The following is a 72,089-nucleotide window of genomic DNA, read 5'->3' on the forward strand; positions in this document are numbered from 1 at the left end:
TAAAGTTACAAACAAACAGCGTGAGAGACGAGGCTGACACCCTGCCGCTAAACAGCGAAAAATAAATGAGATGATAAAATGGGATTAACCTTTAATGCCCCCAGTGGCTGGAACGTAATTGCATCTGTTTGACAGTCCGACTCACCGGACCCACTTGTCTGTTTCTTCAGCCTAAATGTTAGAGACTCTCATTTGGTCAAGGGAACAAAACAGATGATGAAGCTGAAAGAAAGCGTGCAGTGCTACAAGAAGTTTAATGCGGCCATTCTGTAGCACTGAATCACTATGAAGCAGTTGCATTGGAAATACACTGATCAGGCATAACATTATGACTACCTTCCTAATATTGTGTAGGTCTCTCTTGTGCCTCCAAAACAGTTGTGACTCATCAGAGAATAGACATGGGCCTTCTGAGGGTGTCCTGTGGTGTTTGGCAACAGGATGTTGTTAGTGGGGGGCCTTTGGGTCCTATGGGTTGAGGGGAGGGGCCTCTGTGGACCATCCCACAGATACTTGATCAGTTTGTGAATTTAGAAGCCAGGTCAACACCTTGTGCTGTTCTTCATGTCGTTTTGAGTTGTTCCTAAAGTGTTTTTTGTGTGTGTGGCTGTGTGTGGCTATGGGGTGGGGGTGCCTGGTCCGGTCTAGGTGGGTGCTACATGTCTAAGTCCACATGAATGAATGCCAGGTCCAAAAGTTTTCCAGCAGAACGCTGAATTGTCACAAGATGGTCGATATTATTCACTTCTCCTGTCGGTGGTTTTAATGTTGTGGCAGATCGGTATACTTCATTGTTTTGGAGCAAAATGTTGTCTTTCGATATTGATGGATTAAATGATCTCAGTCACTGCAGGGGCAGAGGAATCGGCCACAATCTTTTCTACTGACAGTGTACTTCGCAGCATACATAAACCCCACATGGTGGAGTCAAGACGTTTGATTCACAATTTAAAAAAATAAATAAATTTGTAATTGTGTGTTTGTGGTGTGCCCATTGTGCTTGTGAGTGTGAATCCGAGCACCTGTCTTTGTCTCTGCGTGACCCTGACATGTTCTTGTACGATGAGAGACCGGTGACAGTGCATTAAGACAAATTTAATTTGCACCTACAGCTCGGTGAGATGAGGGAGGGAACTCTTACGGGGCTCGACTAATTGCTGCCTGGGGATCTGTGTTCGTGTGTGTGTGTGCTGTGTTTCTCCGGCTGTCTTTCTGCCAATATAAACAGTTTAGTGAATATTTAATGCACGTGTTTATCTGCGTGTGCCTGTCAGTGTGTGATAACAAAATGTCAGCAAAGACAGAGGAGCTAATGAGGCTTTTTTTTTTTTTCGCCACGAGGAGTGGATTGAACACAGTGCACACAGCTCTTTGGACACTATTTCTGTCTATAACCATGACTCTCATGAGTAATGTGTGCAGCCGTAGTGCAGAGTGTCAGAATGAACGCTGAAATTTATCCTCAGTGTGTTAAAATGTTAATCCACTCGCCAAAAATAACATCGATGTCGGACGATTACGCAGACCCAGATGCAGCCAAATTGGCAGGTGAGCCTTCTTTTATCACGAATAAGTAAATTACCATTTTAATTAATAATACCACGGTAAAATGTGTTATCATCTCCTGTTTGGAGAAGAAAGCGTTGTTGGGTAAAGATAACGTAGAGGGAGGAAACAAAACTTTAGACAATTGTAGTTTTGTGGGCAGTACGTATTCTAATCTAGAGTGAACCTCATAAAATTACTGTTTGAATTAACACATTGTGCAGACAAAATATATTTCTTGTCTCGCTCATTAACTTTACAAAGCAACATATAATCAGAAAAACTTGCTAAACACATGAATAAACTAAATGAACGTCCATGACACATTTTTTAAATTAAAAATGGGACTTGTTAGGACAATACTGAGCTGTTGCGCTGATGAGCTGATATGATTTATACTCAGTCAACTTGCTTCCCTGCAGAATTCTGCACCTGAACAGGGAGGCATCTTTAACCTGATGTGCCAGATGGTTTCCCAAACGGAAACATCTGAGAAGTCGTCCTTGGATTTTTGGAAAGGGCAACAATCTGCACGAAATAATTGGTGACAGATTGGGTGAACCATCTGTCTATCAAGACATCACGGGCTAACGTCAGCCAATCAGATCACTTTTTGCTGTTGACGCCACAGATTGTCGTTACACCTTAGGGCTGTGACCATAGACTGTATATAAATATGAATAAAACGCACCCCAGTTGCTTGATTTGGCCCCACTTTTCTGGGGTTATCGGCGGCGCCATCTTTCGAGTTTGGAGCCAGAGTCTGCGCAGTACGGTCCAAGAATAGAGCCATGCGGAGCCGCTTTATCGATGCCCCGCCCACAACAGACTCACTCGCATTTTTGTTTCTCTACCTCCACCAATTATAAAGAAATGTTGGATTATACACTGTACCTATTTATTTATTTATTTTTCCTGCTCTCAGGGTCTTACTGGACGGCTTTATGGAGCAATTGGCATGGCAACTGGTAGTCGTCATTATGTCACATCCTATAACTCACTAAAACTAAACTAAAACAAATCTGAAAAATGGACACTTGAACATACTTGAACATTATTATTTAACTTCCTAAAATGGGATAAACTATCCTTGAAAATAAATTATTTGACGTGAATTTTAGTGTTTTAATTTGGCCCAACCCCCATCTACAAAAATGGAGGGGGTGGAGCTTATGACCTATACTGCAGCCAGCCACCAGGGGGAGCTCTACTTGCTCTGTTCCGCCTTCCATCTTTATTTACAGTCTATGTCTGTGACACACCAAGCTGATGGTTGGCTGCTGGTCAGTGGTGGGCAGCCGATGAGCGTCTGTGCCTCTAGTTTTTTTGCATTGTGTCCCGCACAGTTGGACCCTCGTCACCAGCCTTTTGGACGACTGAGCATACTGAATCGGCGAGTCTGGCGGTGAGAGAAAGAGCCCTCTGACTTGACTGGCTGTTTAGCTTGACAAACAAATGACCAAAACAGGAAAATGTCAAAGTCGAGAGGGCTCTCCTCATTTTTCATCCTGCTCTCATCTGAAATATTTACACAATGGCTTTGCCATCTGGAATGAAGAAATAGTCCAACTGATCAGGATGATTCAGAGGAGCCCACAGTTTGTCTCCTTACTGTACATTTTTATATGGAGAGCCTTTTCCTCTCAATCAGAGACAGAACAGAGATGCTACTCGGCTGTACCGTTTGCTGTGCAACTTATAGGTCCAGACATAGGCAACAGTCGGCCCTCATTGCCGCTAGTTCGTGTCTGGAACCCTAAAACATCAGTAGTTGCCTGTTGACTGGTCTGATAGTTGGTCACATCTTCACGTTGCAAAGAGACTTCAAGACTGTTTAGATAGAAATAACATACTGGTTTTGCCCAGTTTACGTCAATAGACATTTGGATTATGACATACTGACCCCCAATCTTAGCTCCTGTTGTCGTTTCTGCTGAACTAGGGTGACAACCAAATGTGACTTGGTCTCTCTCAATCGCTGGTTGTGTAGCTTCAACCTTTATTGCAATTCATCTAAAATTTTGCTTCTAAAACTTGTTTTTACCACCAAAACCGCTGGATGCACATATCCCGCTGACATTACTGCGTCCGTCTTTTATGTCATTGCTCTACTTTTCTATCTGTAATATTAAAAGTGTGTTTCTTGGTATGTTGTATTTGCACGTAAGGGTGTATTTTAGTCGTGAGCTGTTACAGTTCTTTTGTTTTTTTTGTAAGAACAATCTTAACGCGATGCCTGGTGTTTGCATTTCTGAATAAAGCGAGAGAAAAAGTACTACCAGGGGTAAAACTTTTTGTTCTGTGTAATCTCATCTGATGTAGTGCGGCAGTGTTTCCTCTGTGTCTGCACGCTCGTGTCCTCAGCAGGCAGGCTCATAAATTGGGCAGCTAAGCCTTTCATAAAGTTTAATAAAGCGCTGTTTCGTGGCTCAGGGGAGCTGGTATTAGTGACGAGAGCCACTGCTGCCATTCCAGCAAATCACATCATCATAATGAGGCTGTACTATGGGAGTAGCACACCTCCCTTACCGCCCACGCAACCCCCCTCCCCCTCCAACACCTCCCCTCCACCCCCTTTGTTTTCTTTATCATTCCTCTGACACAATATGATGTCTTCACTTCACAGCATTTTTCCAATGGGAATTTGGGGGATGGCGTTGTTTAAACGTCGCGGCCAGCTTGGACAGGCTAGGGTTATTTCTCATTTAGTAAAGATCACAGACGCTGTAAATGCTCCGGCGGCATGCCGTGAATGCCAACACCGCCGTGATTGGCAGCTTGACGGCAGCGGCAGCATTTGCATGGCATTTAGCTGGGCGGGCGACGGCCACCCCTAACACCAAGGTGGGTAAATAAGATGACTTCTCTGTTCACACAATGTACACACGCGCAAAGACACACACGCTTATGCACTCACGCATGCAATCTCACTTCTCAACAACCACCCCCACCTCCCCAACTATCTTGGCCTGCCAAACCCGGAGCCACTCATAATTGTGTGGCATTTAGGCAGAGGAAAGCGACATCTAGTCGTGTGGGCGAGTGGACCACTGAAAAACTGGAGCCGCCCAGTTTATTTGTCACATTTGAGGCTGTTATTTGAGAATGATTAAGCACAGTTGCAGTTTTCTTGAGCCAAAAAAAATGTGGGTGGGGGAGGGGGGTTACAAATGTTAATACAAACTTGGATAGAGCTTGTATGATTTGAGAATGCAATTCCCTTTTGTTTTCGAAAGCTTGTGTTGGGTGCTTGAGTTAAGCCAGAAAATGCGCTTTATCTTAATTGTAAATACTGGCTTGGGAAGTGATGGTGCTAACCTTATGTAGTGCTAATATGTAAATCATGTTTTGGACTTGTTTCTTGCCAAAAAAAAAAAAGAAAAGAAAAATTAATGGATTCAGCTTTAACTACACGTTCATGTGGTTTTCACCAGGTTTATTTGCGACTGAAATTCTCCAACAGATCAGAGGGGTAGAATAGTTCTGAGGGTGAACACCATGACAACGGGTTTGCTCAATCTAAAGAAAGAAAATGATGACCCCACTCAACAAGACCAACATACAGTATGTAGAAAAAAACAGCATTAAAGAAGAAGTGCAAGAACTGGCCGTCGCCCTCGTGGAATCGGTCTGATCTATCGAGGGGTTCTTTGTATCATCAGGCTCCGATAACAAGCTCCCCGATCCAATAATACAAGCACTGTTTAGACAGTTGCTTTCCCTGGACAGGACGGGCAAAGCAGACAAACGGCTGGTTGCATAAGCACAAAGCAGGCTGGGGGCGCAGATGCGCGGAGCTTCCTTTATTTAGCGGTGGAGGGTTAAAAGCTGACAGGTACCAGATAAAGGCATCCCACGGTCAAAGTATTCTCAAACCCTGCAGTGCCGAATGAGAGGGATGAACCGCACTGCAGATTTTGGGCATTAATTTGTATGTTTGTTTTATTTTTGTAAATTGTGATTAAAAGAGCAGAGCAGTACAGACACGTACTGTTTTTTTAGTTTAATATTTCTTGAATGTGATGCTAGTTCAGTGGTTTTTGTGTCTAATCTCTTTTCCACATAAGCAATCTCTCCGGCCGTTAAGTTTCCAGTGGAGGACGGGGCACTATCTGCTTTCAATTCACAATATAAAAACTACTGTCACCTTTAAAGGTGCATTAAGCGATTTATGATCACTAGGGGGCACTAGAAATAAGACGTATGCCATCTCCTTCCAATAAGTATGCCAATATCGTTAGAAAACTCTTGCCTTTTAACACGTCTTGCACAATGGGATCAGTATATCATGTGTGATATATCAACGTTTCTAAAAGAAGAGTATGGTGGCTTTATATAGGAATTTGTAGTTGGAAAAATTGACCTTCTGCAGCAAAGATTGACCTCGATAATTTGGTGAGAACAGAGCCTGCATTCGACTTTCTCATTGTCCGCTATTTTGGGATGAGATGGGGTTGAGACACATATTTAATTTTCAAGAACAGCTCTACCGCAATAACACATGTACATAGCAGATTGAATTCGGTGCTAATTTCTGCATCGTTTGCAGAAATCTGGAGAAATCTGTTACCCATGCAAGCTTTTTGCCATGTTACCATCTCTGTTTTAGTTTAATATTTCTTGAATATGATGGTAGTTCAGTGGTTTTCATGTCCAATCTCTTTTCCACATAAGCGATCACTTTAGGCGTAAAGTTTCCAGTGGAGGACGGGGCACTATCTGCTTTCAATTTACGATATAAAAACTACTGTCGCCTTTAAAGGTGCGTTAACAGAGTTATGAACACTAGGGGGCACTAGAAACAAGACGTATGTCATTTTGCCATGTTACCATCTCTGCTACATCCATTTCTCACTGAATGTTTTTTTCCCATACTTGCTTCCTCCGTAACATTAGCTGCTGCTAGCTGATACAAGTTATGAGCGTAACCTCCGTACCTTTCAACTTCCACTGCACCAGTCCCTTTTGCTTCTCCTTGTTCGTCACTGACACCTCAGTTGTTGGGCAAGGTAAAATCGAAGACAATAGCTAGTTAATATGCACCTCATCCAGACAAGAGGAGGCTGCACAGGTGGTTTACACATACATCATTTTTAAAGGTTTATCCACTGTATGCCTGAAGGACTTCTGCAAAGAGATAATTCTACAGTGTAATGTTAGCTTAAGTAGATTACATTGCTTTACGATTTATAAGGGTGATCTAACAAAAACATGGGCTAGTCTTTAAATTTTCCCATAGATGTTTAGGAAATTGGGTCAGTTACGGAAAGAAATTCACGATTATATTTGCCCTCTGCGGTTTTTGTGGACAGTAAAACAGTTCATTAATATGCTAGACATCTTTCATATTACACATAATTTTATTTGCTGTAACTACTGTAAGTACCGATTATTGCAGGTTTCAGGAAGGTAAATGCACATTTGTCATGATCATTAAGCCGTCATTCATCTGCATATCTGATATTATTAAGGGTTAATACATTTCTACATGCATACGGAGGACCTTTGGGTTTGCGAGGCTGAATGCTGACATTTAGGTAAACAATCCCTTTGCTTTGTGTGTGTGTGTCTCCTGCTTGTGTAGCTTACTTTGGTTTGGTAACCTTCTCAGGTTTTAATTAATGAGGAAGGACACCCGCTTGGACTGTTTGACCGCCCACTGGAGAGCATCTGGGCCAAAACCCATTTTAGTCAGTAGCATTAAGCGCTGTAACTGTAAACATAAAATACGCAGACGTAACAATTTAAATCTTTATTCAAGCTTCTTTATGATTTGATTTATTAGCCTCCATACAAGGTACAGGATGTATTAGTGTTCAGAACAGTTGTAGCAGTGATGGAGGTAAAACTAAGCCAGGTTTGCTATTTCAGTGTTCAATTTATCACTCCCTTTTCCATCATTTTGAACCCCTATAAATTAAAATCCTTGCATCTGATCGCATACATCTTTCTAGTCCCAGAGCGGGTGGGGGGTATTTGTTTGTGTCAGAAGTCATATTAACCTCTCCGAGTCCTCTTATTTCCTAATATTTTATGCAGCCGCAGACGCTCCACGTGTGCACACACCGTCCCTCAACTTTTATTCACCTGAAATGATTCTGAAATGACATTACCGGGCGACAGCCAGGCAATAACAAAAGTACAAAAACTTCTTTGAAAAACAATAAATCAATAAGCCTTGCCAACATATCCTGTTACATTCCCGACTCCTTGACACCTGAAGCTCATTAAACAGCGCCTAATGTCAACTTAGAAGACGGAGAGTACACAGAGGCTCGCCTTTTCACAGCCTATCACAATAAGAGCTACTGAGCAACCTTGATATATTGTATATACTAGAAATAAATATGATTGTCCTTTAATCTGATTTTATTATACTGGGGACTCCCGCTGGCAAATCTACTGAGGGCTGATAGCCTGTAATCTTATTGCAGGGAGCTCGGTGTATTTCATATCCCCTTCTTGATGGTGTTTTATCATGTCAGGACTATTATTGTTCCTATTGGTATATGTGTTTCTCCATTTATATGCGCTGGTGTATATAACCTAATAAATCGAGTTATTGCACATTCTTGAGCATCTGTCTCTGTTTGCATATGCATGTGTGCATGTTTGCGTGCACGCAGAGGTCCCTCCAGCTCGGACGTGGGTGCTAATTTTTTTGCCCCTCAGCGTGCGGGGGCTGCTTGGAGAGTTCTGCTCTGGCTGTTTATGGACCAGGCATATTGACCCAATGTGAGGCCCCGGCGTTTTCTCTCTCTCTCTCTTTTTCGTCTCTGTCTCTGTGTCTCTCTCCTTTCATCCTCCTGCCGGGGCCATGCTGCGAGCCTGCACGGTTGGAGAGACGGGCGCGCTCGGTCTGAACTAAACGGCACACGCATCATTGAGCAGCATTACCAACCTCTCCCGACTCATCGCTCTCAGTGAATGCTGCAGGTGTGTGTGTGCATGTGTGTGCATGCGTGTACAACATGTGTCCGTGCAGAGGCCCCATTAACTAGAAGGTCTAATAAATCAACCTGTCTGTCCACAGCCTCCTCCCCTCCTTTGCTCTTACCTATTCCCCCATTACTCCTCCCTCCTCCTTTCTTCTACCCACCCATAGTTTGCTCCCAATTCCTCTCTCTCTCTCTTCCTCCATCTCTCTCTCTCTCCTTTATGTTCTGTAATTCTTCTTTTAAAGCTCAGGGGGTGGTGTTGCAGGCATTACGTGCCTCCTGATAAATCACTGTCTGCGAGCAGAGCCGAGCAACGCGGCCATCTGCAGATCAACTTACCGTTGTGTGTGTATTATCCCAGCGATTGTACACTTTTTCTTTTTTTTTTTTTTAACAGTCTGCATGTGTGCGCACTAGCGTGTACGCGTGTCTCAGGTATTCATGATTGTATATTGCATGGCATGCACTGCGCCCGAATGCAGTATGTGGCCAGGACTGATCTCCCTGTCCCGCTGAATGGTGGCTGATTGAGACACATGGACTGCCTTTGTGCCCTGATCTAGTTGCCATTGATTACCTATCAGGGTTTTTGATTGCATCCTGGAAGTAATTCTTTTAAATAGGCCCTAATGGCCTCCAATCTGGGCTGATGACGAGAGTCAGAGAGTCCAATCGCAGATCCATTTAGGCCCTTTCAGACCCCTCCGTGTACACTCTGAAACTCTCGCTCGTAGCTCAACCCCCCCGGCGCCATCCACCACCGCGGCTACCTCCTTTGCCTTGTGGGGTGTCAGCGCCAGAAGCCTACCTTCTGTTATTCACATGCAAAAAAAACACGGCGAAGATAAGAAAAAAAAAAAAACCTGCCTCGAACTTTCGATATCTTGCACGCCCTTTAATAGCCTGCGCCGGGTCTTTGTAAAGATTAGAGGAGCTGATGATAGCAGGAGGGTGAGCAAAGTAATTGAGAGAGACAACGAGTAAGATAAAGTAAGGCTGCGAGAGGCACAAATAGAGTGTAAGCCTGCTTTTAACTGAAAAAGATTAAGTGAGAGGGTAGAAGTCAGGTTGCAGATCCGCAGAAAGAGGAGGAATATGACGCCAGGGAGAATGAAGAGGTATGACAGATCTGTTAGGGATAAGGGAGAGAGAGGAGGAGGAGGAGGAGGAGGAGGGGGAGGAAGAGGTGTGTGTATGTGTGTGCTGGCTAGGTGGTGGGTGGGTGGGTGGATGGTGGGGGCTGATCGTCAGTATGTCAGGCTGTGTTATTATAGTCTGAGGGTTGGACGGAGGCATGAGAAGGAGGAAGAGTAGGAGGAGGCGGAGGCGGCGGCGGCGGTGGTGGTGGTGGGGGAGTTACAGCAGACAGGAAGAGGGCTCGCCGTCTAATCCTCCAATTTTCTTACATTACCGCTCCCCCTCCTTCTCTCCACCTCCGTCCTTCTCTCCACCACCACCTCCCCTCCCCTCCCCTCCTCTCCTCTCCTCTCCTCTCTCCTCTCCTCCCTCCACGCTTGCCAGGCCTGTCGACAAATGAAACCGGAGACAGCGGCAGCTTCGCGGAGATTGACTTGAAGGGGTAAAACACACAGGAAAAAAAAAAAAAAGATAGAACAAGACAGAGACCTCCTGCACCTCTAACAACGCAGACGTACCTGGAAAAACCCCCGCGGCTCGGGCCAGCTATCGCTCTGTTCTGGACAAAAGGGTGGAAAAAAAAAACACAACATAAACCACGGCGTAGCGCTGTATTCTTTTCACATAATAAATCACAGTGAGATCATCTAAACTCACCTGCTGATTTGAATGACACGTCGAGAGAAGAGAAAAAAGAAAAAAAAAACGTTGGGAAAGCTTTCCCGAGCGTGATCAATAACTTCCTGCTGATGAGGAGGAAAAAAAACCTGATGACAGAATATTAAATTAAAGAGATTGTTTTACGCTGGGAATGTATTAACAGCTCACTTAGCAGAATTACGAAACAATGATGACAAACAAGGTTCCTTTGCCAGGCAGCGCTGCTTGTTCGTGTTCACGTTTAGCCTTGTTTATTTATTGATACAGTTTTTTTTTATGCCCCCTTCATCCCCCCTCCACCGGATTTTATTAAACCCAGAGACACACTGTGCCTGGTTGGCAGGGCACTGATTTGATAAATGGGTGCAGTTGATTAAATCTGGGTTTCAGAATGGGAATGAAGCTGAGCTTTTAGGGGAATTAAAATCATTTTTTTTTTTTTTTTTTTTACAATTTACAGTTGATTACCTTCGAATAGCATCGGCCTTCGGCTGCCTTTCTCTCATGGGAACACAGCATCATTCTCTCTAAGAGGCGACCAGACAATGCTTTCCGAAAACGGTCTTCAAACCCCCCCTCCCCCCACCCAAACCCGCTCCTGCTCGGAACAAACTTCTCGAAATTGGCTCAATCTTGACCTTTCCTACTTTTGTCTCTAATTTCCCGACAAACGAGCTCACTTGAATTTTCATCTCCTCCGAGCTAAAGCCTCGACGTTCTCATCCTCTCCTCTCCTCGCCACAATTTCGCGAATCCCATTTCCCCGCCCTCTTGATTGATTTGCATTCCAATCACTTCTCATTGGGCGAGGCAGAACCCCCCCCCCGACTGAGTGGGACTAATTTGCCATGCTAATGAGATGGCTCCGACAAACAGAGCCAGCTGGAGACCAGAGTAAATGATCCTGTCATCAGTCAAGAACACAAACATGGCTAACAGCTAATTAGCTCGCGGCAGTTTGTAGAGGTGACATTCTATGTGATCTGCGCGGCGGTGGAAGAGACGAAGAAAAAAAGAGGAAAAGGGGAGGAGGAGGAGGAAGGAGGGAGGTTGGGCCCTGGTTATGAATTTGGCTTTTTTGTATTTGCCCAAACACACCTGTGTGTGGCCTGCAACGCATAACACACACACACACATGCTCGCCTCCGTCTCTAACTTCCCCCGTTTTCTTGGCGTTGCTCAGAGCAATGAGGATAAGAGCGAGTATGTGCCATCAGGACGAAGGGAGAAAATATGCTAAGCAGACAATCAGAGGTGTACCCCCCGGTGCTAAACAGCCAATCATGGCTGTCCCAGTGTGTGTCACCAGCCAGCAGGAGGCAGAATTAGTCCTGGTTAGCAGCCAGAGCCCTGCCGAGTGGCTGATTAGTCTTTTAGACTGAAGAGGAGACAGAATGTTAAAAGTCCGACTGCCTATCTGAGACTCTTCGGCGCAGCAGACAAAGGCAAGGACTTTTTGTATTGAAAGGAAAAGTTAGCAGCCGCCCTGCGCCTCATGAATGTGATACATTGTTTTTTTTTAGCAAACATTTAGGAAATGATGGAATAAACATACCTGAGTTTAAGTGGACTAATGCCTTTTAGTACAGATACAATGATTACAGGTCCAAATATTCACTTTTTGTATTTTTAAAGACGCTGATCGACCGCGGCATAAAGCAGTATTTTAATGATTTTCCCTTCCGCGTAGGTGACCCCTTCTGTGTCCCCTTACTGTAAATGTGAACTGGTGTATGAAAGCAGCACGGTTGTAATGTGAGATGTCCTCATAGAAGCTGTGCCTTAGTAATTCTTCAATTTAGTGAGTTGGAAACATTTAAATATGTCTCTACACTCTATATAGAGGATAAATGGGGCTAAAGTTACACATAATACCTTCTTATACGGTGGAGCATTGTAGCTCTCATTAGCTCTCTGTTTTGTCTGGGCCCCCAGGATTTCTTTTTTTCAGACGTTCTCCATGTCACCACTTCCCCGGTAATTAATTGTTCTTCTTCTAGGTCTGTCTCTTTTTTTTTTTTTTTTTTTCCTGCTTTCTGCGTCTCGGTCTGTTTGTCATCTGGTCGCTCCATGCTATTTCGGTTTTTATCAGCACAAACACTTGCATCCATCCATTTGTAATCTAATAAAGAAATGGCAGCAATCTGTATGTTCCTTTCGGAGGACGGGGGTGGGGTGGGGGGGGGACTGGATGACTTTGAGCACCAGATGCTGATGTTCCCCCAGAGTCGTTACCGAGATGGAGCCGATCCTTAACTGTCTCCAATAAAGACACACACATCCTCTTCGTCTCTCTCTCTCTCTCAAACACACACACGCAGACACACACACACACTCACACTGCCTCCCCTCGCTCACTCAATGTGGAGGCAGGATTAACCTGCTGGTAGCGGAGTAAATCCAGCATCGCGCTGCCTCCGCCTCTCTGTCTCTGTGTCTGAGGGAGTCTGGTTATCCCTTCACACAAGCTCCATGTTCAAAGGGGTGGCCGCCGGGGATTAATGACGTGTTAAAGGGGCAACCATGAGGGATTTAGACGCGGCTTGCCGTAAGGACAGGAGATTTAAGAACACGGACCAGTGGTTACTGCTCATTGAAGTATGATTAGTTAGACACTGACCTGCCCCCCACCCCCAGCGCGCACATGAACCAATGACAGGCAGGTGCTATATTATTATTCTATATACCCTGAGGATGGTGTGGTGGCGAAAGGACAATGTGCTTGTCTCGTGGTAAATATACCTCTGTAACCCTGCTGACCTGTAGGACAGCACCAGAAGCCTGCAGGATTGTTGTTACAGCCAGAAGCAGTGCTGCTTCTTAAAGTCAGCTGTGAATGGGAGACTTATTTCTTGTCTTTTGAAATAACTTAAAAGATTTCTTTTGCGGTTTAAGTCTTTATTACATTTTAGGAAGTAAAGAGCTTTGAATTCTCTTTACACTACGAGGCCGATACCATGAACTAGAAATAGATTTTCTTTGAAAGTTTAATTGGCAGGATGTTGTGAGGTACATTTGATGAAGCTAGAGTACGTGATAACAACATCTCAGTTGCGTGCAAAGGTGCAAAGGTTAGGTTATACGTTTACGGCGCGTGTGCGTCTTCATTAAAACTGCTGCGTGCATACGTGCACGTAGAACAGTCTGGAAGTGTTGGTGAAAGGATGGTTCCACGGTGCTAATTCAATGACTCCAACACTCAGACATGCTGTTATTGCTGGTACACTGTCATTATCATTTCAACAAGTGTCACAGTAGGAAGGTAGGGTATTGATATGAACTTATTTTTTTTATAAATAAATTTTTGCCTTGCCTTATTTAATATGTCAAAAACTGAGCAGAGGACGTGTCTGTGCAATACATTGCACATTTGCACTCAATAACAACATTAATTCGACATTTGTTTGCGTTCCACTCATACCAACACAGCATTCAGACACTACTACTACTACTAAATGAAGCTAAAATCATCTGAAATGTCTAGATATCCTGTGGAAACAAGTAGTTATCGGCTCGGATGTCACCCAAATTCCCATTTGTGCTTCTATCATACACCTGCCACCTACTCCAACAAATCTTCACCCATCTTTTCACCCATTTAAATAACCCCCCCACTCCGTCACATATTAGCATTGTTCTCAGTGGGATGTGTCTAAGAGTGTATGTTCACATATTCATCATTAATCTGCTATTCTATCTGCTATTGATCAGAATGTCCATTTTTAGAGCCCGGTTCACTCGATCGGATTAACCGGTGCCCATATACTGTATATACATTAACTGCGGTCTGTGCATCACTAGCCATTAGTGGTTACACGACTACAGATTTTTTAAAGTCGACTGTTGTGTGATTAAAGTCAAGTCGGCACTGTCTAGTTGCTGATGACGTCACTGATGAAAGTAAAGCTTTTGCAACAATGAAATCTATATTCTTGACCTGAATACATAAGCTGAGAACAGACAGCTCATGCGCTACATACTGTGCACTTCAGTTATGTATAGCCTGTATAAAAACAGGCAGCACTTCAGCACCATCAATAGCGTTTAATAGTGCTCCACAGCGTGTTGTCAGGTGGCATAGTGTAGTGGGGTTAAAGAGCAAAACGCAGTATTTCTCTGAAGCATTTTCCATGTAGTGCAGCTAAAGGTTGACAATGAAATTCACCAGTAAATTGTTGATGTGCAGCCTCCTTGTCTCTGTTACCACAGGGTGTTGGGTGAAGTTGTTAATTGACTTCTGTTGAGAGGATCCGGACCGTTCATCTGCTAGCGTTAGCATTAGCCTTTTCAGATGAGTGTGCCTTGCAGTAGTACTTTTGTTGGATTTCAGGACTGACTTACATACAGTATTTGTATTTGCTTCATCTTATTTCCACACACTTCATGAACCACTGCTAGTTTATTCCAATGACCCACTGGGCTCCTCAGCTGTCTTCTCTGAGGCGTCCGTGTTGTTATTGTCAGGTGATCAGTGACTAGTCGACGTGATGCTTAAAGCGTCACGGCACAGCAGTGAAGTCGACAAACTGACTAGTCGACTGGTCTTTACAACCCTTACAAGACAGTACAAGGATTTCCCACCCTCATTCTTTTAAAAGCAACCTTTACAACCTGAAACATAGTACTATGTGACTTTCGCAACTTTTTGTGAGTGATTTTGGTGAACCTGTTGAGAAAAAGTTGCTACCATGACATCCGTTCCTTACACATTACATGGGTGTGAGACAGGACTGAGTATGCATGGCTCTTCCATTAGCAGATGTTGTAATGGCATGCAAAAGAAGCTATGTATGCTAATGTTAGCAAATCTGACTAGTTACTACTTTAGTTATATGTTCCCAGTGCTCAACAAACTTACCAGCACGATAAACTGTGACAAACTGTGAAAAGCTGACAGTTTACTTGACTAATTTTAAATGACAACCTCCAAGGTTTCAAAAATTGCGCCAAAAAACTGCAGTTCCCCAAATGTCCACTTGAGGCTTGCTCCAAAAGCATATCAATCCCCACAGACCTGCATCTAAAAATGCCCAATTTACAGCAGAAATAAACATGTTTACTCACCCATTTAAATAGCTTCAAAGATTAAAGTCCTGCATATTTCAGTCATGGCTGACTTTGCCAGTTGGCTGTCCTCACAGGTTGCTAGCCGTCTGATTAGATGTCCCCTACCTCCTCATCTCCACAAACACTCCACCTCTTTGCCCCCTTTTTGAATTGGCCAGAAGTTAGTTGGAGTCGGGCACTGCCAAGATAGTGACACCGAGCGTTCGCCCAGATTCACACAGTTTACAGTCAATATGCATGAAGCTCTCCAGTCGGCCGGCGGCTATCTCGCCAGACGTTTGCGGCTCATCTCCCTGTGTCTCATTCAGCCGCTGTTTCAACAAATAGCACAACAGAAGTGATATGGTTGGGGGTTTTATTTCCCAAGGGGACTCCTGACTTCGCATTTCAGTTTGACATCGGGTCGAGCGGTGAGATGGAGATTCAAGTCAAGTAATGCATGGAAATACTAATACCTCGTACGACTACATATCTGAGTACATCCAGCGTCAGACTTGGAGCTAATGTCGTCTGTGCTTTGAGACAAATTTTCTACTGAACTCCAGAGTCCTGTGGAACATGAAAAAGCAGCAATCAGAGTTGCCAGACTGGGCAGTTTTGAATTTTACTTTATGGGTAAAAATAGGTGGGTGAATGAAATTTGGGCTTTTTGCTGTTTTTTCTAATTGCCTTTTAAAGCTGATTTGAAATGAAACCAAAGTGCATTCACTCTTCCAAAGGCGGTGTGTTTGTGAACGTACGCTGCTTGTTCCTCTAGTCTACGGAGAACCATCATGGTCCTACCAGGGAACCACACGACGCCATCAAGGCTTTGCAGTAGCTAAATGTGAGTCGTTGTGGTGGTTGTTGCTGGATGATTTCTATGATTTCTATGCTTCTATGCCTCCTTTTTTCCCATACACTACACTAGTGTGAGTGATCTGGGTGGTTAAAGCGCCAAACAAAATATTGATTGCAATTTTTCTGTAGCTTTGCGCGTGTTTTGGTGGTTTTGAACAGCTTTTGGGCCGCTATCAGTCAATCGGTATCCTCACTTACAGCAAGTCTGACGATGCACATAATTGGCTTAGCCCACAATGGTGCTGCCAAGATGCGAGTAGTAAATACAGCCTGGTTTATAATTTGTCATCCCGTACGCCCTTTGTGTGTTTTCTCACCTAAACACTGCCTCGTGCACCGTTTGAACTGGATGCGGTCGCGTGTTAATAAAAAAACAATGGGTGCTTGTGCGTTGCAGTTTAAGCCTGACAAAGGCACATATGACCAGTGGCCTGTGTTTGTGAGATGTAATAAAGAAGGAATATTAAAGATAAGCAGATACAGTAGGACGGTCTGTGTGTGTGTGTGTGTGTGTGTGTGTGTGTAGGAAAGAGTGAAAGGAGGGAGAGGGAGATTAAGAGACATATGTATAGGTGCTGGTATCTAGATGGGATCAGTGCACCGAGCAAGATGTTAAGGTCGGGTTTCCTCCCCACCCACTCTCCACCACCACCCTTGTCAAGCTTACCTCCTCCCCCTTAATCCCCCCCTCCCACCCTCTGTAAGCCACTCTGCCCCCCCCCCCCCATCCACACACACACACATACACATCCAGCTTGCTCCCCATCTACGCTCAAAATCCGCTCCTGTGCAATCTCCCGTGCATCAGCTGCCAAATGAAGTTCCTCTTTAGAAAAAAGAAAAAAAAAAAAAACTTGGCTGTCGAATCGTCTGAGGCATCGCGCCCGGCGGCAGAGGCAGCCCTTGTGTTGAAGCCAATAATCCAGCGTCAGGGCTTCAGGTGCGCAGAGGGCTGTGATTGACAGGACTCGATATGAGGCCCTCGCCTCACTTGACATTTGGGTTTCATAAGGTCTGGAACAAAAGGCAGGGGCAAAATAATCAGAGAGGGGCGCAGGCAAATAAATCTGTTTATTCCTCCTCACCTGCACCCCCCCTCCCTCACCCCTGCACTTCCTGCGCTCGTCCACATCATGGCTCAACCCTTGGAGGGGAGAGAGGGAGGGCATGATATTACCTTTTCAGAGCCTTAGTGGATTCACGCGCCGCGACAGCAGGTCACTTTAGGCCCCGTGCTTACCTGAGATATTAGTTTGTATGTGTGGTAGATAGAGATGTGTATTTGAATGGCTGAGGCGGCGTGTGTGTGTGTGTATATGTGTGCACAATCCCGTGTATGTATGAGGGAGAGGCAGAGACAACAGAGAAGACAGAGAGACAGGGGCAGAGAGACCGACAGGGGAAGAGGATATACGTGCTGTCATGTTGTGGATAACCATTTGTGTGCCTGTTTGAGCAAGAACAAAGAATATGTAACAACTAAGATGTCCCCTTTTCTCGGGTTTGTCACATCCTAAATAGCAAGTGGCTGTAAATTCAAAGTAACAGAAGAGAAAGTGTAATGCAGCTAACGGTGATTAAGATTTTTTTTTTGACACAGTCAGTTAGTTCTGCTAAACGACTGAAGGCTGTGGCTGAGAGAGCTGCTGACCCAGCAGCGGTGTCTTTCATCTGCCCACACTGAACATGTACTCACTGCCACAAATGCAGGCTGGCACGCTATATACACTCATTCCCTGGAAATGAATGGTGTCAGCTGTGTGTGAGAGAGAGAGAGAGAGAGAGAGAGAGAGAGAGGAAGAGAGGAAGAGAGGAAGAGAGTCATAATATTTCAATTTACAGCGTGAGGTGTCTTAATTGGATTGCGGCGCTTGGAAAATAATGCAATTCTTATTCGAGCTCTTTTATGTCATTTTATACACAAGGGGTATTTATGTGCATCCAGAATAAATACAGTTTACGTGTATTTAAAAAAATTATATTAGGTTCATGCAATTGCACATGTACACTGATCAGCCACAACATTAAAACCACTGACAGGAGAAGTAAACAACATTGACCATCTTTTGACAATTCAGTGTTCTGCTGGGAAACTTCTGGACCTGGTATTCATTCATGTGGATGTTACTTAGACATGTAGCACCCACCTAGACCAGACCAGGCACCCCCACCCCATAGCAATGACACTCCTTGATGGCAGCAGCCATCCCCAGCAGGATGTAGCCTGACACAGACACACACACACAAAAACACTTTAGGAACAACTAAAAAAAAAAAAACATGAAGAACAGGACAAGGTGTTGACCTGGCCTCCAAATTCACTAGATCCCAAACTGATCGAGTATCTGTGGGATGATCCAGAGAGGTCGCTCCCCTCAACCCATAGGATCCAAAGGTCCTAACATCCTGTTACCAGACACCACAGGACACCCTCAGAAGGCCCATGTCCATTCTCTGATGAGTCACAACTGTTTTGGAGGCACAAGGGAGACCCACACAATATTAGGTCATAATGTTATGCCTGATCGGTGTAGATTTTATATTGTGCTGGATAAAATCCTAAATCATCAATATTTTTACTTTGCAAGAGTGTCTCAAGAACTTTGCAATTGACCGACTACATTTTTTAAACCTGTTTATGTATTTTCAGTTCACCCGTGATTAGGCTAAAACACCGACAAGAGACATTATTCTGCAAAATCAGGACTGACTAATACCTCTTTTTGTATTTTCGATGACTGTTTGGCTACTTATGTTTCTAAACCGTGGTTCTGCTTCCTGCTTAGGGAACACCCCTTCCACCAGTGGCCACCCAAACTGCAGGCCCATCAGTCAGAGCGAGACGACAGTGATGAAACAATCCTGAAATTCGTGTACACGTTCTCCAACATGACATAGAATGAGGTCTGATTAGCGTCACGCAATCAAACACATCCCACCTCTGCACGCTGCAATCATTCACGTCTAAGTGTTTACATTTGAATGCTCTGCTTATTGTGCGATTTGCATCCTATATGCAAGCAGGCTGAGGCACCTGAGAGGGAGCTAAATAAGAATTTAATTGCAGGGTTGTGAGTGCAAGCTGTGGACTTAACTGCAGACTGTTTAATAGGGGATTCAATTAAAAAACAAGAACGGAAAAAAAAAAAATATGAGACACCTAGGGGCCATATGTTCACGTCATCCTGCAAGTGTCTATAAAAACGCATAAATCAACAGATAGTTTCCAGATTAATCCCTGCAACATCTTTTAGCACCAGACCTAGCCCCCCACGTGGGGAGTCTGCATAAATCGCATCCTTCCGGCTGTGATTGGACGCCTCACGCATGATTGGCAGGAGGATGCAAGGCAGTGTGTACACTTTTCTGTCGCCATTGGCCGCCTTTAATGGCCGCTCCTCCCTCAGACCACACACCATTGGCTTTGGGGGCTTCGCGGAGGAGCCGGGAAGTTGTAGTTCTTTACGGCGAGCGCACATCTGCGGGGCTTATTATCGACTAATATGAATTAAACTACACGTCCCGACGTCACGGTACGGGCCCTTGTAATTGTTGTGAATATGTAATTGCGCTCGTACGACTGGTTGCTTCTAAATTTGGCGTCGCAGGGGCAGGCTGCCACAGTCTCGTTGAGGTGGTCGCTCGGCCGGTGCTGCGTGAGGATGCGAACGGTAACGGAGGCTGTAGGAAATAAACCGATAAACGCGTGACAGCGGGACGGAGAGGAGAGGAGAGGAGAAGAAAAGACGCGGACGCGCGGGGGTCATGATGTGCCAGAAGTTGACGCTTTGTAGGGGAAATCGGAGAAAATAGAAGGATTCGTTGTTAGTTTCGAGGGAGAACGCTGAGTTCTGTGCGCACTGAATAAGGTTCTGGAGCAACTTCTGCCTTTGATTATCACACTGAATGGACTTTTGAAATACTGTCTTATTATCTCTGACCAGACAAAGCTCCGAGGATGTTTCCACTCTTCACGGAACCTGCGCGTAGCCCGCAACCCGGCTGCTGACTGACCTTTTACGCACGGGCAAAGATCGGTCCTCGCACATTCCATTTTGTTTTCTGTGTACGTGGATGAACTTTACAATACATTTTAATGATTCGAGACCTGAGCAAGATGTACCCCCCGGCACGGCATCCGGTAAGTAGAGAGCAGTAGCAGTTTAAGGCAGGATGTCAAAACAGCGCAGATTAACAGCCGCGCGCCTGATGCGTAATCAGTTTAGATCAAGTTTCCGTGCCACTGCGCGCTCCGCACGGACAATTGCGCTCATTGTCAAAAACCGCTGCAGCTGTGCATGAGTGTGTCCGTGAGTGTGCGTGGGTCAGCGTGTAAGGAGACTGGGTGAAACCAAAAAGGCCATCCGTATCACAGAGGCCTATTGTCAGCTACAGTCATGCCTGTGTGTGTGTGTGTGTGTGTGTGTGTGTGTCGTGACACTGAACTTTGGTGGCTCAGTTCTTCCTCTTCTTCCCTCGCACGCCGTTTGGTTTGGGTTGAGGTCCCCCACCAGCCGGGACAGCCGTTCAAGTTCACAGTGACCGAGTCCTGCGACCGGATCAAGGAGGAGTTCCAGTTCCTGCAAGCCCAGTATCATAGGTGAGAGTTCTGATGGAGCACGACACAATTTATTTATTGGGATGAAGATGAATCATTTTTTTTGTGTGAGTAACAAATCTTATAAAATCATAATGTAATAAGAAATTATTGCTTTCAACATTTTTCTCAACAGTTTTGTTTTTCAAATAATAATGGAAAAATAGATTATCTTTAGGTTTTGGGATAGACATTTTAAAGTTACCTTGGACTCTAGTAAGTGACAATATTTCTCACAATGCTAACATTATAAGGTCAAATTATAAATCCAGACCATAGTCAAGTCAGTCAGTAATATTTATTGGTTGCAGCCTCAGCCCATGTTACAGCTGAACCCCCTGGATTAAATTAGAAAAAGCCTGATTCCTGTGATGCACCAGTCATGCCTGAGTCACACAGTATGACCAAATTATTAGTGAAATGAATGATGCAACGACATGAAATAGTGCAAGAGAGGAAATAGATTTTTGATTTAGAAATTGAGCGTTCTTAGTTGGATGTAAATATCCTTCTTAGGATGTTTAAAATTAATCTCATCAAACAGTGCTTATGGTGGCTGGTAGTTCGTTTGTCTCAGGTCCATTCATCACAGGTGACCAACCTCAGGTAAACCGCATCGACCTTGGCACGCACGCCTCTCTCTGCGAGTGCAAGTGGCGTGAAATACTTTTTTTACCCGACATGATGAGGTGTGAAATACACCGCTCGGGGCGGAACCACAAGCACGACACCAATGCATAATAATCGTCCACTTCTGCCACCCACCCCCCTCCCCTCGGTGTAATTATTACCCAATCACCTGGCGGGGACGAACCGGTGGTCCGGTTTGTTGGCCAATCCCGGGGGCTGAACAGGCCGGAACCGAGGTTAGAGCGCCGCATGCTTAGTGCTGCAGCCGCCCAGATCAAACCGTTTCATACCAGGGAAATGTGAACAGGAGGGAGGCGCTGATTTGGTTCACAGAAAGGGAGCAAGGGCGGGTCGGACACGCGCTGAGGAGTCGACTCCCAAGTGCTGCCTTCGAGATATGACTTTTTATTTGAATTTTTTAGGAGAGGGTTCCTTTGGACGAGACTATACTTCAGCCTTCTGTGCACTGTCACCATCAAGCTAAAATCAAAGCTCATATATCCAGAAGGTTTTCAAGTTTTAACTAAGATTTAAAGTTTTCATCAGTAGTGCATATAAAGAAAGCTGAATTTGGCCTTTATATCTCAGTTACATTTAAAAATATATGTCTAGAATATGTGTCTTTTTCTTTTAAATCTTTGATGTATAGTTTTTGCAACCGTGACACAAAAGTTTGCTCCAATCACATGCCTGATGATGTTCTCATTAAAAGGCTGAAGATTTCCAGTAACAAACAACATTTAAAAGAGTTAAGCTCTTGTGTTAAATGGATCCTCATTATATGGTTGCCCCTTTTTTTGTTGATGGTGCAGTTTAGGCTTTCCACTCGCACTGTAAGAATATATGATGAGGTTTGTGTGGCCGCCCATTGATCCATTAATTACTGCACTGCACCTGCTGAGTAAGTGCCTGTGTCTGGAGTCGGGTGGGTGGGTGGGTGGATGGGGAGGAGGGGATGGTGTAATCAAAGCAACTTTTATTCTTTGTTTCTGTGTCGCGCACAGATTTAGAAATGCAAATGTAAAGCGACAGGATGTAATGACTCGCGAGCCCGGCGCGTGCTACTAGTCTTTATTTTTGTCTCTCAAGTTTCAGTTTGTTAGCGTGGATTTGTTTATTTCGGAGGCGGTCAGAAAGTCAGAAACTGCCCGTTTGATCGAGACGCGCGCGCTAACAAAACATGTCGCTTCTGCCTCGCAGTCTGAAAATGGAGTGTGAAAAACTGGCCAGCGAGAAAACCGAGATGCAGCGACACTATGTCATGGTGAGTCCCGCCGAGCGTGGCCATTAGTAGTTTTGGTGTCTGCACAAAAAAAGAGGAACAGAGAAGACACGTTTCACTGACCCTGCTTTGAACTCTGTGTTTTGTTTCCCCCCCACAGTACTACGAAATGTCTTACGGGCTGAACATCGAGATGCACAAGCAGGTAAGAAGTCAGTTGAAAAGGAAGCAGAACTGCTTTTAAATTTGTCTAAGATATCCTCCTGGCCAGAGGTCGGGGCATTAGGAAATAATTTATTTATCTCCACAGTTGCTGCAACACTATCTAGCAGAAGAGCACCGGGGATAGCTCAGCTTTCATACTGTCAAGTGCACCTTTTCTGCAAGAATACATTATTTTTAATAGTTCTTCCTCCGCATAATGGTGCCTTTGCCTTTCCTCCTCAGCGTACTGTAAATTCCCTGCTCGTAGTATTCTGGTATTAGTCTCCTTCGTGTGTCAGCTGCAGAGCTGCACAGACGGCTGATTTATTTCTCATGTTTTTTTGAAGGTATCCCCAAAGAGTCTTCTATACACGTGGATGTTTTCTGCGCGTTTAAGTACGACTTATCATGAAGCACGCTGTTTCAAAATAAGACAGCGGCCGGAAAGGACGCCTCCATGCTTAATCCAGTCAGTATGTGCTCATGTGCAGCGACCACATTTTGACGTTTTCTGGAAATACCTACATTTCGTGAAAGCATTTTATGTCTTTAAGAAAATTTAACGTATGGGAAAACATGAGCAGCCGTGAGGTGAGGAAATCGGGACATAATCTATATAAAAGGTCTTCGCAGAAATGCGCTGGAATCACGGGGGTGACAGGAAAAAAAGAAAAAGCACTCTTAAGAATTTGCTCCCCTTCCTCGCCGCTTCTATTTTCGAGAAGGCGGTTTGCCCCCGTGGAGGGTTGAACAGTCATTTCGCATGTGAATGATAATTTCGTCAGTTTAATTGAACAAGAAAATGGGGCTGAAGAATGACTGGAGCGAGCGAGGATTTGGCCTTTAACGAGCCTTTACATTATTGCTGCCTTTTTTTTTTTTTTTTTTTAAACTACCGGAGGTCATTAGCATAAATGTCTGTGTTAACCACACGTCAGCTGCCAGGATAAATGGACCACGGCTAACCGGCTACACACTCATTTCCAGAGAAATGGTGTGTGTAGCGCGTGTGAGAGGAAATGATAGATACTTGGCTGTTGTCTTGCCGTGTGTGTGTGTGTGTGTGTGTGTGTGTTTTCTGTATCCATACTGAGTGTTTGCTTTGCTTTTTGTGTGTGTTTAGCAGCATGTACATACTGTACATGTTTACCATGCGCGCGTGTGTGTGAGATGTGTGTGTGTTTGCCTGTAGCCACGCTGCTGCTGTTTATTTAGTCCTGTGCGTGCTATTTGTGCGTATTGTAGACTTTTACTTGTGTGTGTCCTGTCCTGCTCCTTGCGTGTGTTTGTGTGCCTCCGTGAGTGAATGTTGCGCACACATTCGGCTTTTTTTTTTTTTTTTTTTTTTTTAACTGGCGCGCTAATCAGACTTGTCTGATGAAACATGGGGTGTCTGCAATAAATCCCTGCCGCCTGCTGCGGTTTGCGTGTGTGTGTGTGTGTGTGTGTTTAAACGGGCAAGAGAGACAAAATAGAAAGCGGTAAAATGTGGCCTGTAGCTCTGTTTGTTTGGTGTCCAAGAGTAAATCCCTTAATTTCTGACAGCAGCCCGTGTGTGTGCACGCTTTGTGTGTGTGTGTGTGCACGGCTTGTGTGCGTGCACGTTTGTGTGTGTGCACGCTTTGTGTTTGTGAGTGTTGGAAGCAAATTTTTACGCTAGCATGCTTAATGCATGCTTCCTATTGATATGAATATACGAGGTATGTTGCCTCATTGAGAAGGTGCCGAGATTGAAGAGAGCGGGGGGGAAGGGGATGTTGTTGGGGGGTGGGGTGCCATTAGTTGGCCTCCAGTTGGCCTCCAGTGAGTCGCTAATATTGCTTGTTTAGCATTTTCTGAGGGTAATAGGCCCATTGATTTTTGGCTCTGCTCTCTGTTTTATTTACACAGAAGGGCTCTGGTGCCCGGGGAGTGAAATGTACCGACGCTCGTTAAAGAGAAATTGACTCGTGGATGGAGGAGAGGACAGGCTGGCGGTGGTGGTGGCGGGGGGGAGCGGGGGATAAGGAGGGAGGAGGAGGGTACGACGGAGGCGGGGTGGGGGGCCGAGGGTGTAGAGCATGGGACTGAGCTGCCAGAGGACAGCTAATCAATTGCAAATTAGCGAGGCTGGAAGAGAAATAAAGCGAGCGGAGGATGTGGAGAGAAAAAGGGGGAAGGCGGAGGGAGGGAGGGAGGGGAAAGTGGCGAAAGCAGGAAGTAATGAGACGTTTTGATACTGACGAGTGGCAGTGATTTCGATGAGCTATGGCAGTTAATTTTTACGCGGCGGACAGGGAGCCGTTTGTTCCAATGTGAGGATTTTGGTCGCATGGATTTTCTATTTGGTGTTTTAACGCTTGGATTTGGCCTCAATGATGCCTTTAAATTACAGTATATGACATTTAATCCTGTTATTACTTCTTATATTTTCTGATCTAAGTTTTAAAAAAAATGTCATATACATTAACACAGATCAGGCATAACATTATGACCACTAGCAGGTGAAGAAAATAACATTTAAACCATCTTGTGACAATACAATGTTTTGCTGGGAAAATTTTGGACCTAGCATTCGTGTGTTACTTAGACATGTAGCACCCACCTAGACCAGACCAGGCACCCCCACCCCATAGAAATGACACTCCAAACGGTTTAGGAATAGCTCAAAAAACATGAAGAACAGCACAAGGTGTTGACCTGGCCTCCAAATTCACCAGATCCCAAACTGATCAAGTATCTGTGTGATGGACTGGGGGCAAGCCTGATCCACAGAGGCCCCTCAACCCACAGGACACCCTCAGAAGGAGCCCTACACAATGAAAATGTTATGCCAGGGTATTGTTATAAGTCCCAACCTGGGATTTGAACATGATTGGTCAGTTGCCCACTAACTCCCAAAACAACACATGGGATAGTTTCCAGAAATTACATATATTGCCATTTACAAATCGGTGGGCAGGCAAGATGGTATAAAGAGCGACAAAGTCCACTCTTTAAGTAGGAGTTGGTGGTCGATGACATAAATTAACTGCTGTATTTTCACTCATGAGACTTGGGTTCTTGTCCCCTGTCACACGTACTGTAGATCTAGACGTATTATTCCCATTTTGGATGACTACTTCTGTTTTCAGTCTCAGTTCAGTTAGGTTTAGGCATCAAAACAACTTAGTCAGAGTTAAAAAAAAGTTCATGGTTTGTGTTAAAAGATACACTTTCACAACGTTAGGGTTATGGTTTCTTTTACATGACACGTCCGTTGCTTGAATTTGAAAAATTGGACCACTTCTGTTGTTTTTCGGGTGGGGAGAAATGCACATATTCTCTTTTTTGCTGGTAGTTACATGGTGATTGATACCGCTCCTGCATCTTTCCAGTGTGTATAAGGCTATATCTGTCAGGAAATTTCCAAAGGTAAACAAATTGGCCTTCCAGCACCTCTGGTTAATTATCTTTTTTTTAGTTTAGCGCAAAAACTAAGACGTAAATGGAGAAGTTGCAGTTTTTATGTCCTGGACTCATGTAGGTCTCGGTGCCTCTTCAGCTCTTTTATTGTATATGATTGTATATAGTTTTATATGAACTTCTGAAAGCAATTCAAAGTGGACAAAATCTCTCTTTTAATTGTCCTTTATCATCGTTTCACTGACATAAATGTTGCTTACACACAGATCGCAAATGGTGGTTGCGTCATGCTCTCAATTAGCAGCTGATCTCTTCCCCATGCATGAGTCACCTTCAGTCTGCGGTCACATTGTAAGATGTTTGGTGAAATGTTAACAAAAGAGGAAAGGATTTCATCGAGCAAGTCCCACCTTGCTCTGAATTTAGCGAAAAAGGGATAACTTACACACCTAAAGGTTGCTTCACTTTTCAAAAGTAGAATATTTATATGTTAAAGACCGAATGTACTCTTGTTTGCAGTTGATTAAGACGGTGTATCGCCACTAACCTCGCCTGGAGTTTATATCACGTTAACACCAGAGTGAATCTTTACTTTAAAGCGTTTGTTTTGCTGCATGAGCTGAGTCCTGTCTCTTTGTTTTTCCTCTCCGTCCCTCCCTGCTGATCTTGCTGAGTCTTCCACACACCCACTCACACACACATACAGTCACGGGAGAATATAGCCTTTATATGGCGGGGTCCATTAGGTGTATTAGCTGGTGGTGAAAAGTGGTGCTGATGTGGTGCTTACAAAGCTCCGCAGGGGAGATGGACATTTGATCTCCTATCTGACCCAATCTGACTCCAGGGCTGCGGCCTGATCTAATTTCTTTGTTGTTATGAGTTAAAGTGGGAGTATTTGAGCTGTTTCTCTATTTTTTTTTTTTTTTTAAACAATTATCATCCTCCTTTCGGACAGCGTCTTTAGTGATGAGTATTTGTTGCTAGACTGTGCTCACCAGCTTGCTGTCACAAAGAAAACCCTGTAATCCAACAAGTTAATAGATAATAGGTTGGTTCTCTCAGATAACTAATGAAAGCATATTCTGCGGCAGTTTTCTTTTTTTTTGTTTTAACTGGAGGAAGGTTTCTTCAGACACACACGCACAAGATAAATTCAGAGCACATGATCTCACCTCTGAGGTTGCTGCTGCTTTATGTGACCGCAGAGCCCTATAATCTAGCAATAAGCTCCACGGATCGACCCGGGTTGATTCTTAACCTTAGAGGACTCTCCGTTCAGTCGTTTCCTATTATTTATTCACTGTCAGGCCGGCGAGAGGTCCAGGTCGAAGCCGAGCCCCGATCATTGCCGAAACGAATTCTCCAGGTTTGCACAAACTGCAGGACACGCTCTGGGTCTCTGCAGAGTGAACGGGCGTGTTGGCCACACCGACTGACATTCCTGCACTCTGGACGACAGTCACAACAGTTTGCCATTGATGTAAAATGTCAACTGAAATTGATTGTGGTTGCCTCTTGGACAAGCACCTCTGTTCTCTTTTCGGCTCCGGCGCTTTAGTTTCGGTCTTGAGCATCTCGGAGTCAACGCTTCAAGCTGTCAAGAGATCTGCATCTTTAAAACTGACCAATTAACTTTCAAAATCCCTCGAAAAGAAGCAGTTTGTCAAGTTTTAGCCGCTGTATATGAAATACTTTAATGCTCCGGCTGTTAATTTTTTTAAAAATCTGTTTAATATCTTGATTTATTGGTTAATTATTTTGTCCATAAATTGAGAATCTGGAGCCATCTCCATGACCAACATTAGCTGTTATTCTGTTAAACTGAAAAATAATTCCACTGTGCCAATTACTTTTAATTTATTACTAAATTAACAAACAATAATTAGCAGAAAATTAAACGAACTTAAGTTGATCCTACTAAATTTGTGATAGCCGGGCGGCCAGACCAACTTCCAAGCTCACAATTGTTTTTGTGACATCTGATCTGGAGTCTCTCCATTGGGAACTCATTATGCTCTGGCAAACATCTGCCAAGTCAAACAAATTGATCTTACGACCTCTGATTGGTCGCAGGGCGATCCAGTATTGGTTGAAACACTCCCCACAGTGAAATCCAAATCTAGTAAGAATTAAGTGCGCCTACATCAGGCTAACTTTTTGTTTGGTGCTTGCAGCTGTCGTTTTGATCCTTCGACATTGGCTCTTTCTTTTATCGTGAAGCACATTTCACCAAACATTGACTTGTTCATTCACTAATGGGGTACATTAGCCAGGGGTTGGCCAACTTAGTTTTATCCTACTCGTGATAAGTTCTTGCAGGTTGATTAGAAAAGTTAACACAATTAAAAAGTGAAAGATAATTAGTGGCTGAAATGGCCTGTTATGACCCAGCTCTGTTAGCGGAGAGGGAAGCAACATTGAAACCAGATGGAATTGGCTTTTTGTTAAGGTTTATTGTGAAATGATTAAAGTACAACAGAAAGCGCAGCACTAAGCCTGGACAAGGGGTGTTGAATAAACCAAAGAAATTAGTAAAACAAAACAAAACTAAGCATGTAGACCAAGTCCTTGCCTAAAAATAAAATCTCAAAAGAATACCCTAACTATTTAACCAAAATCAAAACAAATCAATAAACAACAACCTAAATGTGACTATACAAGCAACATCTAATCAAAGTGAACCAAAAAGATGTTTAAATGAAAACTACAGCTCTTTAGGGACAAAACAACGTGCTTAATTAACAAAGTTTTCACTAACTAAATATTTCGGAGCTAATTCAAACTAGTGATAAGCACAGGTTCAAATACACTGTGGGGAAAACCAGTGCCGGGCAAACTGTAGATCTTCCAGCTGCCCCCAACCAGTCGGTCCTTCAAGGGGCATGGCAAAGAGTCTCCACAGGAAACTCTGCACACCTGGGAACTCGCAGGACAGAATTGGCAGGGGCCATAACGTGGCCTTTGTTGCAATAAATGCCCTATACCTTGCTTCAATCCAATAGTAATGGTGATTGACCATAAACCCGCAAAAGCATTGTTATCACTGATCGCCTCGGTCCAATTTTTTCATTGTATCGTGTTTAACGCACGAGCTATTAACCTTACTCCCACGATTCTGGCCCCCTACAACAAAACAAGATGACATGTTGATAACGGTAGCCTCCTATTCTGATCTTAGTCATGGCGCAGGCCATAAAAGGCTCTACATGTTAGTATCTTATACTGTATAGTCCAATCCTCACCACTCTAGCTGTGAGCCATCCGTTCACTTTGACAAAACCACTTTCTTTATTCATTATAAACTGCAGCTGGGGTTGGTATCAGCCTTATGGAAGCTCACCGGAGTCACATCCCAGCTCTGAAATACACTCAACCTGACCCAGTTTCCCTTCGACGCTTAACACTAAGATGCCTTTGAGCAAGGCACTTAAACCCCAACCAACTGTTTCAGTGGAACATCTCAGAGGCTAATATGTACTGGGCGGCTCCCTGGTGTGTCTGAATGTGAAGAAGAACCGAGCTGAAAAAGGGCATGTGTGCTCAGCAAGTCTTCCCTGGATAAACGTTAAATATAAAATGTCAGTGTTTTATGTTCAGTGCCAGAGTGTGTGTGTGTGTGTGTGTGTGTTTCTGGCACTGTGCTAATAGCAGGTAAGTTGAAGTGAAACCCTCCCATGAGTTTCCCATCTGCTTGACACTAAATAGCTCCTTGCCTCTGCTGCTCGGCGCTCAGACGTCACGTGTCTCGCGAAATTATCTTTAATCTCTGCGTTCGCGGCCTCCGAAGGGCCGCTTTAAAAGTTCAGGACAGTTCGGGTAAAAGAAAACACAAGAGAAGAATGAGAGCATGTGAATGTCAAACATTCTTTCTTTCATTGTCCTGTGAAGGGTCGCAGGGAGGGGGGGGGGGTGCTGGAGCCTATCCCAGCTGTCATCGGGCGAGAGGCGGGGTACACTCTGGACAGGTCTCCAGTCTATCACAGGGCTAACGCAGAGAGACAGACAACCATTCACACTCACACCTACAGCCAATTTAGAATCAATGTCAAACATGTTTAATTTTTTATTTTTAAGCATGGAGTGGTATCATAGTCAGTAATCAAGAGTCAGTATAAATCCTTTTGACTTCTTTATCCCTCAAATATTTCAGAATGATGCTTATGTCTGAAGGATGCTTCTCTCTTTTTAAATGGCTTTCTCTCTGCACATTTTATTTTTTATTTATTTATTTGAGAATATGGTTATTTTTTTAGCCACACTTATTTTCTGCGCTATCCAATCTGAACTTGCAAAGTCTTAACATGAGCGCACGCTGCTTCTTTGGCACGGCGCGTCGTCTCCATCTTCAGCCTCAGTCTAAGTGACATGTCCGGACATGTAAAAGTCAAATTTCATCCCTGGATGAATGCTGGTCCATATGCTGGTTGCAAAGTATATGATAAAATACATAAGAATGAACTTTATTATATAGCTGCATTTGCAGTATTTGCTTTACATTGTTAAAACTCATTAAAAACATCTTATGTCTGCCTTCTGTCAATTAATCAGTCAATTAAGACAGGTAGTGTCTTATTTTGATCATGTTTAAAGCCAAAATGCTAAATATATTAGTATATTGCTTCCACGCTATGTGTAATGTGAATATTTGTTGACTTTTTTTGTCTTATATAACAATAAAATACCTGGATTTAGGTTTTATATTGTGCAAACTGTGTAAATGTATGATCTTGGCCTTTTTTAATGAATTATAAATTGATTAATGGAAAATAGAGATCGTTAGTTTAAAGGGGAATTACTGTTTTTTACAACCTGGACCTTATTTCTGGGATAAAACATGATTGTTTACTCACCCATATAACTTTGGGGATATTTGGAGTCATTTGGACGATAACATGTAACTCCGGACTCAACGGGGAATAGCACCAGCGTATCATAACAAAATATTGAACAAGTTAAGATAAGATAATGCGTTACTTAGAGGCTGTGTTTCGGTGCCCCATTCACTCCTACTATATGGATATACGCGGATCTAAATATCGTCCAAATGACTCCAAATGACACCAAAGTTATATGGGTGAGCCAGAAATAAGGTACCGCTGTAAAAAATGTTAATTCCCCTTTAAGTCCTGACTAAATCAAAATTTTACTTTGTTGAGCCCAAAGGTCACACATCAACATCTGTGGCTCTTTTTTTAGCTTTTTATGTCACAAGAACGCACACAGTCTTCCTCCAAAATCGTAAAACAGCATAAAATTGTTCATCGCAAACAGGATTTTGCTTACTCGCGGGTAAAGTTTGAATCTTGGAGAAGTAAATCACACTTTAAACAGCTCACCATTACCTTTGGATCAGGTGTTATCAGGTCAGCTAACTAGACATTACCACACTGTTAGTAATCTGCTGGTCAAATTCCATCAAAAAGCACATTTACACATAACTTGCCACTCGGCCGTTTCCCAAAATATCAGGAGTGTCTCACAACAATGTTATCAGTAAAGCTTTGCAGAACAATTTCCGAACACACTTACCTTCTGCAGGAGTTGAAGCTATGTTTATCTCAGTAAAGTCTCAAGAGGAAACAGTGTCTGTTATGTAGCTGGACGTACTCAGGGTTACAAATGAAGAAGTAGACGTTCATCCCCGTGTGCCCATTAGTATGTGTCTTTGTGCGAGTCTGTCTTTAGTCTGTGTTTGTGTTTGGATTTGAGTTGCACTGCTAGCACTCCCTGTGGGACGGTGGATCAGGCAATTTCCTGTTAAAAAAAAAAAAATCCTACCTGATCTAAGAGAGAGAGAGAGAGAGTGAGTGCTGTATAATCTTTAAAAGCCAACCCTTGGGTTCAGTAAAAACATCTTATGAATACAGAGAAGGTTGTGGAGGTGTGTGTACTGTTATGGATGTGTGCGTGCACACGCTTGTGTTTGCGTCTCCCCGTCCTGCTGCAGTGTTGCTTGTGCGACCGTCTGAAGGGTTTATATCAGTGTGAGTTAGCTGTCTTAGCCTCTGGGGGATTCTGTTACCACTGATGCCAGAGCAAAGTTCACCTCTGCCAAGGTTATGTACATGAAACAAGCGCTTGGCAAGGTTAGAGGTGGAGGAATTGTGGCTTTTAATGTGGCTGATTAAGTTAACAAGAATCTCACGTTTTTCTTTGGCCGTCTGCTCGAGTGGACCGCTGTCTCTGTAGCTTCTGTAGCACTCTCAGGACACTATAATCCTGGATTTCTAGATGCAAATAATCCATTAGACTGGTGTCGATTGAGTGCAGCAGTACAATGACCGAACTGAAGGATATAGACTGAAATGTTCTCATTTGGGAGATCAGAACAGAATCACATAGCATTGCTAAAGTATATAGTCTTCATACTGTACATATCAGATTTGTCTCTCTGGTGGACTCAGACCTTTGGTTGCACATCTGTACTGCAGTTTCTTGTCACCCAGTAATTGTGTAGTGCCCCCAAAGCCTTTGAGGGGAGGGGCCTCTGTGGATCATCCCACAGATACTTGATCAGTTTGGGATCTAGTGAATTTGGAGGCCAGGTCGACACCTTGTGCTGTTCTTCATGTTTTCTTTTTTTTGAGTTGTTCCTAAAACGTTTTTGTGTGTGTGTCTGTGTCAGGCTGCATCCTGCTGGGGATGGCTGATGTCTAAGTAACATCCACACCAATGAATGCCAGGTCCAAAAGTTTCCCAGCAGAACGTTGAATTATCACAAGAATGTCAATGTTATTAACTGACAGTGGTTGTAATATTATGGCTGATCGGTGTATCTCAGTTTCAAATCTGTTTCCGTAATCTCTTTGCATGATCTAGTGAGATTTGTCGTGTGAGACTAGTCTTGCGAGAGCACTGCGAGATTTTTTTTTTTAGTAATGTATACAGTTTTAAAAATGCACTTATTGTGTGTTTACAATGATTGAGAGTCCTTTGAAATGTTAGGGCAGATTATATTTAAATGTTTCATATTAAGAACTGTGGTCATTGTTTCTGTAGTTAAAGGACTGCTCCAGTTTTAAAAATGATAGCCTGGCCGTGGAAGAGCTTTTCTTCTCTTCTCCGCTTGAGGCCGAGCCGCTCGACCGAAGGCTACTTTAGTTAGCTATTAGTACGACACACCCAGGTCCTCAATCAGGAGTAGTCAGCCGTCCAGCTGCATTGTGGGTAATGGTGCCATGTTTAGCGAGGGAGAAGAATGGAATGAAAAAAGCAATACCTCTCGCTGCGCTGCATTGATTTTTGTGAGTCTGGTGTGCAGTGCTGAACTGATGCAGTCCTTCTTTGGACAATAAGCGATCAGAGGGCTGAGTAAACTGCATTGAATTGCCCGTTTACTCAGTTCTCTAAACACACATATTCTTCTGTTTGTGGCTTTTGCTGGGCCGAGTGACATTTCTGTTCCACGGTTCTGTCAATGGATGGATGCATCTTTGAAGGACTGTGTTTGAAAGGATGCAGATTTGCATTTTAATTTGTTCATGTAGATCACCAAACGCGGGGTTTTAAGACTGGATACGAAGCGCTCTAGCTCAGGAAGGATGTACATGTAGCCTGAGAAAGATACATTAGTACTAAGGTGAATGACTGAAGGACATTTCTCACATGAAAGTTTTAGCCCTCCTCACTCGTGTGTGAGGGGAGTTATACTTCTGTTTATATCTCTGTGAGCATATGGATTTCCTTACTGAAGCCCTTCGCCGTCCCAAACACACAGCATAACAAGCGGCAACAGCTGGAATATAGAATGGATTAGTATGTGTGTGCTCATAATTGTCTATTTCAGTCAAGCTAAATGCTTTAGGAAAGAACATGTGTCTCTGTGAATGTAATCTCCAAAACTGAACGCAGTAGGCAACCCACTTCCTGGTTGACATGCAAAAGGTTTACATTTTAGTTTAAATGTGAATATTTTATGAAAGAAAGCATGATGACAACACCTGTATATATATGTATACAGTTTATATACTGATCAGGCATAACATTATGACCACTGACAGGTGAAGGAATTAACTTTGACCATTTTGTGACGATACAACGTTCTGCTGGATGTTACTTAGACATGTAGCACCCACCTAGACCCAGACCAGACCAGGCACCCCTACCTCATAGTAATGACACTCCTTGATGGCAGCAGCCATCCCCAGCAGGATGCAGCCTGACACAGGCACACAAAGAACAACTAAAAAAAAGATGAAGAACAGCACAAGGTGTTGGCCTGGCCTCCAAATTCCCTAGATCCCAAACTGATCAAGTATCTGTGGGATGATCCACAGAGCCCCCCTCCCCTCAACCCATAGGACCCAAAGGCCCCCACTAACAACATTCTGTTGCCAGACACCACAGGACATCCCAACGCAGCCCAGAAGGCCCATGTCCATTCTCTGATGAGCCACAACTGTTTTGGAGGCACAAGGTGGTCATAATGTTATGCCTGATCAGTGTATGTGCTGGTTTTTTTTTTTTGGATGATGCAATGTGTTGACAATAATATCTCACAAATGTCATTTCAGAGAGCTCTGTATCTGTGAAGTTCTGCTTTAGTGGCATCGGTGGTGGATCTTAAAACAGTGTGGGCGTTACTTTGGTGTCTTGTTTTTTGTTTTTTTTTTCTCGCATTTGTCTGCTTCTGCAAAGCTTCACCAAAGTTCACAGCTTCCAGCGAGCCAAAACCTTTCAAAGGAAAAAGCCCACCAGATGATATAGGTTTCGAACAAGCTTGAAACCGTGCACAAACCACTTGCGTCGCGTGCGAAGTGGCCGCACGGACGGAAGCTGTGTGGGCTATTACTTTAATATAACCTGAGCTGATGTCAGCAGCTGAAGGTGGTGTGAAGAGGACACCGCCTTCTTGTCTGCCGGCGAATTTTTAAGGCTGACTGTGTTCTCTGCGCCCACCTCTCTGTCTTGCAGGCGGAGATCGTCAAGCGGCTGAACGCGATCTGCGCCCAAGTCATCCCCTTCCTCTCTCAAGAGGTAAGACTCAAAAATGCCTGTCACTGTGAGTTAAGAAAGAGGTGGGAGAGAGAGAGAGAGAGAGAGGGAGAGAGGGAGAGGGAGTAAAGAAGACGGATAGAATGCATAGAAGGAGGTGGAAGTGTGTGGTGGATTTTGAGGCAAAAGATGTGGACACACACACACACACACACATGCACACACACAGATTATCCCGGGCTAATCCTCCCTGCTCAGTTTAGGCAGATATGCTCTGAACTTATCAAATGTCTCCCACTAGCATATGCAGGAGCCAGAGGCTGAGTGTGTGTGTGTGTGTGTGTGAGAGAGAGAGAGGAAATACTCTTGTGTTAAAAAACATAATTGCGCACACACAGAGCAGTGGGTGCGAGGAGTGTGTCTCATACAGTGTGTTTGTTACAAAAATCTTTTAGGTGTGTGTGTGCTGAGCTGATAAATCCTCCCTCTGAGGAGTTAACAGTGTGTGTGAGTGTGTGTGTGTGTTGAGGGGTGGGAACAGCAGGAAAGAGTGAGTGTGGACTCCAAAAGCTCTCCTCCAGATTAGCCACGGATTAGGAGGGTTTAAGGTGGATTAGGAATAATGGCATTAGGCTGTGGTGCTGCTACACAGCCCTGAGGCCCGCAGAGAGGGGAGGCAGGGAGAGGAAGCCGCTTTGTTTCGATGCACCGTGTGTGTGCACGTGAAATGTAACACACTCGTGTTATTATTGTGCGGCGAATCACATCGAGTGTGTCTGCATACGTCTGTGAGGGCGCTTTGTTTTTATTTTTGTCACTTGTATTGCATGTTGTATTTTGGACTTTTCAGTTGCACTGCTTAGTTTAATTTCAAAAATTGTCGTATACAAATGAGATTGAGTCAAACATTAAGTAAAGTTTGAGGGACTTGACTGTGTGTGCTTGACTGACATGTTTTTGCAGACAAATCATTTTTTTTGTAGATAAACATTTCCACTCATCATGTTATGGGATTTAAGGTGGACTAAAAGACATAGACGACGTAACCTACGCACGTAGCCTACGCCATTGGTTGCGAGCCATTGGTATTGGTACTTGTGCGCTCGTCAGTCTGGCTAGTCGCCGTTGTGTCATTTTTGCCAGTCGGGTGAAGTTTTGTTTCCTCTTCCTGCTTCACTTTCAACAACAGCGACTAAAACTTTTGCTGAAATGTTGACTGAAATTTTGCCAGAAGACCGTCTGTTCCATCTTTATATATGCATACTGCTATTGTTTAGGCCAGGTCTTCATATTGATGTCTTCATATTGCTTGGTAGCTATGGTTAGCTGCTGAGCGGGCCATACAAGCCAGCAGCGTTAGGTTAGCTTATGTTTCACAATGTTTGAATTATCTTCTGCTGCTCTGTGGGCCCACAAGCCAGCAGCATTTACTTAGTTTATTTAGATTTTAGGTTAAGCTAGCCAGTAGCATTTGGTTAGCTTATATTTCACAAGGTTTGAGTTAGCGTCTGCTGCTGAGCGGGCCATACAAGCCAGCAGCATTTACTTAGTTCATTTAGATTGTAGGTTAAGCGTCATATCACGTGACTGTAGGTTTGTTAGGGTTTCTCAGCTGGACAGGGCCTCTAAATGTTTTGCCTGGGATTTTGGCACAAGGGATTGTTACATCTAATCCTGTGTATTAATGAATGTTATAGATCCAAAACAATCAATTCAAAAATTGCGTAGATGGAGAAGCAGCTGGAAATACTAAAGCGGAAACACGCTACTACCAAGCGGACCAATCACAGCTCTTGCAGTCTGCATCGCCGTGGTGTGTAGTTAACATTTCTGGGCAGGTGGACGTCAGGCTACAGCGCAGGGTCTGGGCTGTACGGCATCAAATTGCCGCAGAAGCGTAAACCGCACATACGCCACTCCTCCGTCATGAATGTGCATCGCCATGTCAGTGAAACCAAAGGACAGTAGCTCTCACATAGACGTCAGGTTTGCAGCTTTTTAGTCCTGGCAACAGTTATGCAGCTTTCACTAGTTCGATAAGTGATTAAAAGGCTTATTTCCAGACGTTTGGCTTAACGTCAAAGTCAGAGTCTGTTGCCTGTGTGTGTTGTTTGTAAAAATCAGGGAAAAGAGTTCCAGAATCTTTTCAGGCAAGTCCATTTCTGTTGTGTTTTCATTTGTTTGTGTATTTCTGCTACTTTACTGACTTTTATATTTAAAGGTCCAACTAACAGTTATTGTTATTAACACAGATGATTGAAAACTGCTTACCTGTTACAATTAATTTAGGCATTTCTTCTGCTCCGGGCTTACATTTAAGTAAACGGAGACAGTTGGGAAACAAGGGGGATTTATTAATATGCGTTCCTGTCTCTACTTGCGTTATTGTGGAATTGCGAAACGACATCAACCATGTCCAAGTCTAAACTACGCATCTGGCCAAGTGTGCTCCAAATGCTGGGATGAGTTCCCGACCCGCCCGTTTAATCGAGGCTGCGTTGGGATGTAACTTGTGTGGACTTGAGACAATCAGGTATCCCAGGATGTATTTCACAGGCATCGTCACAGGCATCGTCAAGTAGTAGCTGTTCCAGTTATAGAATAACTTCCGGTCCTGCGTCCTCCGGTCTGCTCTTCAGACCTGGACTTGTGAAGTCCAAACTACCAAATACGCAAATCTGCAAGTTTGCGTACTTGGTATTGAGAAACGCCCAAGGTGATGCGCTCAGCAGTCTATGTCACAGGGGTTTGCAGCTGCCCCCGCTTTTTCCTGAGCATTTTTCAGATGAAAGTTATTCATATTCAGTTTCCTACACCCGTTATTTGGTTCTAAACCAGACGTTCTTAGCCTAACGTTAGCCAGACTTCAGGTTCGTCAAAATCTGAAGCTAACGTCAACCACGGTAGCTAACAATCACTATGCTGAACATGGCTGGTAGCTGTGGAAATGTCTAACATTAGCAACGTAGAATTTGAATATTTCATCCACCCACCCTTCACCCACTTAACGTAGGAGACGGCGCAGCATGTCACACTATTAACACAGCTTGTAACGTGTCCTCTGTGTGCTGGAGCATCTTCTTCGCTGTTGCCTTTTCCTCTTGGGTTGTTTCACGGCCATCTCTCTCCTTCTTGGCCGTATTTACCGTCCCCTTTCTTCTGCCTTCACGAATTTCCCTTTTGCTCGCAGTGTCCTCTTTCCCCTCACGCCTCCTCCCCCACACCAAGGTGACAGCTGAGGAGGTTTGCTGAATTTAACAAGAAGTGTATTAGATTAGCTTCTCTGATTTAATATTTTTGTTAATTTAACGTTTTGTATCGATTGGAGGGCTCGTTTGATTTTCACATTCGTGCTTTTACTTACAGGGAAGTGTTCGGCTATCCACCCACTTGTCTGACCGGGTTATGATATATATTTTTTTTTTTTTACCATAATGTTAGACTGTGTGGTCTTTTGGCAGTGCAGGGCGCGTGGCACACAGGTGGAGGGAGAGGAACAAACAGGTGGGAGGTTCATTCATATTCATTAAGGCAGTAACAAGCGAGCGGCGCCTGTTGTTCAGAGCTACTTTATTCTGTAGGGGAAAAAAAAAGAAAAGAAGGAGATTTCTCAGCTCCTAGAGCCTCCGCGGCCGCATGAAGGCGAAGGAAACGTCGTGTGCTGATAAATCCGCAGCCTCTGATTTGATGAGTGCTGCGTCAGAGAGCGGCGGAGACATTACTGTACGCGCGACCGTCCGCTCTGTTCAAACCCTGCAGGCTGCAGCAAATCGAACCCACACGCCTCCATCAGACGCCGGATTACCGAGGCTTGTTAACACCTCTTGTCATGACCTCCTTCGCAGCTTTTCATACTATTTTCTTGAGTTATATAACGTGAAGGGCTAGAATTAAGACTTTTATTTCAAAAACCACAGCCGTTAAAAAAAAGACATCCACACTACACTGGGATTGGCACAACATTTCCACCTCTACAGCCTTTTGCACTTTGTTGCATCTACCAAACACAGTCTGGAAGAAGTCTTTTATACTTTCAGCCTCCCAGCCATGAAGCACAATGAAATTATGAACATCTGCATGAGCTGAACATAAATTATTAAATACAGCATATTATGAATTCTGTTTTCTAAAACTAAAACTGTTCATAATAATTGTGTAAAAGCCAGTCGGCGATAGTGATCAGAGCGTTTTTTTTTTTTTTTTTCCTCTGGTGTGTGTGAGTCACGTTCAGGCAGGTTAGACTCAGTCTGCGAAAGTGTAGCTGAACTCGGTGGTCAGGTTCATTTCCACACCTGATAAGCTCTTTCATCTCTGGCGTACTTTGATGGTTTTTTTTTATTTTTTTTGCGCTCCTGGATGAATCTTGCTGCACTCTCTCGCTGTCTGGATCTGTCTTGCTCTCTCGCCGTACCCTTTGAATGACTTTGCCCCGGTAGCTGTCTGCCTCCCTGGGTGTCTGTCTCTTTCGCTTTCTCTGTGTTGGAAGTTTTTGCAGCTGTACAAATCAATTTTTGGAAGCAGAATTAACGAGATTAAAGTTTTTTTTTGGGATAAAGCTGCTGTGCAATAAATATGTTAATTGGTGGAAGATTCTGGACTAACCCAAAACATAATCAAGCCCATGTCAGGTAGACAAATGAACTAATGGCTTTGGATGTGTAAAATAAGAAAACACACGGGCAAAGATATAAACGCATGAAGCGTTTGGATTTATGCACGAATGTTCTTTGCAGTGTGCTTCACGATGACATTGTAGCAACAACGGCTCCTCCTGTTTGTCCGTAAATGTCATAATCCCTTTTAAAAATCCAAAATTCAACAAATCGTCTCAGCTGCGGGTTCAGTGGCTCACTTTCTCCCGATCATTTGTCTGTCTGTCTCTCAGCATCAGCAGCAGGTGGTGCAGGCGGTGGAGAGGGCCAAGCAGGTCACCATGGCTGAACTCAACGCCATCATAGGAGTGGGTGTATTGCACACACACACACACACACACACACACAAACATGCACACAAAGGAAGACGATGCAGAAACAGTTTTTTAACTGGTGAAAAGGTTATAGAGAGATTCATTGGAAAAGAATGGTGTGAAGATGACAGAGGGGCCGTGCAGCTAAACTGGACGTGCACATTGAATGAATCTACAATAAGAAAGATGAATCCACCAAAGTTCAGCGAGTCTTTGTCAGGATAGTGGATCAGGTTTACAGATTATCTCATAGCAGCATTTCCAAAAAACACCTGTTGATTGCTTTCTGCAGGGATGTATATGCGAAATTTCAACACTAGCTATAGTCCTACCTCCTTCTTCATCCCACATTTTTTCATCCCACGTGCTCGTTCACCTTCCATCGCGTGCTGTCCTTCGAGTCTTAATCAGTGTTTCCGTGTGTTGGCTTCAGCAGCAGCAGCTCCAGGCTCAGCACCTCTCCCACGGCCACGCCATCCCCGTCCCTCTCACGCCCCACCCGGCGGGCCTCCAGCCCCCCCTGCCCCCCGGCGCCAGCACTGCCAGCCTGCTGGCTCTGTCCTCTGCCCTGAGCCACCAGCTGCCGCTCAAAGACGAGAGGAAGCACCACGATAACAACAGCGAACACGCGAGAGGTAAGGCCCGCTCTGTCTGCTGTACGTTCGGCGTCAGTTTGGGCGCGTGTTGCTATTATTCATTACAGTTAAATCTAGAAAGAATGCAAATAGCTAGTTCTCACCGAGATGTACCACGCCTCATTTAGTCTATAAGTGATCCAGATTAACTGCTGAACTACATATCAAGCCGCAATGTCATTTTATTTATCCGAGATCTTCTCAAATGCAGAATCTTGACACAAAGTTAATACAAATCGCTGTCACAAAGCGTTTTGCTTTGTTTCACTCGTGAGTAGACGCTGAACAAGTTTAATGGACATAAACACGGAAGCTTGAGTCTCATGTTAAGTTAATGATCCCAAACCAATTTTCCATGTCTAGAATGTTTAGCCGGCATTATGAATTACATCACCACTTGTGCTGGCGGATGCTTAATTGTTAGCGCTCTGAATGAGCAGCAGCTAAAACAATTAAAAACTGATTTGTCATTATGCTGCTTTAATTGGCCTAATAGGGTGCAATACACAATCGCCGCAATGCCTGTTTTCACTTGTACACACAGGGCGCCTCTAATTCTTCTCTGAACTGACTTTGAGCTCAAGCATTTAATTACTGTATGAAGACTGTGTGTGTGTGTGTGTTTGTTTGTGCTTGATAGAAAGTGTGTGCGTGTGCCAGCATTTAATTACTCTGTTGCAGCGTCGCTGTGAAGGTTTTACAGTGTAGTAGAGCAGTTAACCTCGGCCTTTAGCTGCAGTAAAGCTAACAGCTGCTAACTGGTAATGCTCACCAGCATTAGGAGCGCAGTCAATGAATGTGGTCCTTATTTATCTTTTTTGGACTTTTTAATAACATTTCTTTACTGTAACTGGTCCTGTTGCGAATGTTTTAACTTGTTCCAAATGTCATTTTGTGCTTCATTGGCAAATCCAGCGACGTTTAAAAAGTATTCCTATAGAGCTCCGGGCGTCCCCTGGCTTTTTTTTGTTGACACCGCCATATTGGCAGGAAACTCTGAGGGAAAATGAATGGTGCCAGCGCTGATTTCAGGCCGTCACAGTTTACTGCGCACTTTAAACAGATTGAAATTGACCAGTACAAGGCAAAACGTGACAGATTATGTATCACAGACCCTTATCCTGCCCCAGGTGAGCATTGAAACAGCCGTATCCAGCAGTATCCAGATATATATAACTACCTCATTAACTTTCCTTCGTCCTACTCCAGAGAGTCACTGAAAGCATACATGGAAGGATTTTTCTGAGGAGGTTCATGACAGTAACGCAACTACAATAACTAGTAACTGTTTAATCCTGAATTTCTTTCTCATTGTGAGTAGTTTTAGTGCTGAACAAGCAACGGCCCTTTGTAATCCACGTTATAAACATTAGCCTAACTATCACGTACAAATCAGGTGGACACAAATGGAAGAGTCAGGGATCAGGCAGGCTCAGAGGTTGTTTAATCAAATGCTGGGTCAAAAGCAGGAATTCAGGAATCAGGCTAAGGTACAGAGGTCCGACAGGCAAAAACTCAGGTAATATAGAAAAGCTAAAGTCACAACAAGAAATCACTCGTAGAAGATACTAGCTGGAACAGTTAAGGTAAACCTACAAGACGATCTGGCGCAGGAGGAATGGGGCACAGCTTAAATACAAGGGAGACAATGAGACACAGGTAACACATGAGGGCAGGGAAAGCAATCACAGACAGAGCTAGACAGGAAGACAGACTTCGGCAGACTCAGACTACAAAATAAAGGACTGGACTAAAAAATAAGACGCTACGTGGTCCTGACACTAACTTGCCTTTATGAAAACTAATCTGTTGGACATTGTGTTAAAAACATGCTAAATAAACAAGACATTACACTTGGAAAACCCTGGATTCTGTACTACTATTCTGGCATCCTGGGGCACAACACCTGTCGACCATTTTTGGATGTAACTGGTACAAGGACAAGTTAGTTAGTTGCTCGCAGTTGTCAACCCGAATAGTAATTCGTAAAGCGCACTTTCCTGCCAATATGGCGGTGTTGTGATCGCCGGCGCAGGATGACGTCAGCTACCGGAGCTCTATAGATGCCAGGATCACCCTTGACTTCTGGCAACCTTTCTCTAAATTGCTAGAGAGTTGGTTAAACACAGCTTCTAACCTTTGTTATGTCACTTTTTTTTGCTTGAATAAGGTCTTTATATTGTGTTCAAGATTGTGATTCAGATCCACTGTATATATTAATTGGCAAATGCTAATGAGCATGGACCTAAAATAGGAAAACACAAAATTCACTTTCACTCTTGTATGACATAAAAACTCCACCCGAGACGGTGCAAAAAATCCAAATGGATGCAGCAGCGCCACAGAATCGTCTTTTCATTCTGCTCATCCTACTTCCTTGTTAACACCTGGTTTCTAATATAGAAGCGGCTCATTTATCAATGTGCTTTTAGCCTCTATCAGGCTTCAGACAGACTAGTAAACTCAGTTCTTACTTACTCCACACGCTGACTCAAATGGCATCACGTCCTCTGTCCATGTGTCCAAGTGTCCTTGGGCAAGACAAAAAAACTCCAAATCCCCCATCATGCAGACCAGTCAGTCATAATACAAATCCACCTTTTCCTGCATTGCTCTCTTGTTTGATGTTATGTTGTGTGTGTGCGTGTACATACTTTAACTGGTCCTTTGTTTCTGTCTCATGACCTCCGCCTCCTCAGACAGAGACTCAGTCAAGGTAAGTCTTTCCTTTATTTCTTTTGCAAAAAGACAAGTTTGGAGTAGCTGTTGCTTAATTTTTGCCCATTCAACATTTGACCTTCAATAGACGATTCACTCACAATAAAGCAATGAACGGATTGAGAAGTTTTATGACATTGACTGGGCAGCAATGGCTTCTTTATTTCGTCTTTTTTATATTTATATATTTATATATAGAGATGTAGAGAGAGAGATTTCATTTAAGCCACCTGCTAGTGGCTTCCATCTAACGTTTAAATAGCTAGAATGAGTTTTATTCAAACAACATGACAGCTTTCTTCCGGCTTTAAAACAGTGTCGAACATGAAAATTCGCAAATTAATAAGTTAAAAGACTTGACATGTGCTGTGGTGGTAAAGGTCCAAACTGGTTATGATAAGATGGTATTATGATACTTTCTTGCGATAAAGTTTGACACATTTGATGTAGGATTATGTACCAACAATGCTTCTGCATAAGTCTGAGACACAGGTAGAGAAAGGCTATCACGTGGAAAATAGCCCAATTTTCAATATTCATACATAAACTGTTGCATTAAAAAAACCTAACTATGTGTTCTAAAATGTGAATTTAATAAAGATGGCCGTAGCTGATCACACTAATATAAGTGATAGGACCATTAGTTCTAATCAACAAGTAGAAGCTTCTGATCTTCTAGCTAACTTTTACTCTGCTGAAAAAAACTATTTAGAAATGATAACTTAAGAAGGAAGACAAAACTGGCTGAAACTAAAAACTTGGTCTGGTTGGCGAAGGAAGGAAGGAGGGAGCAGAAAGAGGCAGCGCATCAGATCGTCGTTACATCCGGCGCTTGTAGTAATTAGTCCCTTAAGCAAAGCTTTTCTCCCAAGGCAAACATTTGGTTTGTTGAATACTCAATGAGCAGATTAGCATTTCTTTATACCAGCAGCCCGAGCTCACACACACACACGCATATGTGTGATTCAGCAGGCTGTGAATGTGTGTGTGTGTGTGTTCTCTGGTGTTTTGAAGTAGGTGGAAACAGGAGGAATGTTTTAATATGTTATCTCCTGCCCCCCTCCCCATGTAGTACATCCTTCTCCTCCACGCTGAAACACACACACACACACATAGAGGTGCAGGCATCACCATGATGGGAGCGATTAGCATTGTCTGTATGTGTGTGTATGTGTGTGAGGTTGTCAGAAATCAGTGATAAAGATAGAGAAGCCAAAATGATGAATGCCTTTCATTAGCGCCCTGTGAGATCGCACACACACACACACACGGAGCTGCTCTTTGACACGGCGGCCAACAGTCACTTCATGAAACCAAAAACCTCCTTGTCAGTGGTCCACAGTTGCCTTGGCAACAGTCCACAGAGCACAGTGTGTGAATTGCATGAACATCTGTGCCTTAATGTCCTTGGCGTTAGCACCTCACACTCTGATAAAGGTGTGTGTGGGTGTAAACGGTGCGCACGCCTGTGTTGTGTGTGTGTGTGTGTGTGTGTGTGTGTGTGTGCACACTTATTGTTGCCAGTACAGGCAGTCAGTTATGCAGTCATGGTGCGTTCAAGGACTACTCCTTTTTCTCCGACTGGGATTGAGTGCACTTATCAAATGATTCTAATTGATTTGTTGCTTCTGGATTTAAGGTGTCAACGAAGTCTCCGTCTTCAGAAAAAGTCTTTACACTTTACAATTAATCACCTGTTTTTTGTGTGATCGCTAGAGTGACCCTCAAACTTTATTTTTTTTCATTTAAAAATTCATGAATTCTGATTCTCTTTATTAATGCTCCGATACTGTCTTAAAAGTCTGGCCTTTCTCGCAGTGTTGGCTGCAGAATAAGAAACAAATTGTGTTGAACAGGGTGAGACATGGATTGAACCAAATGACTTCAACCTGGAGCTCTGAAGATTTTCAGTTGGTGCGGAAATATTTTGTGTGCGTTTGTGCGTGGATTTCCTGATGATGATAATGTGCTGTTTTTTTTTTTCCTTCCTGATTTTCTCTGATAAAGTTTAAGGGTAATCTGATTGTATGGGACCCTGTGTGCGCTTGTTAATCAAACCAAAGGTTTCTTCTTGGAAGAACAAAACAGTGAGAAAAGAGGAGAAGAAAGACAATCAAAGTTGAAAGTCGCTCATTATCACCACTCAGGTACTCTTGAAAAAAGCCCTCCATCTGCTCAGAGCTGCTCAGCGGCCCGTAAATCTGAGGGCGGTTGAACTGGGAAGCTGCCAGGAATGTGTGCAAAGCATAGACTGTATATAAATATGGACAATGCGTCCCCACTATTGGTCACACTGACGCTATTTTCCCGGGGGTACGGGCGACGCCATAATGCAAGTTTGGAGCCAGAGTCTGCACAGTAAGGTCCACGAGTGTAGCAGCATTATTGATGCCCCGCCCACGTTTTTGCCAGCTTCACTCGTGTTTTCATTTAATTAATACTGCGATCTGCTCTACCTCCACCAGTTATAAAGAAATGTTGGATGATACACTGTACTTATATATTTATTTATTTACAGCTCTCACGGCCCTATGGGACCGCTTCCTAGTTGGCATGGCAACTTGTAGCCATCATGAGGTTAACTAAAACTAAACTTACCAGAAAAACGGACACTTGAGTATGCATCAGCATTATAGTAACTGCATAAAATGACTGAAACCATCCTTGAAAAAACTGTATTCGATGTATATTTTAGTGTTTTAGTTTGGCCCATCCGCTAACATGGAGGGGGTGGAGCTTATGACCTATACTGCAGCCAGCCACTAGGGGGAGCTCTACTTGCTTTGGCTTTAATGTTGAGGAGCTGTTCTGTCGTCCATCTTTATACAGTCTATGCTGCAAAGAAAACAAAAATTTGTTGAATAAATCTGTAAAAATAACTGCTAAGCAATAATACAGTACAGTACATGGCGATAAACTAAACAATAATCTGTTCGTAGCTTTATTATTATTCAGCAGCAAATTATTATTATTCAGTCGACAGCAAAAATCTTGGTCATCCTGGATCTTCATACCTGATTACTGAAGTGACACAGAAAATTAAAAAAAAAATAAAAAAAACTGGAGGTTACAGATATTATTACCGTTACTTGCAGAATCAATTTGAAATGGGAGGCAAATATAATTACGGCGTGTGAATGAAAATGAATACTTTCACTCAGCCCCGCCGCAGAGTCCCTCACAATCACCGCCCTTGTACTGCCGGCGGCGCCTTCATTTGTCTGCGCCGCAAAATTAATTTGCTTTGATGTTTTCGAAAGAGCTAATTTGCGGCCTAATTAATCTAATCAGTCTGGAAAGGGGGCGAGGAAAGAGCGACGGGCCCCGGCTTGCTCTGCCTCACTCAAGGCGAGGGAGCCGTGTACGCGCCGCTGACATCTCAACATTATTTGCACATACGGAGTACTAAAATGTAAACAGGTACAAGTGCTCCACAACCTCACACACGGTGGGCGAGCGTCACTCTCCCTCCTCCCCCCACACAGAATCTTTGTCATCAACACTTGCAGCACGCCAAAGGGCAGTGGAAAGGTTACAAGCGTGAGTTAGTGGAAAGGTCGAGCTAAAGGTCCTGCTTTATTTTTCTTCCCTCTGTCCATCGTCTGCTGGGTAAGGAGTGCCTCCCAATGAGAGAGAGCGATCAGCAGAGACAGGCGGAGCAAGAGGGGGAAATGTTCGGCTGACCTTATTTTGATCTTTGCTTCTCAAAGAAGATTAATCCCTCAGTAATGGTATTTAAAGGATGCCATATTTGATTAAGAACGAGAGACATCAATGGGCGTGCTCCCCCTAATGCCACGGCGGCGTAGTCAAACTGTCAGGGAGGCAGCGGCGTTTTGGTATAGCGTGATACAGTAAAAACGAATGCCTCTGACAGGCAGAGCAGTTTTTGAAGCCGTGAGGAAATCTCGCCGTGGAGTGGATCACGGCGGTGTCGGCACACTCTTCGTCTTCCTGTTTACGCCGCCGACTGGCTGCGAACTTAGTGGCAGATTTCCCCCAATTTGTCTGAAAGCAGAAATCTTCTTGACACATTCAAAAGACTTTTACAATAAAAGCTGTATCTTACATTTTGCCTTTCACCCTTTTTGAGGGGGGCGATATAAGTAATTTGTCTCAACCTATCATTTTCTTGAACAGCTAGTTTTGCCTTTGACAGCCCCATCTCCCTCAGTGCAGCCTCCAGTTCTCTTCCTGTTCTCAGACTGTGTCCTTTACACATTAACTCTGCTCATATTGAGGCATTTTTTGGGATCTAATTAGGTTGTGTTGAATGTCCAAACAATCTGAACCTTTCATTCATCTTTTTTTCTAACCTGTGCACCTTTTAGGGGTTGTCTTCTTGAGATTTAAGCCCATTACAAGGGAAATAAATAGGATTTTTTTTTTATCTGGCGTACAACACATCAAAAAAAACTTCTTGAGAACTTTTCTCGGATATGCTGTGAAGAATTTCCGTCATTTGATCTATCCCCAAAGCTGCTTCAAAGCGCTAGGAGACACACGGAGATAAAAATCAGGATATACTTTATTCAGATGCGCACAACACATCCTGATAGATGACGCATTTTAAAACGGCCCCCGGTGAGCGTCTGCTTGTTGTTTCCCCTTTTTCCTCCAGAGCTCGTCTGTGTCTCCGTCGGCCAGTTTTCGGACCGGAGAGAAGCACCGGAGTTCAAGCGATTATTCCTCCGACAGCAAGAAGCAGAAGACAGATGATAAGGAGTTGACCTCTGCGCGCTACGTGAGTGAAAATGTTAAAGTTAACCTTTTCTGTGCCGGAGAGGAGATTTATTATTAAACCTATTATTCTTGAAGGAAAAATTAAGGAAATGGGGTGGATAAATTATTTAGTTCCCTTGTAATCAGATGGCCAAATATTCGCCATTTCAGAGTTGCAAAGGTCTCAATTTTTAATATGCAAGGCATTATTGCTTTACCCTTTTTTTGCACATACAAACACACAGAGAGAAGCTAGCAAAGGTCCTTGTACCCAGGATGTTGCACTCTGTGGTCATTTTGACAAGTGTGGACTATAAGACACTGACAAAGGAATTATTAAAAACAGTAAATGTCTTGTTTCATGGTGTTAATTAGTTTTAGTTTTTTTTACATAACAATTTAATGAGGTGCTGAATCAGGTAAACACACTGATCTAATCTGTTTTTGCTTGCAGTGAGAACATAAATGTTTTCAAAATCAGAACAGCATTAGTTAAAGGGGAATTACCTTTTTTTTACAACCTGGACCATATTTCAGGCATAAAATATGATTGTTTACTCACCCATATTACTTTGGTGTCATTTGGAGTCGTTCGGAAGATATTTAGATCCAGTATATCGATATAGTGGGAATGAATGGGGCACCGAAATGCAGCCTCTAAATAACGCGTTATCTGCCGCGAAACTTGATCATTTCACCAATATTTTGTTATGATACGCTAGTGCTATTCCCCGTTGAGTCTGGAGTTACCTGTTGTTATCATCCGGGGTCTGTAGATTGACCTACTAACCTCTGATTTGTATGATGTCATCTCTGGGCGCCGTGCGCACCCGTGATCGTTGGCTTGTTTACCTGTAATTTGCTACTGCTAGTTTTTTGCAACGTGGCTGAATATTTTTCCGATTCTGAGGTTGTGGATGACGACTTTGTTTATGATGGATGCTCTTACCGTTTTGAGCCAGAGTATACGGATGAGGAGCTCGTTGAACGGAAAATGCGGAGGCAGCGAGAGGAACAGCTGGCCAAAGAACAACAAACCGCTGCACGTCCGCGAATAGATAACAGGTAACTCCGGACTCAACGGGGAATAGCACTAGCGTATCATAACAAAATATTGGTGAAATAAACAAGTTTCGCGGCAGATAATGCGTTATTTAGAGGCTGCGTTTCGGTGCCCCAGTCATTCCCACTATATGGATATACACGGAGCTCCACTGGATCTAAATATCTTCCGAACGACTCCAAATGACACTTAAGTTATATGGGTGAGTAAGTGATCATATTTTATGCCAGAAATAAGGTCTGGATTGTAAAAAACAGTAATTCCCCTTTAAGAATAATCTTGTTAGCACCAAAGTAAAATTCTCAAAAACATCAAATATGTCGCTTCTGTGTGTCCATCCCAGGAAAGTGATGGAGAGAAGAGTGATGACAACTTGGTTGTGGATGTCTCTAATGAGGTACAGTTCACCGGTCTCCTGTCTTACCTGTTCAGAAAATATATCCTGCTTGCTCTCGTGTCTTCTCACGTTCCTTACCCACCACAGGATCCGGCATCCCCGAGAGGAAGCCCCGCCCACTCTCCGCGGGAGAACGGAGTGGACAAGAGTCGCCTGTTGAAGAAAGACGCGCCGCTGAGTCCCTCCTCCATCGCCTCCTCCAGCAGCACACCTTCATCCAAGTCCAAAGAAATTAATTTGGTGAGTCACTCGGGTAATTATAGCCTTCTGATGTTCCTTTCCATTACTTCTCAGCGTAGGTTTCCATTTTTAGGCATTTGGGAAAGTGTAAAAATGATAAGAAATCATTGTAGAAAAGAAGTGAGAGTTAATGTAAAAGGTAGCAAACTCTAAATTTCATATAAGACAGTAAAAGATAAAGTAGGCTCCAGTTGAAAAACTCCAGATTATATCAATTACAGAAAGCAGTGCTTCATAAATTTTTTATAGTATATCAATTTTATCGCCCATAAACTCATTCAACACATGAACGGTTTCTGTATTTAAATGTATCCGCTCTGCTATCAAATCTGGAAACGGCTGCGTGCTCTAAAAGAAGCTGCAAAACGCACCTGTAGGTAGGTATTTGTTTCAAGATTAGTTTGCTCTGTGTTGCAGAACGAGAAGTCCACGACTCCCGTGTCCAAGTCCAGCACGCCCACATCCCGCTCTGAAGCCCCAACGCCCAGCAGTGCCTCCACCCCGGGCCTGAGGCCTGTGCCCAGTAAACCGCTTGGAGTTGAGACGCTGGGTGCGTGTATGCATCATACACAGTTTACACATATCCACAGTTTTCAATAAGTCATAAAGTACTGTTTAAATCTCAAAATCTTTTTCTATATCAGAACATCATAATGTTTGAAGTTAGATTATTGATTGAAGTGGAAATGTACCCTTTAATAAACGTTCCCACACAGTTGGAGTAGGAATTATAACCTAAGATGCAAATATCCCTCTTGTGCGTGCACCTGTTGTAGCTCCTGGTCTTCGCACGCCGCTCGCAGTGCCCTGCTCGTACCCCGGCCCCTTTGGAATGGTTCCCCACCCGGGTATGAACGGAGAGCTGAGTGGAGCCGGAGCGGCCTACACCGGCCTGCACAACATCTCACCGCAGATGAGCGCGGTGGCCGCCGCTGCTGTGGCGGCATACGGGCGCACACAAGTGGTACGTAAATGTCTTATCAGGGGTCAAATCTCTACATCAGGGGTGTCAAACTCATTTTAGTTCAGGGGCCACATACAGCCCAGTTTAATGTCAAGGGGGCCAGACCAATAATACGATAGCGTATTTACCTATAAATTAGGACAACTCCAAATGTTTCCCTTAGTTTTAGTGCAAAGAAAAACATTATGAAAATGTTTACATTTAATGACTGGACATTTTTTAAGAAAAAGAAAAACTAAATCTGTGTGAACCCTAGGAAAAATTGCAGTTAATGTCTTCAATGTAGTTTTTGCGATTTGTAAATTCATCCCGTGGGCCAGATTAGACCCTCTGGCGGGCCGGTTTTGGCCCCAGGGCCGTATGTTTGACGCTGCTCTACATCAATCATCAGGGCTCAATCCGAGTTTTTCTTCCTGTTTAAAGGGAGTTTTGTTTTACCCTTCCACTGCCACCTTAACACTTGCATTGGGGATTTCAGGCTCTATAAGAAATGCAAAACATTCCCAAAAAATCCTAACTAATGTAAAAATGTTCCCTTAGTGATGGAAGAATTGCTTGGTAACGGTGTTATCCTTTTGAGATTTGATGGTTTGCAGCTCAAAACATCCAGAAATCAAGGTCAAAACAGGTCAAAGTTTGACTGAATAAGAAATTCCTACATCTCTCAGCCGAATCCCATTTCTATATTTGAGTTTTTGTTCCTTAAAACTCAAATACTTCTTCCAAGTTCAGTTAGGCTTAACGTGGACCTTTTTAATTAACATATCAGTGCTTGCAGACTAGATCACGGTACAGTCTATGAATACCTTTCTGCCCTGCACACCTGTTAGGTTTATTTTTATATTTCTGTGCCCCATCCCTGCTAAATAAGTGCCCTGTCATTTCTAATCATTTTAAACTGTGTCACCGTTTCTTGTGCTTAAGGTGGGATTCGATCCTCACCACCACATCCGTGTCCCTGGCCTTCCTCCCAACCTGTCGGGCATTCCTGGTGGAAAACCGTACGTTTCCCCTCCTCAGTCTTAAATGGCACATATTCCTCGGCCACCCCGTCTTTTCTCTCCACTCTTTATCCCTCCACATAACCGTTTTCTTTCCTACAGAGCCTACTCCTTTCATGTGAGCGCCGACGGACAAATGCAGCCTGTGCCTTTTCCTCCGGATGCACTGATTGGCCCCGGCATCCCACGCCACGCTCGACAGATCAACACTCTCAGCCATGGGGAGGTGGTGTGCGCGGTTACCATCAGTAACCCGACGCGCCACGTGTACACCGGTGGCAAAGGCTGCGTCAAGGTGTGGGACATCAGTCACCCGGGCAACAAGACTCCTGTATCCCAGCTGGACTGCCTTGTGAGTGCAACACATTTTTAGAATGCAAGCAGGCCTATTTGTAATTACTGTCTCACATCCAATGTGGATGCTTTTTAACGACCGTGCTGTGTGTGTCACATCAGAACAGAGATAACTACATCCGTTCCTGTCGGCTACTTCCGGATGGACGAACTCTCATCGTCGGGGGCGAGGCGAGCACTTTGTCGATCTGGGATTTGGCTACGCCGACTCCTCGGATCAAAGCGGAGTTGACGTCGTCGGCGCCCGCGTGTTACGCTCTGGCCATCAGCCCCGACTCCAAAGTCTGCTTTTCCTGCTGCTCCGATGGAAACATAGCCGTCTGGGACCTTCACAACCAGACTTTGGTTAGGTACGGAGATGGAAAGGGTGATTTTTGAGGGTTTGGGTTTGTACTGTAAAAAAAACCATCTAATTCATACAACATTAATACAAAAATAAAATAATTTTTTGTGAAGTTTAGGGTAGGCTGGCCTGTATTTTATTTTAATGGACATCGTTGCCATGGATGAGGATTTGCTTGTGTTGCTAGGGGATTGCAGGACCCAAGTGGGGTTATCATTAGTTTGTGGGAGTATCATTACTTCGGTAAGTGTTACCACTTGCTGCTGAAAAGTGTTGCCGCTCTCAGCAGCTAGCGGCTCAGGCTACTGTTTGGTGACAGGCTAGTACAACTCTCCATGCCACGAACAAAGCACCCTGAGATTATTCTTGGCAGTTAAACTAGGTCTGGTAAAGGCACTTGGCACCAGAGGAAAGGAATGGAATTTGTGCTCGCACCGAGAAGAGGTTTTTGAATGACCGGCAGCACAGTGTCCATCCTTTTCATAAGGGGAGGGTCTTCACCCTCCAGTACACTAATGTGAATACCGCAGATTGCGATAGGAGCTTCTAGTGAGGTCCTGTTGTAGGCGTTCCCAATGTGAGGCACTCTCACTCCGGGGAACCGGGGTTACACAAGTGACCTTTTTTAAGTGAAGTTTTTATTTCCTGTATTAGCTAGAAAATTAAAAATTAGTTGTATTCATCCTCATCTCACACTGCCCCTCATAAGTTCTCCAGATGCTGGCACTACTGATCAGTCTGTAGTTGTGTAGTATATTTTTGTGCATTCTTGTAGCTCCATACTTTTACTCAGAATGGGGCCTATATTATATACTGAAAATCCAGCGATGCTTTCTGGACTTTTGCCTTTTCCAAGACAAGGATATTCATTTGGTTTTTGGCTGTGGGTTCGTTTCATATTTTATTTTAACAGACATTGAGTGCTGTGTTTTCTTTGCAGACAGTTCCAGGGCCACACTGACGGAGCCAGCTGTATAGACATCTCTAATGATGGCACCAAGCTGTGGACTGGAGGTCTGGATAACACTGTCCGCTCCTGGGACCTGAGAGAGGGGCGGCAGCTGCAGCAGCACGACTTCACCTCTCAGGTACTGAAGAAAGTCACAAACACAAACATTAACCCCAGTCATGTTTGTAACCTAAACTGGCTTCTTCATGGCTTGCTCTTCTCTCTGTGCATATGCAAAATGTCTGCATGAATCATAGTTTATGTGGCAGTGTAGTTCAGTCCCTCCACCAGTTTGCAGGTGTAGGTTTTGTGATCAAAAATCTTGCTTGTGTCCAGATGTCTGTTATTATTATTTGGCGGTTGAGTAAAAGTAAAATGTCACAGACAGATGAAAATTGTGCCATTTGTAGTTTGTATGATTACTGTCTCAGGTTTTGAGTTATTGCAGTAATTTACAAGCTCAGTTCAGAACATTTAACCCACACAAAAGGCCGGGCCGGGCTGTTTTTTTGGCCTGTCCTCAAATACTTTTAACGCTAATAATACTGGCAGTTAGATTTTTTTCAGGTGAGGAGAAAAGCGGCAATAAAAGACCATTATTGCAATTTTCCTGAATAGACCCATTTCACAACCTCGGTGTGCACACGAGGAGGTGAGTGGGCATTAAAGGGAGCTCAGCGAGGTCAGGGCTGACAGGGAGAGACACGGCCTATAGTGTTCTTATGCTTTTTAGCGGTATCTGGTCTAAACCCACTCCCGCTTCCTGATCTCTGGCGCTTCTGCAATTTTAACACAGACAATCTGACCAAGAAGTATGAGTATTCTGTTTACTACTGTGTTTACCAGGTTTGTCAGTCCATCAGGTATATATTCAGTGCATTTCTGGTCTCCACCATGCAGAAAACTATCGTTGGGATGTGTTTAATAGATGCGAGCTGATTAAATCGTTCACCCACCTTATATCATGAGTAGCTGCGTTTTTTTTTTCTGCTGGCAGGTTTGTTGCATATTCATTTTAGAAACACCTTTTTTTTTTTTTTTTAACAGATAAAGCACAGCGAGGGCTGACATCTGTGATGCTTTATTAAATGTGGACATTTGCCAGCATTTACAGACGTGTTAAAGTCACTATAAAATTAAATCCAGTGTTTAAGGGTTTTTATCAGACGGCACATTCTGGGGCTGAAAAATGCAAGTCAGGTCCTATACAGGTTTACAGCCTGGTTTTGGGGCTCTACATGTAACTTTGCCCTTCACCACAACTACGTGAGGAGATGAATTTGCTTCGTATTCATTCATTTCCGGTAACCGCTTGTCCTCTGGAGGGTCGCAAGGGTGCTGGAGCCTATCCAAGCTGTCATTGGGCGAGAGGCGGGGTACACCCTGGACAGGTCTCCAGTCCATCTCAGGGCTAACACAGGGAGACAGACAACCATTCACACTCACACCTACGGCCAATTTAGAATCACCAATTAACCTAATGAGCATGTCTTTGGACGGTGAGAGGAAGCCGGAGTACCCGGAGAGAACCCACGCAGACACAGGGAGAACATTCAAACTCCACACAGAAAGGCCCCAGTCGGTCGATGGATTCAAACCCAGAACCTTCTTGCTGTGAGGCATCAGTGCTAACCACTACACCACTTTGTGTTGAAAATTATATTTTAGAGTTTTCCTTGCAAATCAACCAAAATAAATGTTGATGACTCATCTTGTACTAAGGGGCGTGTGCTAAATTTTGCATCCAGTGAAACACTTTCTCAGATTTTTATGCTCATTCCCTCTCCCTAAGTGCAACAGAACTGCACCTGCAGGGCTGATACGGAGTGATGGGCAAGACCCGCTCAGGTCATTGGTGCTATACCCCTCTTAATGTCATTTCACTTTAAAATTAGTGCTCACCTCCACATATAAACACAGTCTCCACGTAGTCAAAAATATGCAAGACTTGACATAAGACATGTTACCTTTTCACAGTAAAGGAACAATAACGCATGACCAGTTACTAAAAGGAAACTCTTCTGTTTGTTTCAGATCTTCTCGCTGGGATACTGTCCGACGGGCGAGTGGCTGGCGGTGGGGATGGAAAACAGCAATGTGGAGGTCCTACACGTCACCAAACCCGACAAGTACCAGCTCCACCTGCATGAAAGCTGCGTGCTGTCGCTCAGATTTGCTCACTGTGGTAAGACACAGCAAATCTATTGAGGGGATCCTGTTTTCAGACGTGATCCTACCGTACGGCCGTTTCACATACGGCAAAATTACCGTATGTGAAAAGGCCTTGAGAAAACTGCCTTAACTGTTGTTTGAATCAACAACCACCAATACAACTGTGGTATGCTCAAAATGTAGTTTTCCATCCTTTGCAGGGAAGTGGTTTGTGAGCACAGGAAAAGACAATCTACTCAACGCGTGGAGAACTCCATATGGAGCCAGCATATTCCAGGTATGTGTGGACGAGCACGCCGCAAGAATGTAAATATATACAGCATGCACGCTAATAGCCAGGCGGCCGTAGAATTTATTGGTCCCTTTCTACTCGCTAAATGTAAAAATAAGTATTTTCATGGCTTGAAATGCGGATTGGAAGAAATATAGTCAAAAATGAAGGTGATGAATACATCCGAATAAGAAATCTTGAGCAGTACAAAGCCCCACTCTCGGAGCTTTCATTGTGACATTACAAATACATCAAGGACATGAAAATTTGAACAAGGAGGCTTTCAGCTTAGGGAGACTATGTGACTGCTCTTTAATTTTTATAGATGTTTTTGACTGGAGCCGGCTAAAGTCACTGGGTCAGTCTTCGGCTGTTTTTAGGTTCACTTCAGAAAGAGGGATCTGTTGAACACCCGCTCTGCCACGTACAGTACATGCCCTCCATCCTTCTAGACTTCTTTAAAAAAAAAAAAACATATTTTCACACTTATTTCATTCCCTCTTACAGTCCAAGGAGTCGTCCTCAGTGCTGAGCTGCGACATCTCCATAGACGATAAGTACATTGTGACGGGCTCAGGAGATAAGAAAGCGACCGTCTACGAGGTCATCTACTAGGAGCGGCGGCGGCGGCAGCTGCGTGGCCGTCCGGGCCCGTGGTCTCCATCACCCATGTACAATTTTTAATGTGTATAAAATCGATTTGAACGGAACAAACCAAACCCTTTCTTGGACCGTGACCCTTTTGACGTTCCTGGTTGGTCGTAGATCAAAATGAGCAAGCGGAACCAAGCACAGAGTTGTTTTTTTTTATTATTTTTTTTAATGGCTTTTTTGTTATTGTGAGGATGAGTGAATGTCCATGCAGTGAATCTGGAGTGGATGCTGTTGGCTGGATAACATTCTGTCGACATACAGTAAGCCTCTAATATATTTGTTTTATCCCAGCATCTAGACAAGTGGCTGCGACCCAAATTGACTGTTCTCTGTACATACCTGGAGGCTTCAGCTTGGTGGCGGATCAGCAAATGCAGCATATAACTAACCAACCAACCAACTAAAAATGAGGGTGTAATATAGTTTATGTGAAGATGCAGTTTCAGGTTTCTTCTCAAAACTTGTTGTCGTCTGCTGCTGACCTTTCCTTACATCCTGACTTGCCTGCGTCATTTCTGTACTTAATTGCATCTTGCAGATCTGGAACGTTAATTTGTGCGGATGACACATTCCTGCAAAGGACACAGGATACACGGGGGTAGCAATTAGGCGTATGTGAATGTGGTTTTTTTCCCCAAGCAAATATGTAAGAGGCTTCATTCACAAGCAAACTGTTTTTTTTTATTAACATGAGCTCTAAAAGCAGTTTACTGTGTTCATCTTTGTGAATTTGTTGATTCTGTTTCGCTTTCTTGTGCCATATTATATTGGCTCTTACCAAAATTTCATCTTTTCTGGGCATTTTTCTTAAAATCATGTTTACTTTAGAAAAAAAAAAGGTTGCTAAGAGCTCCTATATTAACTGAACACAGGCCACAAAATGAAAACAGCGGCATTGTCCTTTAAGCAATAGTTTTTTTTTGCAGATAAACAGCCTAGAACACCCTAATGACTGAATGCTTGATGAAGTTAGAGCTAGCAGACAACTAACTAACTTGAGACTGGTAGCAAAGGTTGGTTTGTCCAAAACAAAATATTCCTACTACGAGATTGTTGTCCTTGTGAGGTTGCATGGCATCCAGAAACAAATACAGGAAGTTTCCACTCCCATCAAAGTAAAGCGCGGTTCATGCCTCTGCAGGACATAGACGCCGTAACCTACGTACGTAGCCTACACTGGTGCGAGCCATTTCTACTTGTGCGCTCGTCAGTCTGGCTCGCTCTGTAACAACGCCACCACAAACGCAAATCGCCGCTGTGTATCGGGTTCATTTTTGTTTCCAATTCCTGCTTCACTTTCAACAATGGCGACTGAAACTTTCGGCAAAATTTCGCAGAAGACGAGTCATACAAATGTTTGGCTCTCCGAACCTCCCCAGTTAACCTTTCCTTGATGTGTTCCATCTTTATTGATCCAAAATAATCATTTTGAAAAGTTGGAGAAGCAGACAGAAATACTAAAGCGGAAATGTGCTGCTACCAAGCGGACCAATCACAGCTCTTGCGTTCTGCATCGTCGCAACTCATAGTTACATTTCTGTGGAGGTGCACGTCAGGCTAGGGCGTTGGGGTCTGCGCAGGGTCTGGGCTGTCGCCGTAGCTACGGTGTCAAACTGATGCAGAAGCCTAAACCGCTTATAAGACCACAACTTTTCATTTACTCTAGTTGTTTGTTTGGATTAAACAAACAAGATAAGCCGTGTAAAGTAGTGTACTTTAGAAGTGCTGAGAGGCATTTGGACAGAGCAAGATTAGCTGTTTGCCCCTACTTCCAGTCTTTATGCTAAACTAAGCTAAGCTAAGCTTACCAGCTGCTGGTTATAGCAACATATTTAACAGACAATGCTACTGATTTTTTAATCAAATTGTTGGCGAGAAAGCAAACAAAACTGCCTTTAAAAAGTTTATTTAAATACACTTTGTGCGTTGCATTTTTCTACATCTGTTCCTTAATATTTTTTTTATTTTTTTTTTGTCTTTTTTTTTATTATTACAATGTCTGAGTGAGGTGTGAGTCTGTGTGTGTGTGAGTGTCCAAGTTTCGACCCTATGGCCACTGAACAAACAAACTAACAAGATTGCCCTCAGTGCCCTCACTACTGACTGACCTTTGGACTCGGTTCTGCCCCCGAGTTCGGACTCCCCCCGGATGCTCGCTGGCTTCCTTCTGACGGATTTCAGTAAAAGTGATACATCTGTGCTTGGAGGTCAACCGCCTCTCCATTTCCTGCCTGGATTTTCTGTTAAGACCTTTGGGCGTTTATCTAAGAAAACAAGCGGCCAGTGGTACGGTCAGAATTTCTCTTGGATTTCACTTCTGTCGGCTTGTAGAAATAACACAGTGCCTTTATGCTGCTACGCTTCTGGCCCCATTTTGTCTTCAACCACACACACAGCGCTGATACGTGACTCTTCTGTTGGAGAGGTTCTTAAAAATGACTGTTTTTAAGCCTTGCAACATTTAAGGATGGGTTTTATTTAAAAAAAAAAAGAAAAAAAAAGAAAAAGAGACCATTTATCAGTTTGCATCAGCCATCCACTCGAAAGTAATCAGGACCAAACTTCTCTTTATTCGACTGCTTTGCTGAACACATGCATGTGAAATACACTATTCATGACTACTGCAGGTTCAGTCTCATTGTTTGAAACCTGGTGCAATTAACCAGAGGTAAAAGGCTTGTTTTTCTTCTTTGTACTTGTACTACTTATGTGTTGTGTATGCTTTTTGCACAACACATAAGACCGAAGTCCTAACTAGACTCTAGACTGATGTCAACTGTCCTCAATCTTAACTGAAACAGCAATTTTAAGCATTATTATTAAACTTATCTATCAAGAGACTCATTTTTCAACAGCACTTGTTTTAAATTGGGTGCCTGAACTCGACCTCTTGGTTTAACTACTGCCAATAACCCTTGTTGGGTTATTTTGAGACCAGAGTTTGAAATATACCTGTTAACAGAGACTGGTGTCACATCATTTATTTGATATTAGGCTCACTGAGTGTAGACTTGGGCAGATTGAGAAAAGAAAACTGTACAACGATATGGTGTCTACGGGAAGAAACTTTTATTGTTCTTCCCTTCCTTTTCCTTTCACTACTCTTAACAGTTAAACTCTTTATCTTATATATTCTGGTCAAATTGACAAAGAAAGACCCGTTAACCTGAACTCTACCAGCCGGTCTTATGTTTGTGAGAGGTCTACATATCTAAAAACCCCCATGCAGCTATGGAGTCTTCTCTAGGTTTTTGCAGAAAATGAATACACATAAAATATGTTTCTTGTTTTATTCCTAATTCTGTCCTCTGCAGGTGAAGGAGAAGAAGTCCTTTTTCTTTATAATATGAATTGTTTTATGACCAGATATGTTTTTGTAAATTTACCCGACACATACGGCCTCCAGTAAAGCATGTGTGCAACAGAGCTGAAGAAAGTCTCGTAATAACTTCACCGGTGATGGACATTTTATAACGGCAGAGGGTGTAATGGGTTTGATACAGGGGGAGGACACATGAAAGATAATTTGCTGTTATAACAGATATTTTTGTGATTTCTCTGACAGCCGCACACAGAGGCTCTGTACATTCTGGGGGACGGCTCGTGACAGTGGTTAGGGTTCTCACAGTGTTTGCCTTATCCTGTGTCTCTCTTCTTCTTCTTTTTTTATTTTCTTTCTTCTCCCCTCTAAATCTGAATCATTGTCTGTTTGCCACAGTCAGCCACGCTTTCAAATTAAACCGACGAGGCATTCATATCGCTGTCATCGACTGCTCCGCTGTGCTTTCTGCTCTTGAATGAGTCATAAAACCCGGTGGCACCTTCGTGTACTGCGATCTTCATGTGGGGAAAAAAACAATATGACATGAACCCTGTGGTTGTTTCTGGTGTCAAGAGTCAAAAACTGAATGTTGCTCGTCTCATCTGGTTGCTACCAAGTTAGACGGCTGATACAGAAACGATGTTAACGTACGGTAATGATGTGTAAGAGCGTTCAGCTCGACTGAGCTCGTGACGGTGATGATAACTTTATTGTAAAAACGTGTAATTAATCGAGCTTACGGCAGAAAACTTCCTGTTGCTAGTTGAGCTTTTTTCATTCAATACAAAAACGCCTTTGCTCTCCTTTTTTCTAGTCTGTGGTGGATTTTATTAAATTATTGTGTGGAGTATTGTCTGTCTGAGCCTCATTCACTCTTCCAAATGATAGTAATAAGGCCTTGGTGCAGTTTATTTTTTCTTTAGGTTAAACCTTTATAGGGCACTCATTGAAATACTTGGAAATTCTAAATTGTTATTGTAGGGCATAAAAAGACTTTTTACTTCTGTGAAAATTTTTAAATTTTGTCATTTGTCATGTAGAAAATCAACGTCAGTGAAGTTCCCATATGTGGTTCCTTTCCCTTCAGTGGTAATCAAATGTAAATATGTATTTAGACCATTAGAACGTAAGTGCTGACTCAGGCACTTGTCAACATACACATTATCTCATCAGACTACATTAGGCCACTTCTTCCTGGTACCTAATAAACCATTTACGTCATTGACCATATAAATATGAAGACTGAACTGCTTCTCAAAAGTGAAGCCAAAGCAAGGGTTGTGAAAACAAAACAAAACAAAACAAAAAAGTAAGTACAGTTTATAATTCAGCATTTTCTTGTAACTGGTGGAGGTAGAGCAGAGCGTAGTATTAATTAAACGAAAACGCGAGTGAGTTTGGCGGAGTTTGGTCGGGCCATACGGCTTAGGTAGACTCTCGCTCCAAACTCCCAAGATGGCGCCGCCCGTATCCCCGGGAAAATAGCATCAGAGCAGTTCGGCCAGTGGAAGGAAGTGGCGACGCATTGTCCATATGTATGCAGTCCATGAGTTAAGCTCAGCGTTCATGCAGAGGTGGACCTTGTAGACCACATTTGACCTGAGATCTTCTCTGATTGGTCTGGGTGAAAACCACGTGCTTCTAGACCTCACTGAGAGGCACAGGGAAGCAATTTAAAATGTGTGCAGGAGTTACCAAATATGGTTCCTTCCCCGATAAAGGGTTAATAACAAATAAGGTAATTCGTTACACTGAAATCACCCAAGTAGAGCCGAGTTGAATTACAAAACCATCCGAGAAAGTGGTGAGTGAAATCATTCTGAGAGATTTTTGCAATTTAATCGTTTGCATGAACACAAAATAAAATGGTTTAATAAGATGTATGTTCATCCCCTAAATCACATCAACTTTTTGGAGACATAACCTTTTCGGTTCATTGAGTGGTTTTGCAAACTTGAATCTAACAGAAGACATGTTTCTAACCCTCACATTATTGATAACACTGAACTCATTTAGCAGAATAGGATGACCACGATGGACTCATGTTTGCAACAGTGCAGCCCACGTCAGTGTTTCCAGATATGAAATGAAGAAACATTGCTCTAACTAAATATATCTGGACAATGCGTTTAAAATCAAAGCTATTCTCAGTGCATGGAACTGCAATGACCCTAAGGAATAAACACAGAGTCTCGGCCATTTGAACGAAACAACTGCTTTATTCATTGTCAGTCAAATGGAAAAGTATGTATATTTGCCCTTTTATATCCTATGGGCCCTGAAACTATCGTATAAATAGGATAATTATCGTATATCTGGCAACACTGGCCCCACATCAACCCGTGGTTTCGCCACTGTTGTTTTTCTCCCGCTGTCTTCTGTCCCAGACGTCACCTCATGTTTACCCCATGTGGGGCAAACGTGTGCAAGCATTTATTCCATGGAGAGCGAAAGATTCGGATCAAACGCGCTAATATCTTCTTATACAATGCATACAAAATTTACAGGTTTACAGGTAGAGGCATTTTCTTTGTGACTGGGCTTTTATTCTGATTATTAGTTGGATAAATGTAAAAAAAAAAAATGTAAAAACAGCAAGTGATTCTGTGCACATATATTGTGCTCCAGCTTTAAGTGAAAATTTTAGGGGGTATCTTGGAAGAAATCGGCCTCCATTCCCCTTCATTGTTCTACAGGAGGCATGTATTTGTGAAGCATGTCTATGGCATTTGCTGATATGTCGACAGAAATGGAAAAAAAATAAAAAAAAACGGGAGTGTGGATGACGGACTTGAGACGCAGGAGGATAACATACAGTATAACCAGTGGCAGCAGATCCGTGCCCTCGTTGCAGAAAGATATTAAATGCTCGCGACAGAACACTTGACTTGTCCGCCGGTCTCTGCATATTTCACTTTTTAATTCACACGTTTGTGTGTGGCAGCGCGTTAATAGCCTCATTATCAACCCTGCCTCTTTTCTGTGCGTGCCCGGGGCTTTAATATTATAATGGCTTTCCTGAATATGAAACATCACCGCCACACCGGTGCACTGAAAAGCTGCGGAACATCCACTAGCATTCGGGTTTGCAGCAGAGCTCAGTCCAGTGACCGCTCGCCGCCTGCCCTTGAAACAAACTCGCAGAACTTTCTCGAGGCCAAACTGTAAGAGACGATTTTGTTGGCGTTTCAGCTCTGTACTTACAACTAAATCTACTCTAACACCCTTCTCTATAGATGCCCTAGCCTACTTTTAACTTCTTAACGTGCCTCAGAATCCTAAATAGAAAGTATCTGGCTGAATAAACTGACCAGATTAAGCTTTAACCCTATCTGCTAAGACTGTTGGATTCATTTTATTGCTACAAAAATACTAATATCACAATAATTACCACAATAAATCTGGGTCTGTCTCCACTTTCAACTTTTTTGAGGCCGAAAAATGTAGATTTTGACTCATCGAGTGCAGCAGGCATACTCTCCGGCACATCCATATTAAGTGAGCTGCGAGAAACAAGGGTTTCGAGTGTTTTAGTGGCATTTTAGTGCAAGCATACAGGTCAGCGCTAGTCTCCGTCTAACCTCCCATCGTGAACGTGCTGTGTTCACACAGAGCACAGCGCTGGACTGCTAAAGTGGATTAAGTGATCTAAGTGAGGGCTGTGGAGGAGGAGGCTCCACCATTACAGTGAATGATACTCCTGTTACGGCCCTCCAACCGGCACTTCACGCCGCCAAAAGTGGACGAGAAGGAGGAAAGGTGGGGATGCAATGTGGGAATGAGCCACCCTACTTCAGCGTTTTATATTAAGAGCACTTGCCGCATGCAAATTGCCCACTTTTCCGACAGACACAGAAGTTGGATTAAACAAACAGGCCACACAATAGCAAGATGGCGTTGGCTTTTTTTCATGTGTTGCATCGCGTTGCTGGTAGATCTGGCTCACAAAAGCCCCGAAGGCAGCACTCATTTACTTAATTAAAGGACTGCACATGTTCGCGACCGCTCCTGTCACGTTTCCAAAAAAAAACCCACGATCGCGTCAGTGACCTAACAGCCTGCCGGCATAATGTTTGCAAAGTGCCACTTTACAGGACCATTACAATACTCCGCTAACTTCAGAGCCCTGTCGGAATCGCTCTTAATTAATTCACAGTTTTACGGCGCTGACAGCACACTCTTGAGAGGGGAGGATTACAGATGCAGCAGAGTGAATATTTACTCCAGTTCCGAATGAATCTCCTTTAGATCTGCTATTGTAGAAAACAGTACACAGTGATGCACCTGGGCGTAGCAGGTCCTTGAACTATGCTAACATCAGAATAATCATAATGCAAACATTGTGTTGGGTTTACCGTCTTAGATTTGCATGTTCTGAATGATTTGCATGAATCTGGGAATGAAAAATGAATAAACCAAACTGAACAGAGTACAGACAAAATATCTGGTTGTGGTTGTGCCATACAGGAAGTTAGGATCTCACCTGCTGAATGTCAGCATTGACAAGCACCCAATAGTTGCACTGGAGGGAAAGTCAAGAGATCAGTCGCTTTTCTCCTCTGGGATCCGTCCATGCATTTAACCAACTACTTGACGGACTTTTCAGTCCCCAGTAACCGCTTGTTCCAGCCTATCCCAGCTGTCATCGGGCGAGAGGCGGGGTACACTCTGGACAGGTCTCCAGTCAATCGCAGGGCTAACACAGAGAGACAGACAACCATTCACACCTACGGCCAATTTAGAATCACCAATGAACCTGACGAGCATGTCTTTGAAGCCGGGGTACTCGTAGAGAACCCACGCAGACACAGGGAGAACATGCAAACTCCACACAGAAAGGCCCCAGTTGGCCTGGATTTGAACCCAGAACCTTCTTGTGGTGGTTAGCATCAGTGCTAACCAAAGCTGGCTAAAAACTAAGAACATCAAGCTCAAAATTCCTCAATTAAACAATGCTCTTCTCTTATAGTCTCGTCTGATCACTGGATCATGTGATAGGGAAGTCCATTAAACCGCTGCATAAAAGTGCTTTTATTCTGCCATGGCATAGCCGGTCAGAGGATTGCGAACACCGTTCCTTTTAAGTGGCTCTGGGTCACTTGAACCTACTGGCTATACTTTTGATGGCCAGGTGCTGCGTCTCCTTAGTCCTTTAGAAGACATGCAGAGGGAGTTATCACACGCTGGTGAATCGCCGTAACGTGTGGTGAACAACAGCGGTGGTGAAAGAGTGACATAAACCTGCAGAGATAGCGGAAATAAAAAAATAACAAAGAAGAGAATAACTCAGAGCTTTAATGCATGTGATTAGAAAACATGGCATGCGAGCAGTGATTTCTTGGTATCTGGAGATCTGGAGGGACATCCTCTTCATGTATTCACCATGCACTTTGCTGTATTTTTAATGAGATTGTAACACATCTATAAGCTTTGGAGCATTCTCTTTTATGACCCTCTGTTGCATTTGATGAAATCTGCCCTTGCCATGTCTGACTTGCTAATTTTCATTTCCTCCCATTTTCCACCTTGCATCTGTGAAAGAGACTGACTGGATGGGTTTGGGGGGGCAGGCGGTGGTTGGGGAGGGGGGCGCATGTGAGGGAGCACGTCCATCAGCTTACCCGGTGAAGTAAATTTGACAGTGATCCTGTAATGAGATGAAAGATTTGTAAGGGGCTTCATACTTCCCAGCGATTCAAAGGGACATTTCTCGCTAACAGCTGATGCTGCTAACAATTTCCTGCCCTGTTACAGGGTGGACTGATGATTAATTCATGTCTGCGCCGTCTTAACGAGGCTGTGCCCGTTAGTGGGCGGGAGTGGGGACGGGGAGGGGGGGGTCGCACTCTGCGGCGCTTTGATATCTTACATTCGAGGCTGTGTCACACATTAATGATTTCTTTGAGCTGTGAAACGAGCATCATTATCTCTTTCCAAAAAGGGAAGGATGAGAGATTTCAGCTCAGCTCCTGTAAAGGCAGGGGAGGAACCGGTCACTGTGTGCATGTGTGTGTGCATGTGTGTGTGTGTGTGTGTGTGTGTGTGTGTGTGCATGTGTGCAAATGTAGCAGTGAGTAAAAGTGAGCGACACTTGAGCACTGCAAGATGCACCTGCCAGGAGAAGAGGAGAAAGCTGGCACCCAAAATTTCTATTTAAATAATTTCTTTTTAAACAGATTTAATTGAATAATAAGTTAGGTAGGTACATTTTTTAATGGGTTAACCTCAATTCCTCTTGAAGAAAGCACACCCATGGCCACCACAGACACTTGGGCCTCTGCTTATTGTGAGCGTCGCGCGGCAGGGTACATATTGTACTTAATTCTTTTGAACATGATGAGGTGGGAGAATTTAGTTATTTCATTTTATTTATTTATTTATTTTTTCAAGTTCATTGTGAGTTCACAAAGTTTTATTCCAGCGTAATTTATTTCAAGTCTATTTAGTCCAAAGAAGGACTTTTTTCTTTTTTTTTTTTTTTGCAGGTGACACAAAATTCAAAGTTAATATAGGCTTCTATTCAATAAGCATCTCCAGTGAGCTGGCAAGCACAGTAGTAATACCCTGGAAGCAGATTAACATTTTAAATGTAATCGCTCACACTTGTGGTGGTAGGAATATCCTGTAAAAAAAAAAAAAAAAAAGTAAAAACACCAGTTGAATCTGTGTAAATCCACTTCTTTGCTTTTAACAATGCCAGTGCTAATTTTCCAGTTTCTCCCCAGCAAAACAGCCCATTGCATTTTAAATCCTCTCAATGATCCCTCTGTGTTTCCTCTAGACTCGAGCATACGTGTCAAACATACGGCCCGGGGGCCAAAACCGGCCAGCCAGAGGATCTAATCTGGCCCGCGGGATGAATTTGCGAATTGCAAAAATTACGTTGAAGACATTAACTGCAATTTTTCCAATAAAAGTAATTGCTATTCCTAGGGTTCACACAGATTTAGTAAGAGTTGTGGACGTAACACAACACTGAGACCTAGAACTAAACAGAAATTGCATTTCTTCTTTTTTTCTTAAGAAATGTCCGGTCATTAAATGTAAACATTTTCATAACATTCAAACTCGAGCAGGACCCAAATAATGTGGAGGGGGCTTGAGGCCGGGCAGGTATAGACATAAAAAGGATGAGGTGGGACAAAGAGAATGCAAAGCAACAAAATAGATTCACGCATTCATCTGAATAAAAGCAACAATATATGACACAAACTTATAGGTGATGCATATGTGGAAGATTGATAAAGCTACTGTTAAAAATCATAAGGATTGATGTAGAGCAGTGTCAAACACACGGCCCTGGGGCCAAAACCGGCCCGCCAGAGGGTCTAATCTGGCCGGGATGAATTTACAAATCGCAAAAACTACATTGAAGACATTAACTGCGATTTTTCCTAGGGTTCACACAGATTTAGTTTTTCTTTTTCTTAAAAAATGTCCAGTCATTAAATGTAAACATTTTCATAATGTTTTTCTTTGCACTAAAACAAAGGGAAACCTTTGGAGTTGTCGTTATTTATAGGTAAATACGCTATCGTGTTATTGGTCTGGCCCCCTTGACATCAAACTGGACTAAAATGAGTTTGACACCCCTGCTCTACAGCCAAAATCAGGTGAAGAATTTCAATTCAAATCACTTTATTTGTCGCTAAGGTGCAATTTAAAAGGACATAAGTAGCTAAAAATAGACACAATCACACACGAAGACATAAAAACAACACACACACAATACGGCACAATTCCAAATAATTTATAAAGTGCGTGCAATATCAATATAGCATGCATTTTTTTAAATAAAACATGTACACAAAAAAAAACAATTTTCCATTATGATATATTCCACAAAAAAAGATGCCTCGTCTTTTTCATCCAACCCGAGTCGGCTTTTCAGCCTCTTCCCAGCACTGACCTCCCAGTCATCAAAATATTTTATCTCTTTTTTTTTTTTTCTTTTACTGTGAAAGACGCTTTTCATGCCTCTACATCCATTCTGTCACTTCACCGCTGCCGCTGCGAACGGTTCAAGGGTCACGGAAAAGTAGAAAGTGCCGGATGAGTGAGAGGGGTTCAAGTTCGCCCGGAGAGTGGAGGATTGTATATTTCCTAAGAAAACAGGAGCAGCCATTTGAGTGGAGGTCATGGACGTCCCTATGCATGCCGTCAGAATAGGTGGAAGCGTTGGAGGAGAAAGGGCTCTTAAAACCAAATGAACTAAAAGCTCTTGGTTTGAATGCTCTTCAGCTCATACTCTGCCAAATGTGCTCCAGCTCCAATAAAGCGCTGGGGTCAGAGGGGGGCGGCTTTTTTGAAGCTTTTAGGCTAACTCTGATTCCCACTTAAATCCAACTTTACTTCCAATTTCTAAACGAGACAAGGCCTTTTCTCTGCTCTGGCTTCGCCGTTACTGTGGCTGTGTGTTGTGAGAGAATATGCTCGTGTACGTATTGTCAAATTTATTTGGTATCTACACAGTACACATTCTGTGAGAATACATGGAGGAATGATGACGCCCAAATTTGCACCTACGATGAGTCAAACTGAAATGTCTAACTAACAGAAATCTCACAGCTTTTAAATAAATCTCATCTGCAGTCAATATTTCAGCAGCCTTCCAGGCTTCTTTCTCAGCTCAGTGCTGCAGCCTTTGATGTGGAGAGCCGAAGACGGTACATTTTTTGAAATTACATGTGGATCAGTGAGAGTGAGCCGATAGTCAATGGGACGTGGAATCACTCACTCACACGCTTGTTTTTTGTCCCCGTAGTGGAAGTGGATCCTCTCACAGTGTGACCAGTGTGTCCCCGTAATACATATACATACACTGTAGTGCTTTAAAAATCCACACGGTGGCGGCTTTGATATATGATGCTCTTGCCTTCCTCAAATTCAGCTCCAGGCTTAAAAGGAAACGTCCTTTTCCCAAGGCAGGAGTCTACTGCACTGAGCAGCGTAAATAATATCCATGTAGCAATGAGTCTCTGACACTGATGCTATTGAAAATGTCCTAGAAATACTGCGATGCATGTGTGATAAAAATGAGCCAGTACACATTCTTCGTGCTTTTTAGTCCTAGCAACACTAAGTGATTGCTGCGTTGAATGTGCCATGCTGGACAACTTTAAAAAATATATATTTTTATAACTGATACAGCCAGGCTCTTCTAGTAGGAATCTCCAGGGTCTGAAGAAATATGGCATGAATGAAAACAAACAAAAAACATTTTATCTAATTTAATAACAATTCAATTTTATTCAATTAAATTAAACTGATTATTGAGTATATGCCTGTAAAATGATTACAAATTGCCTTGAACATAGATGAATGTTGGTGTATATGTAGATTTTTCCTCAAACTGTTTAAATCTTGTGCTAGTAATATATATTTTTTATGTCATCTAAAAATAATACAGCAAAAGTGTTCATTCATGACCATGTTAATATGTGGGATGCAGTCAAAAGAAAAAAAAATACACCAAGTCAATATATTTTGAAAAATATTGTTTATAGTGATAAATGAATGAACTAAATCTCCCTTAGTTCCAAAAAGGTTAATTGAAAAGCTAAATATTATTATCTTCTGAACTCCTACAAAATGTTCTGCACACGCTTACGGTGAACACCAGGTGGCGACGTGGATCTTTGCGGTCACAATAACCACAGAAGAAGAACACTGCTAGGTTAGCTAGCAGGCTAGCTAGCGCTTGCAAATTCCAAGTTTAGTCAGCCCTCAGCATCAAAATGCTTCTACACAATGTCAGGCCGTGGTTGCTCCGTTGCAGGACTCTACCGCTGGCTTGCACAAGAACTTACTACGCCGATAAAGTAGCTCGACTCGGCTCTCAGCCCGATAAACAGTCTCCTGAATATCAGGTAGGTTAGCTTGTCGCTAACGTCTTGCTAGCCAAACTTCAGGTCGCTGCTAATGTCACTGTCATCCGCTCCTCTGGTTGAGGTGGCTCCCACTTGACAGAAAAGTGTTAAATAATCACTTGAATGTAGGCAAATGCTAACAAGCATGTAGGAAATTTATTTATTTAGTTTGTAAACTATGCAGAAGCAAATGCTAGAGGTCAAAACCCCCAGAAGCTAATGTTATAGCATCATAGCTGTGTTGTGGTATTTAATGACAAATGACTGGATTCCCCGAGCAAAAACAGTGTATAATAAAAGTAAAAATAATGAAAGACATAAAGGGCAAAATTTACAATAAATGTCATGCAGCTTTAACCTCTGACAACCTCTAGTTACGTGGGAGCATTGCTTAAACCATGATTCAAACATATGCAGTATAATATTTGGAGTTTTTATTTATTATTCAACGCTTAATGCTGCAAAGCTTCAAGTGTCAGCTTGTGAATTACAATTTGATCACTTAAAATATGGTGCATCAGTAGCTTTGGTTGTGTCCTCATTCAGTTATCTGCAAGCAATTCATCCTCAACGATGCATCACCAGCAAAGTCCACTAGATGGCACAACAGACACATTTTTGTTTTTGTACAGCTTCATTTTGCAAAGACTTGTTTCTCATTGACATGTCTGTGCACCAGTTGTGTCCAACATTAAAGCAAGTGGAGCCATGTTCTTGATCATTTAATTAACCCTCTTTTTAATAAGTCTAGCAGTACGCCAGCCAAATCTGTGTCAGTCCCAGCGTATGAATTTTAACTCTAGAGGAAGCACTAGAGAAGTTTGTCCTGGTTGATGCTGAGATGCTTAGAAAAGTTATTTCCCAATTAAAACCAGCAACCTTTTTTAAAAAAAATCAATTTGTAGCTTTTTAGATGAAGATGTTCTTAATATTGTAAACTATTCTCTTCAGACAAGTGCTTTCCCCACACTTCCTAACAACTACAGACCAGTCTCCAATCTGCCATTTTTAAGCAACATTTTAATGAGTTACATGATTTTATGAATAGCCACAATATCTGTGAACGATATCAATTTGGATTTTGGGCAAACCACAGCACTGAAACGGCATTGGTCAAGGTTTTAAATGACCTCAGGTAAAATACGGATATGAGAAAACTATCTGTATTTGGTCCTACTTGATCTTACTGCTGCCTTTAATACAGTGGATTACTCAATTCTTCTAGATAGACTTCACAATTTGATTGGCATATCTGGTACTGCTTTTAATTGGTTTAAATCTTATCTTGGTGACAGAGAATTTTATGTAACCTTGGAAGAATGTTAATCAAGAAGCTATAAAATGGACTGTGGTGTCCCTCAAGGTTCTATTTTAGGTCCCAGCACTTTTCAAACTTTACATGCTACCAGTTGGTAACGTTATCAGGAGGCATGGCATAAATTTCCATTGTTATGCAGATGATACATAGCTTCCATGTCTCCTGATGACTCTGGGCCAGCTGATGCCTTTTTTAATTGTATTTTAGATATCAAGTCATGGATGGCAACAAACTTTCTACAGCTCAATCAGGACAAAATTGAGGTCTTAATTATGGGTCCTGAGGGATTACTGATTAAAGCACTTTGTGGTACATTTTGTTTGTATGAAAAGTGCTATACAAATAAAGTCTGATTGATTGATTGATGAACAGTATCTTGTAGCATTTTTAGTATTTTTGCCTGAATGATGTTTTAATTAAAGTGGATAAATTGGTTTTGTGTACCATTACGTGGCGTTATCTTTTAATTTACCATGTATAAATTAAGTAATAGCAATCAGTCTTTACTCTGCCATCACTTTCTAAATGTGTCACCTGTGTGTGTGTGCGTCACAACCTGTGATGAGTAGAAATCATGCAACGTGCCGAGGCAAACCAAGGTCAACGTACTTTTGTTGTTTTTCAGGAGAACTACGAGCGAATGAAAATTCTTGCAGATGAGCTGAAAAGTCGGACAGAGAAGATTAAACTGGGTAGGTGTGTGCGCACGAGACGCTTCACACGTGTCAACTCTAGAGATATATTTATCACTTTGCGTTTTAATTCCAGCAGTGAAAATTACTCTCTGAGTTCGGGCAATTTGGGTGATGAAGTTGTCGATTAAAACGACTGTACCTGCGCCACAGTAGATGATTCACGCTCATCTAATAACCTTGACTAGGTCACAGTGTGTACATACAAAATGTTGGATTTCTACACTTTAACACATTTTAGTGAGATAACAATGAACTCTAGACCGTCGGAGTATTGG

The 72,089-nt window shown here is 43.2% G+C and overlaps 2 protein-coding genes across 7 annotated transcripts in view; both read left to right on the top strand.

Annotated features, from left to right (window-relative positions):
• Positions 1 to 19,747: 19,747 nt before the first annotated feature.
• Positions 19,748 to 57,465, top strand: LOC311493564 (transducin-like enhancer protein 4). 6 transcript variants are annotated; one of them, XM_084552285.1, is made up of 20 exons: positions 19,748 to 20,328; positions 20,690 to 20,787; positions 22,615 to 22,678; positions 22,797 to 22,841; positions 35,141 to 35,203; positions 40,047 to 40,121; positions 40,561 to 40,762; positions 43,462 to 43,478; positions 48,102 to 48,224; positions 49,609 to 49,662; positions 49,750 to 49,902; positions 50,320 to 50,452; positions 50,679 to 50,866; positions 51,791 to 51,867; positions 51,970 to 52,219; positions 52,324 to 52,571; positions 53,505 to 53,652; positions 55,548 to 55,698; positions 55,886 to 55,962; positions 56,464 to 57,465. In XM_084552285.1, the coding sequence occupies exons 1-20, from the start codon at positions 20,284 to 20,286 to the stop codon at positions 56,569 to 56,571; spliced, it is 2,319 nt and encodes a 772-aa protein (XP_084408411.1). In that variant the 5' UTR covers positions 19,748 to 20,283; the 3' UTR covers positions 56,572 to 57,465. The 6 variants fall into 6 exon arrangements, with proteins under 6 accessions (XP_084408411.1, XP_084408413.1, XP_084408412.1 ...); XM_084552287.1 differs by having other exon boundaries at positions 40,564 to 40,762; positions 49,750 to 49,989; XM_084552286.1 differs by having other exon boundaries at positions 20,702 to 20,787.
• Positions 57,466 to 69,563: 12,098 nt separating this feature from the next.
• mccc2 (methylcrotonyl-CoA carboxylase subunit 2) overlaps positions 69,564 to 72,089 on the top strand; it is a 16,667-nt gene continuing 14,141 nt past the window's right edge. The window contains exons 1-2 of the mRNA XM_084552246.1: positions 69,564 to 69,801; positions 71,745 to 71,811. Coding sequence (XP_084408372.1) covers positions 69,670 to 69,801; positions 71,745 to 71,811 — 199 coding nt within the window. The 5' untranslated portion in view covers positions 69,564 to 69,669. The remainder of the gene's footprint in view (positions 69,802 to 71,744; positions 71,812 to 72,089) is intronic.

Source organism: Chelon labrosus (genome assembly GCF_963514085.1).
Source record: "Chelon labrosus genome assembly, chromosome: 9".
Lineage (NCBI taxonomy): Eukaryota > Metazoa > Chordata > Actinopteri > Mugiliformes > Mugilidae > Chelon > Chelon labrosus.

What these genes read in the sequence shown, in the direction of transcription:
- LOC311493564 (XM_084552282.1), top strand. Translation starts at nt 20,585, where the DNA reads ATGCCTGTGTGTGTGTGTGTGTGTGTGTGTGTGTGTCGTGACACTGAA. An exon ending in CTGCAAGCCCAGTATCATAG is followed by an intron (nt 20,788 to 22,614) that starts GTGAGAGTTCTG and finishes TCTGCCTCGCAG; the next exon opens with TCTGAAAATGGAGTGTGAAA. An exon ending in GCTCAGATTTGCTCACTGTG is followed by an intron (nt 55,699 to 55,885) that starts GTAAGACACAGC and finishes CATCCTTTGCAG; the next exon opens with GGAAGTGGTTTGTGAGCACA.